This window comes from Nansenia antarctica (genome assembly GCF_963989245.1).
Source record: "Nansenia antarctica genome assembly, chromosome: 7".
Lineage (NCBI taxonomy): Eukaryota > Metazoa > Chordata > Actinopteri > Argentiniformes > Microstomatidae > Nansenia > Nansenia antarctica.
The window spans coordinates 62,565,617-62,625,616 of record NC_137677.1 but is presented as its reverse complement, the minus strand read 5'-3'; the positions used below and the strand labels follow the sequence as shown (position 1 = coordinate 62,625,616).

The 60,000-nt window shown below is 47.4% G+C and overlaps 4 protein-coding genes across 4 annotated transcripts in view; 1 reads left to right on the top strand and 3 right to left on the bottom strand.

Annotated features, from left to right (window-relative positions):
• Positions 1-6,181, bottom strand: part of mphosph8 (M-phase phosphoprotein 8) — a 28,578-nt gene extending 22,397 nt beyond the window's left edge. The window contains exons 1-2 of the mRNA XM_080535476.1: positions 6,059-6,181; positions 339-503 (exon numbers count right to left, since the gene is read on the bottom strand). Coding sequence (XP_080391602.1) covers positions 339-503; positions 6,059-6,157 — 264 coding nt within the window. The 5' untranslated portion in view covers positions 6,158-6,181. The remainder of the gene's footprint in view (positions 1-338; positions 504-6,058) is intronic.
• Positions 6,182-26,214: 20,033 nt separating this feature from the next.
• Positions 26,215-29,393, bottom strand: LOC308162297 (gamma-crystallin S-like; the record flags this gene model as incomplete). The annotated part of the gene is made up of 3 exons (XM_080536451.1): positions 26,215-26,487; positions 27,843-28,085; positions 29,376-29,393. 3 exons carry the CDS (start codon positions 29,391-29,393, stop codon positions 26,215-26,217), a joined length of 534 nt encoding a protein of 177 aa, XP_080392577.1.
• Positions 29,394-31,854: 2,461 nt separating this feature from the next.
• On the bottom strand, positions 31,855-39,850 carry tbccd1 (TBCC domain containing 1). The gene is made up of 8 exons (XM_080536438.1): positions 39,711-39,850; positions 37,653-37,990; positions 36,966-37,127; positions 35,548-35,914; positions 35,008-35,194; positions 33,757-34,234; positions 33,260-33,297; positions 31,855-32,195 (listed from the first exon to the last, which is right to left on the bottom strand). Exons 2-8 carry the CDS (start codon positions 37,986-37,988, stop codon positions 31,862-31,864), a joined length of 1,902 nt encoding a protein of 633 aa, XP_080392564.1. The 5' UTR covers positions 37,989-37,990; positions 39,711-39,850; the 3' UTR covers positions 31,855-31,861.
• Positions 39,851-41,791: 1,941 nt separating this feature from the next.
• On the top strand, positions 41,792-57,176 carry dnajb11 (DnaJ heat shock protein family (Hsp40) member B11). The gene is made up of 10 exons (XM_080536441.1): positions 41,792-41,930; positions 42,510-42,666; positions 43,791-43,888; positions 44,372-44,504; positions 45,223-45,365; positions 52,319-52,401; positions 53,190-53,247; positions 53,560-53,671; positions 53,803-53,962; positions 56,355-57,176. The coding sequence occupies exons 1-10, from the start codon at positions 41,857-41,859 to the stop codon at positions 56,417-56,419; spliced, it is 1,083 nt and encodes a 360-aa protein (XP_080392567.1). The 5' UTR covers positions 41,792-41,856; the 3' UTR covers positions 56,420-57,176.
• The last annotated feature ends 2,824 nt before the right edge of the window (positions 57,177-60,000 follow it).

Sequence of the window (60,000 nt, the reverse complement as noted above, 5' to 3'; positions counted from 1 at the left end):
TGCTAGCAAGTGTTCTAACTCCATTTCATTTTTATTATACCCTAGTCCAATAAAGCATACAAACAATGACTGGATGACTTTGAATACATCGGATATGCATCCTTCCTTCCTCCTTGAGGTAATCACTCATCTAATGATGCATGAATGTATTGATCAAAGAGCAATTAGCGGAATCATGTGACTACCAAGCGGACCAATCACAGTTCTTACGGTCTGCGTGGGTGTGCCGCGTAGTTACATTTTCTGAGAGGTGCACGACAAGCTACGGCGTAGATTTTACACAGAAGTATAAATTGGGCTTTAGCCTTGGCCTCACCCAGGTTCCTATCCAGACTTACCACATTTTTCTTAGCCTCCGCGTCCTTCTTAGCCTTGGCGATCTCGGCCAGGTTCCTCTTGTAGGTCAGCAGCACCTCTCGGCAGTCCTCCAGGTGGGCCTCGGGCTCCCAGGTGTCCTCGTCCGCAGAGTAGTTCTTCCATCGCACCCGGTACAGGACCTCTCCCTACAGAACCAGAAGGGTGCAGCGGTCACAGTGCTGCTACATTATTGACTAAGAGAAGGGTAGGACATTGCGGGCGGGGTAGCGTGCACGGCAGGACTGCGAACCCAGGCCAGGGGGAGTCCGGTGCAGGTCCCACGTTAGCGTGCCTCCACTCACAAGGGGCGCTAAAACAATGTTGTTACGTAATATTGTATTTTATCTTTACCTGTTCTTTTTACTGTTTTCCCCTGCTTTTATATTCATTCTATGCTTGTATATGTTTTTATATATGTTTTTATATTCACTTTATGTTCTTATTCCTGTTGTAAAGCACTTTGAGCTGCATTTCTTGTATGAAAGGTGCTATAATATAAATAAAGCTTTACTTACTTACTTACTAAACCTTTACAGTTTGACAAGAAGGACAGTGTGTGGGTGTGTTAGGCCCAATGCCTACTGATAGAACACTCAACAGAGACAAACACTACATTTCCATTTTTGGCACTTAGCAGATAAAGACACCTTTATCCAAAGAGACTTACAACAGATACATCTGTTTTAAGTGATTGAATCATCTATCCATCAGTCATCGCAAGATAAAGTAATCTATGCTCGGGCCAGGGGGCCATTGGCAGTCAAAATGCTTTGTTTTGTTTTGTTAACAGTATAGAAGCTGTACTGGGGGGGGGTAGAGGGGGTGAAGAGGGATGGAGAGGAACACAAATTCAGTTTTACACGACTGTGTCTGGAACTCAGCCAGTACTTCAGGTCTCCGGTCTGGTTTCATCACCGTCTGTCTGCCGCTTTAAAAGTTAATGTTGCTTGTAATCATGATGAGTGACTGCTACTTGGACTACATGCACTTGAGCACTTTATCTTGCACTTATTGAGCCTACACTGTTTTATCTATTTATTTATTGAATGTTTTCTGTCTGCCCTAACTAAGCTGTTTGACAACAAAATGTCCCCATTGGGGACAATAAAGGTTTTCATTCATAATGTGTACTGGATAGCATAGGGGTGTAACCCTTTAGTCTAGTGGCTGGCAGCCAGGGTTTGATTGTAATAAAAGTATAAACAAGGAAGTAATTTGTCCCTCCCTCCCCTTTGTTTGCATTTCTCTCACTCTATCCTCTCCTTCTTTTTCTCTCACTCTATCCTCTCCTTCTCTCACTCTATCCTCTCCTCCTTTCAGGGGCCCTGTTTTACTCCCTTGTTGTTGTCCTCCACAGCGGTTTGATAAGCGTTACTGTTGGAGTGACTCCTCCCTCCCCCCTCCCCCCATAACTCTTTTGGCGGGGCTTCTAGTTGTTTCATTCTTAACTGCCATTGAGTCTCCATCCCAAACACAAGTCGGCCTCTCTCTAGTTCACCTCACACTCTCTATATCTGTCACACCCACACACACAGGTTTCTCTCCAACTCTGCAAACAAACCAGTTCAGACAAATCACACCAGTTCAGGCAAATCATTCACTCTCACACACACACACGTCTAGGGGAGTTGGTGCTAGGGGTTGTTTGTTTCTGGTTAGTTTCTTGGTTTAGTCCAGACATACCCTGACTCCCTTTCCTACTAGTGGTGCCACAGCCTCACACTTTCCATTTGAAACTCCCCCCACAGAAAAAACAACAGCACCAAAATCACAACACTGCACGGCCAGCAGCCCAGTGTGATGATGATTGTGCCAGACAGAGACCACAGTAACCTGATCGATGTAAACAAAGTAATAGTGTTGCATTGCTGCTGTTGAAGAGCCTGAGTTACATCAGGACAAGATGGTATACCCAGTGTTTCCCCTACCATTGCCTTGGGGCGGCAAGAAAAATGTTCAATGTCAATTTGTTTTTTTTTTGTTTTTTATATAATAATATTTTTCTCCCAGTTGTATATGGCCGAAATATGTTTATTATGTGGTCGAAATATGTTTATTCTGTGTCATTTGCCTAATTTATGTGCACCCTCATTTAATATGTTTCTCCTCTGTGCGTTTTGCTGCCACGCTTGTCCGCTTGTCTCCTCGTTTCACGAAGGGCGGGGCTCAGCTCCCTCCACACACACGCTCTGACGTGCTAATCTCAAACAAGCCATTCGTCTCTACTGTAAGTGCAAATAAAGGCCAACAATAAAAGTTTTAGTAATGGACGGACGTAGACCCCAAACCTCTGACAAGCAGGCTAACTTCACGCGTTTATTAAACGCACCCAACCCGAATCTGGCGATATGGACGATTTTAGACGCTTTTTAGGGGTGCTTGAGTATCCCTAAATGTCATCTCAGCACGACCAAAAAAAGAATAATCATTATTATTATTATTATTATTATTATTATTTTCTGAAATCATTCTAGCCCAATTACAGTCATGATGTTACACACTCCGGTCCAGTAGCCTACATACACGCACCTTGTTGGTCCGCAAGTAGTCTCGCGCTTCGCCCGGAGAATAATTGTTTAGCGCGCGAGAGTGTGTGTGTGTGTGTGTGTGAGAGAGAGAGAGAGAGAGAGAGAGAGAGATGAAGTAAGAAGTCAGCAGATGAAAGTAAGCAAAGTAAGTAACCGTAGCAAATATAATTTCAGAATTTCTGACAGAAAACATTGGTTCAAATTGTTCGTTATTATTGTGACTTAACTAGAAAGTGTCTGATTGTAGTTCCATGGTGACTAGAAAGTGTCTAGTTCCATTGTGTGAATAGTGTTAACGAACTAGCAAGCTAGCTAGCTAGCTCAGAGGTGATTAGTAATAATAGATGGTAGTAGTAATAATACAATATGTCTTATTCTGCTAGAATTGGGCTTTATGGTAATAAAATACAATAAAAAAGTGGATTGAAGCATTGGAACAAACCCTCACTCATTGGAAATGTCTGTTTTTCCATAGATGGACATAAGATTGTTTTTCAGGTGAGAGAGTCAAGTCAAAATGACATTCTGACTGCATTGCCCACAGCGACCCAATATACAATTAGAATGATGTTATAAATTGATATGGATCAATTTATACCTCTTATTAGATTATACATATTCTGGTTGTTATGTTTGCCTTTCGGTGGACAGCAAAAGAGGGAGAGGAGGATAGAGAGGGAGAGAAGGAGAGAGAGCAAGATGGAGTCAGCACACCAAAGAGACAGCAAGAACCAGTGAGAAAGTGGACAGGTAGTCAAGACCACAAGTAGCCTTGAGAACCTATGGTTCTGGTGCAGCACCCTCAGCACCCCCCTTCATTACTTGTAATAGGATGTAATAAACGTTTGACACACATGGCAATAAAAAAAACATGAATCTTGAATTAGCAAAACATTTTTGCTATTTAAACATGTCAGCATGTCATCACTGACAGATGACAGGTAGATAATGAAAGGTAGTTAAAAAAAACTGAAAAATGATGTTACCAGACTTGCAGACTTTTTAACCAGACCCATATGTTTGTGTGTGATTGTCAGTGCAAAGAGGGAGAGAGGAGGATGGAGATGACACAGAGAGAGAGAGAGAGAGAGAGAGAGAGAGAGAGAGAGAGAGAGAGAGAGAGAGAGAGAGAGTGAGAGAGCAAGAGCAGGAAGAACCAGGTGAGAAAGTGGACAGATAGTGAAGTCAAGATTGTTATAGTGTCAAAACAGTAAAACAATGAATAAAAAATAAGTGATGGCTTTGTGGCTCAACAATAAAGTCTATAAATTATTATATTTGTTCTAGCCACAAAATTGATATTATGATATTACAGAGATAACTTGTTCTGTTATAGACTGTTACTAATCTGTTGCACTAATTGTGTGTGTGGGGGGGGGGGGGGAGAAATTAACATTTCACAACGGGGGGGGGGGGGGTGGAGGTGGAGGATCCATGCCACCCTCCCAAGGCAGCAAACCTAGGGGAAACACTGGGTATACCCTTCTACAAACACCCCGGGACTAGAGGGAGGTCTGACTTGTTCTAATGCAAACCTTCATCTCCTCATTTACATGAACATAATAGGTACAGGAACGGCATTGTTAACAAACATTCCGCAAAGCTGGAACCTGTCCGTATTGTCAATTGAGCAATCTTACGTAATTGGTCAACAAATAAAAAAAAAAAATAGAGCCAGCCGTTTCACAACAAACCAGGCAGCAACACCGTGAATGTTTTAACTGACACACATGACCAAGCTTGGCGAACCTCTTCTTCCCTCTCCGATTGCTAAGCTTGCAAAGTTGCTGCCAAAGGCACTGTGTGCACTACGGTTGAACTAACAGCTTCATGACCTCCTGTGCGATCATATAACTTGCTAAATAACAAGCTAAAATAAGGGAAAAAACGGCTTGGGTTGAGCAAGGGGGGCTACCACCACATCCTCTATCTGCAGCAGCAGGAGGGTTTGTATTATTGAGGTGTTAACTTGTGCCACACCACATACCCAGCCATCACCTTGTCTTGAGATGTCTCAAGATGTCTTAATTAACCAAAATAAGACATTTTGTCTGTCAAGATGTCTTAAGTCGTCTTAAGACCTAACCTGAAGACATGCACTCACTTAAGACATGGAGCATAAGAGCATTAGACGTGTCTCAAGACGTCTTGACAAATGTGTCTTAAGACGTCTCGAGATAAGGTGATGGCTGGGTATGCACTGCACTGTCTGTCTCCAAGTCCAGAAGAAGTGCGCGAAAAATAACACGACTCCGTCCTTGGTGTGTGTGCAGGGAGATCGTGGTGGGGGGGGGGAGACATCGTGTGGGGGGGGGGGAGAGAGAGACATCGTGTGTGTGTGTGTGGGGGGGGGAGAGACATCGTGTGTGGGGGGGAGAGAGACATCGTGTGGGGGGGGGGGTGGGGGACAAAGTTGTGCAGCCATTTCAGTTTCCTTTTTTAACATAAGCTAGTTGACAAGGGGGGGGGGGGGGTGCAAGGTGGATCTTTACGGTATATAAACTGTTCCCCACTGTTCCCCACATAAAAGTCAAATGCAATGCAGAAAACATTATTATTATTCGCACAGTTCAGTTCAAGTCTCTTTGTTTGTATTATCTGAGAGTAGGTCGAGTCTCGAGCTCGTTAGCAGCGGAACGTTTTGTGCAGAGAGATAGGAAATGCCCATGCTAAGCTAACGGCTAACAACATAACGTGACGTTAGAATTATACGGTTCTATCTCCATTTTTGTCCAAATTGAGTTTTTTACATAATCTGATCCATTAGGTGTTATTGTAAATGTTTACATTTTTTAGTTAGTAATTAATAAAATACAAAGGTTCCATCTCACAGAACATAATGGAATGTAAACACTTTGACGCTCAATATCTCTGAACTGCCCTAAACGGCGGTTTAGAACCTTCTCATTCTAAGCTCACGAGTTGACATGGGGGGGGTGCGTGGATCTTTTAGGTATATTCTCAACTAAATTCCCTAAACGGAGATAGAACCTTATCGTGCTAAGCTAACGGCTAACAACACCAGCTAGCCTCCTGAGGTAACGTAACGTTAGGTTACCTCCTCCATGCTAAGCTAACGGCTAACAACACCAGCTAGCCTCCTGAGGTAACGTTAACGTTGTTACCTCATGCCTATGCTAAGCTAGCCTCCTGTGGTAACGTAACGTTTTTACCTCCTCCGTCCGCATGTCTATGATCCTCTCCACCTCATACTGGTCCTCCGTCTCCTCCTCCTGCTCGCTCTCCCCGGTCTTCTCCCCTCCAGATGCCATTTTAATATATATATTTCCTCGTTGGAAAACACGAGCTTAGCTAACTGCCGCTTAGATGACTGAAGTAGGAAGGAAGAAGGAGAAGTGACGATTGTCTAGAGTGGGCGGGGAAGACTAGAGGGGTTTGCGTTCGGAGACTTGCTCTGAGAGCGCCGGAGCGCACGCTGGGTTCGACGTCATAGAGCGAGCGAGTGATTTGATTGGACGAGAGGCGTTCCGTGAGTGCTGATCAGATATCTAGAGAGAGTTTGACGAATGCATCCAGAGGTGAAACGCAAGCCTTCACGCAAGGCTTCAGCAGACTTGTCAGTGCAGTTCATTTGGGATAAACACATATTTGAGAGTAACCATTTGTGTCTTCAAGTAACTTATTTAAACGATTAGATTGATAAATCATGATTTGGCGGGAGTTGTTTAACCCCTTTGTGTGGTGTTCGGTGAAAATGACCCGTTTTAAATGTCTACTAAAAAGATAGAAAAAGGCAATTTTACAATGAATGAATACACTGATATACAATTAATTATTTTTTTCAACCTTAAATTCCGTAGCCGTGGCTTATTTTCTGTGAAGAACATGGTAAAAGAACACACTTCCATTGATGCTACACATTATGACCCTGATCCGATGTTCAGGTCAAGGCCCGAGACGAGAGTAATGAAAGGGTGGACATTGTAGGTGACAGGTAAATGTGTCGCACTACCTTCATCTCTAACACACCTGCACACACATGTACATGCATGTACACACTTATGCACATCTGCTTTTGTCTTTCGTTCAATCAGATTTGCAGCGCATCTCATAGATTTAACACAACCCTCTCCACCATGTTGTAGACAATATTGTCAAAAGAAAATGTCCCAAGCTTATAGTCCCACCTAAGTTAAGGGGCGGCAGATCGGCGGTTCGAGCTCCGGCTGGCCATATGTCGAAGTGTCCTTGGGCAAGACACTGAACCCCAAAATTGCTCCCAGTGAGCGGGCCAGCGCCTTGCATGGCAGCTTGCCGCCATTGGTGTGTGAATGAGTGTGTGAATGGGTGAATGAGAGGCCGTTGTAAAGCGCTTTGGAGCAGCAAAAAAAGCGCAGTCCATTTCCCTTTTACCACCTCCAACCCCCACACACACTTCTTACTATCCGTGAATAACAGTAGCAGGTGTGTGTTGTTGTGCAGTGGACCCCATCAGTGCACATGGTCACGTTTAGACCATTGGAAGGGCAGCCAATAGGGCACATCCTCAAATTTTGCCACTCAGAAGGGCACTGTAGTGCAACGTTTTTCAACGGTGGGGGCACATGGTCAAGTTTAGACCATTGGAGGGGCACCAATAGGGCACATCCTCTAATTTTCGCCACTCAAAAGGGCATTTTTGCCACTGTGAGACGTTTTTCAACCGTGGAGGCACCAGGAGGGGCAGTCGCCCCCCCCCTGCCTCCCTCATGAGTCCGCCAGTGTTGTGGTGTCCATTAGTCTGGGTCTCAGAAGAGATGATGGAGGGATGTGATGTTCTATACAAGACACAAGATCATTTTGTAACCTAGCAATTTGTCGTCTGCCTTGGCCTCTGAAACCATGAAATGTTTGTATGTATGTATGTATGTGTATGTATGTATGTACGTATGTATGTATGTATATGTATGTGTGTATGTATGTATGTATATGTATGTATGTATGTATGTGCGTGCGTATGTATGTATATGTATGTGTATGTATATGTATGTATGTATGTATGTATGTATATGTATGTATGTATATGTATGTATGTATGTATGTATGTATGTATATATGTATGTATGTATGTGTGTGTGTATGAGTGTGTGTGTGTGTATGTATGTATGTATGTATGTATGTATGTATGTATGTATATGTATGTATGTATGTATGTATACAGTATATGTAAACCCCTCAAAAAAAGTTCGGAAACGCTTTTTCTGTTGATTATTCCTCCCCTTTAATAATACCAATTGGTATTGTATTTTATATCGTTGGAAAGCCTGATTAGTCACCTTTACAACGAGGTACAACTTGTAAGGATCATGCATTCGTGGAATGAGCAACACAGCTAAACGTGTGGGTAGCGGCCCAAAGATATTTGCCAAAATCCCCTATATTCTTCTGTTGCCATAGAATAATCAACAACAAAAGCGTTTCCGAACTTTTTTTGAGGGGTTTATGTATGTATATGTATGTATGTGTATGTATATGTATGTATATGTATGTATATGTATGTATGTGTATGTATATGTATGTGTTCAAGAGGACAAGGTGGAGGGGAAGGAGAAAAACAGAAAAATATTCCTGCTTTTTTCAATGTCCATCTTCTATATTTGAACTATACAAGATCCTTTTATTATGCCCTAACTTGCATAGTTACAATAATAATAATAATAATAATAATAATAATAATAATAATATCATGTTACAACAGTAGGAACACTGTTCTTTCTGCTCCTTTTCAAACAAGGAGCATTTGTATGTGTTATATAGTGACTTAATGTATTAATTTCTTATTTAACAAGTAATAATGTTGCATTTGTTCAAATGTAAACGTCTTCTATTTTGGATAAGTCGTACAATTATGACTGAATAACCAAAGTGACAGCAGTATGAATAAAGAGACCACCATGACTGGTGTCATCCAACTCTTTGCCACTAGGTGGCATTCTTATGCCACCTCAGAGTCTTTGGTACAGCTTTACAGGAAGAGCTCCAGACCATGTAGAGTTCCAGACCATGTAGAGCTCCAGACAGACCATGTAGAGCTCCAGACAGACCATGTAGAGCTCCAGACAGACCATGTAGAGCTCCAGACCATGTAGAGCTCCAGACAGACCATGTAGAGTTCCAGACCATGTAGAGCCCCAGACCATGTAGAGCTCAGACCATGTAGAGCTCCAGACAGACCATGTAGAGCTCCAGACAGACCATGTAGAGCTCCAGACAGACCATGTAGAGCTCCAGACAGACCATGTAGAGCTCCAGACAGACCATGTAGAGCTCCAGACAGACCATGTAGAGCCCCAGACCATGTAGAGGTCCAGACCATGTAGAGCTCTAGACCATGCTGGAAACGACATCCACCAACCTTGGTTATGTGGCTAATAAAGGATCTTGTGTCTTGAGATCAGTGATGGTCAGTCACTTTTCAGGGTTATGATTGATTGTCTTCTCCTGTATATATGTTACGGTACATGTGGGAACACGGTACATGTGGGAAAACTAGGGTTAGGGTTAGGTGCTACGTCGACTTGGTACATGCTGGCATGTCTAACCCTAATCCTAATCCTAACCCTAACCCTAACCCTACCCCTACCCCTACCCCTAACCCTAGTTTTCCCACATGTACCGATTTCCCACATGTACCGTAACATATACAGTATATGCAGGGTGGAGTGTACTCCCGACCGCTAGGGGGCGATAGTATTGGGTTATGTGTTGAGTACTCTCTGTTAAGAGGTTAGAGTTAGGAGAAGTTGTGGCGGCCATTGTGGATGCCAGGTGGTCAGAGGATACACGGTGTTTCTCCTCTCTCTTTAGGACGTGTTTGCCTGTTATACGTAAGTCTGTTATTAGTTATATTTATCTTGTTATCAGATTTTGGTGAACAGTAATCGTTCATGTTTGTTTATATCTTGTTATGTATGTCTTGTTATGATAATTGTATTTACTCATACACTGTATTCTCACCCACAGGGTGTTGACATCTTTGTCTAAATAAATATTATAAACAGACATTGAGGAGTCTTCTTCATGTCAACACCATGAAGGTAGAATGCCCCTTCCCCGGCTGCGACTTCGAGACCAGAGACGTGTCCGAAGCACTCGCCATCGTCTTGCTGACAAACCATGGACATTTCCATCGAGGTGCGGCGGTTCAGACCCCAGCTCCCCGAGGCCCGAGGATGGAGCGGCCTAGGGTTGACACCGGCATCTCAACGGAGGAGTGGAACGTGTTCGTCCGGCGGTGGGAGGTCTTCCGGGCGGGGTCGGGCATTGGAGCGGCCCAGGCCCCGTTCCAGCTGTTTCAGTGCGCGGGGATCGAACTTGGAGACAGCCTGTTGAAAGCGGACCCGGACGTCGCCTCTGGGACTCTAGAGGAACTACTTGCTGCTATGCGCTTGCTGGCCGTTGTCCCGGTCGCCACATGCGTCCTGCGCACAGAGCTGCTTCAGCTGCGCCAGGAACGCGATGAGACATTCCGCGCCTTTACTGCCAGAGTGCGTGGGAAGGCGGAGACGTGCTCTTACGTGGCTGTCTGCGAGTGTGGCAAGAGTGTGAGCTACACTGATCACATCATCCGCGATGTCCTTGTTAATGGGATCTACGACCCGGACATACGCCGCGAGGCGTTAGGGACGCCTGACATTCTTCTGAAGCCCGTTAATGATGTGGTCGCGCTCGTCGAGGGCAAGGAGATGGCTCGTAACGCCCTTCCATCATCCGCCCTGTCGGCTGTCTCCTCATTCCAGCGCTTGAGGAAGGACCCACAGCCAAGCCCACAGCGGAGCCCCTCCTTGGCCCCGAGTCCAGCTGATGTGGCAAAACGAGCCGTGTGCCCAGGGTGTCAGAATACGTTCCATGTCTTTACAGAGGGGTCTCGCGGATGGAACATCAGGCCTCACCAGCTCTGTGTCGACTGCTTCAAGGCCCGTCGACGCAAGCGGCGGCTGCCACCATTTGACGGTCAGCAGGCTACCATGGGATCCGAGGTGTGGTTGCGGACGCCGTCTAACGGTCAGCAGGCCGCCCTGGAGTCGGAGCCAATCTCCCAGCTCTCGGTCATTCAGTCTGAGGCGCGCCCAGATCGACACTACGGGAACCATCGTCGGCGCCGCACAACGGCACCACTCAGACTCGAGCACCATATCTTCTCCAAGGGCGAATGGAGGCGGGCCAGGCTGAGGGAACACCCCCGGGCACTGATCTCCGTCTCGATTGACAATCCGGTGGGTCAGGGGGGCGGCGCCGGCTGTCGGCCCTCGGGGAACATGGTGGAGGTGTCCGCCATCGCAGACACAGGTGCGCAGTCGGACATTTGGTCGTTAGAGGAGTACCTGTCCTGCGGATTCTCGCGTGACGACCTGCGCCCTGTTAGCCTCAGCCTCTCGGCTGCAAATCGCTCCCCCATAGCCATTGATGGCGCATTCTTTGCTACACTCTCGGCGGTCTCCAACGGCGGCGAGGTGTCGTCCTGCCGCTCAATGGTGTATGTGAGCAGCTCGGTCCGGGGAATGTACCTCTCCTATGAGTCGCTGCTCAACCTCAGCCTCCTGCCTAAGGACTTCCCAACAGGTGGTGCGGGGCGACCCAGGGACACGCACGATCCTGCCCCCCCTTCCTCGCCGGATCGGCCCTTGTCTGTTAATGCATTGAAGTCCGCCAACGGCGGCTGCGACGGCCCGAGCGACCCCCATGACGCCAGGTGCTCGTGTCCACAGCGTGCAGTCCCTCCGTCACGCCCCGCGGCGCTGCCATTCTCTTGCGAGCCTGAGAACAATAGCCGGATGAAGGGGTGGTTGATTGAGAGGTATGCCTCATCTACATTTAACACGTGCCCCCATCGGGCATTGCCTTGCATGGAGGGGCCGCCCGTCGAGATGCATGTGGACCCTGCTGCCGCGCCGAAAGCGTGCCACACCGCAGCCGGTGTGCCTCTCCACTGGCAGCAGAAGGTCCACGACGACCTTCTCCGGGACGAGGCCCTTGGTGTCATCGAGCGTGTGCCGTACGGCGAACCGGTTACATGGTGCCACCGGATGGTGGTTACCCGGAAGCACGACGGGTCCCCCCGCAGGACCGTGGACCTTTCTCCTCTCAATAAGTTTTGCCAGCGTGAGACGTTCGCCACTGAGTCCCCATTCCACCTCGCACGTCGTGTCCCGAAGGGCACCTGGAAGACAGTCACGGACGCTTGGAACGGTTATCACAGTGTGCCACTGCGCGAGTCTGACCGTCATCTGACAACCTTCATCACTCCCTTTGGCCGGTGGCGTTACACCAGGGCACCACAGGGTTTCCTCTCGTCGGGTGATGGCTACAACCGCCGTTTTGACGCCATCCTCTCAGACTTTGAACGCAAGGAACGGTGTGTGGATGACACGGTCCACTACGACACCGACTTGGAGCAGCACTGGTGGAGGACCATCGATTTCCTGACACGTGTCGGGCGGTCAGGCGTCGTGTTGAACCCGGGCAAGTTTCAGTTTGCGCAGAGGAGCGTGGACTTCGCTGGCTTCAGGGTGTCGGACGCTACCATCGAGCCACATCAACCCAAATACCTGGACGCCATCCGGGACTTCCCCAGCCCGGTCTCCACGACAGATATCAGAAGCTGGTTCGGCCTTGTCAATCAAGTGACTAACTACGCCCAGTTGCGCGATACTATGGCTCCTTTCAAGCCCTTCCTCAGCCCACGCTGCAAGTTCGCATGGTCAACCGAGCTGGAGGAGGCCTTCCAGGCGTCTAAGCATGCCATAATTGGGGCCATTCGCGAAGGTGTAGAGATCTTTGACATGCAGAAGCGCACCTGCCTCCGCCCCGACTGGTCCAGGCGAGGCATTGGCTACTTCCTTCTCCAACAGCATTGCAGCTGTGCCTCGGGCGTGCCGGACTGCTGCCCGGGAGGTTGGAGAATCACACTCGCTGGGTCTCGCTTCCTGTCCTCCGCGGAGCAGCGTTATGCGGCTATCGAAGGGGAGGCCCTGGCCGTGGCCTGGGGTCTGGAGCAGGCACTATACTTCACGCAGGGATGCGACGATCTCGTCGTGGTCACCGACCACAAGCCCCTGGTGAAGATCTTCGGGGACCGCACACTCGACGAGATCACAAACTCACGCTTGTTCAGGCTCAAACAGCGTACCCTCCCATGGCGTTTCGAGATTGTTTACCTCCCTGGCGTGAGCAACCATGCCGCTGACGCTGCCTCAAGGCACCCTTCCCCCTCGGGCTCGGCTAGCGGCCTCTCCCTGGAACCGCCAGGCGTGCCTGACACTGTCGAGTTGGCACTCATGGCTTCCATCTGCATCGAGGCTCAGGAGCTCGGCGCCGTCTCCTGGCCCCTCCTCGCGCAAGAGACAGCGGCTGACGCATGCCTCGGCCGCCTGCTGGACATGATTGAGCACGGGGACGGAGTGGACGCGCATGACCCTGCCGTGGTGAGTTTGTCGCCGGTCTGTGACTCCATCTATGCGCAGGACGGGGTCTTGCTGTATCAGGATCGCGTCGTGATTCCCCTATCCCTCCGCGAGAGAGTCCTTCGACACCTTCATGCTGCCCACCAGGGGGTTTCGGCGATGGAGCAGCACACCCGGGCCATAGTCTACTGGCCTGGGATGTCTGGGGATATCCGCACAGGACCGGGTGCGTGGACTGCAACCGCAATGCTCCATCACAGGCAGCTACGCCCCCTCTGTCATCTCCGCCACCGTCCACCCCGTTCGAGGCAGTGTTTGCTGACTTCTTTGATTACGGGGGCCGCCACTATCTGGTCGTCGGGGATCGGCTCTCAGGCTGGGTGGAGGTCCTGGGCGCTGCGGCCGGGACTGATGCTGGAGGCGCAGCTGGCCTTGTTCGCCACCTCCGCTCATTCTTTCGGACCTTTGGGGTGCCTGAGGAGCTTTCAAGCGATGGCGGCCCGGAATTTATGGCAAGCCACACTCAGGACTTCCTCCGCCTATGGCAGATCAGGCATCGTGTGTCCTCCGTCAGTTTCCCACAGTCTAACGGGAGAGCGGAGGTCGCTGTTAAGACTGCGAAGCGGCTTCTGATGTCCAACAGTGGCCCGGCGGGCAGTCTCGACCAGGATCGCTTCTTGCGCGCGATGATACAGTTGCGTAACACACCCGACCCAGACTGCAACCTCTCACCAGCACAGATCATTTTCGGTCACCCCCTTCGAGGTTCGCTCTCCTTCGTTAACAGGCTGGAGAAGTTTTCGAACCCGCATATCCGTCCTCTCTGGCGTCAGGCATGGGCTGTGAAGGAGGATGCCCTTCGTACGCGGATGTCCCGTACCACCGAGTCTCTGGGGGTTCATTCAAGACCACTTCGCCCTCTGGCACTCGGTGAGAGGGTGTTTATCCAGAATCAGCAGGGCCCGAGCCCCAATAAGTGGGACAGGTCTGGGGTGGTGGTGGAGTCGCTTGGCCACGATCAGTATCGGGTGAGAGTTGATGGCTCAGGACGCCTGACGTTGCGCAACCGGCGGTTCCTCCGTGGCTACACGCCAGTCGCCCCATGTACCCAGCGGCTGCCGTCGCCGCCTCCCCTGCCTCCTCCCTCTCTGGACTCTCTGCCCCTAGCTACCCCCTCTGGTCCAGTGGTGCCCCAGGGTGACGCCTGGCTGGGGACGGATGGGCCCCGTGTTGCTGTTCTGGGCCCCTCTCTGCTAGGGCCTTCAGGCGGGGCGTCGTCTCTCCCCGCGCCCCTAGTTCCCGCTGGTGTGGCTCCCACTACACCTCTTCCTGCGCCGTCGCCACTGCGGCCCGCCCGGCCGGCCCGTGCTAGGAGGCCACCTAAGCAATATGACCCTGAGTCTGGCCAATGGATTTGAGCCCGTGGACCCACGTGGATTCGTGGCTCCCCGGTCTGGGGGGGATGCAGGGTGGAGTGTACTCCCGACCGCTAGGGGGCGATAGTATTGGGTTATGTGTTGAGTACTCTCTGTTAAGAGGTTAGAGTTAGGAGAAGTTGTGGCGGCCATTGTGGATGCCAGGTGGTCAGAGGATACACGGTGTTTCTCCTCTCTCTTTAGGACGTGTTTGCCTGTTATACGTAAGTCTGTTATTAGTTATATTTATCTTGTTATCAGATTTTGGTGAACAGTAATCGTTCATGTTTGTTTATATCTTGTTATGTATGTCTTGTTATGATAATTGTATTTACTCATACACTGTATTCTCACCCACAGGGTGTTGACATCTTTGTCTAAATAAATATTATAAACAGACATTGAGGAGTCTTCTTCAGTATATATATATATATATATATATATATATATATATATATATATATATATAATCATAACTTTTATTTGTATAGCGCTTTTCCTGCAAACGTATATAACATACTATAGGACACAGTGCCCTCACTCTCACTCTCACTCTCACTCAGCATGTCATTCAAACCTCAGACAGCATGAAAGAGAAGTCAGACTGACTAAAGGGCAAGTTGGAAATGTTTTAAATTAAAGAAAGAATGAAACTGAAACAACAACAACAACAACAACAACAACAACAACAACAACAACAACAAAGGCCATTGGTACGAATGTAACAGTATATCTTATAATAACACAATACATACAGTTCAGGTCTTGAGAATTGCAGACATAGCCAGTCACCAGACCATAGCACATATAACCAGCATTGGTGCAGTCAATGGGTTGCAGACTCTGGGTAGTTATTGCATGCAAAGGATTGTTGACCAAAAACATGAGTGCTTGATTTGGACATTATATGAATCTGTCCCATTACTTATGGTGGATGTTAAGTGACATTCTTTCTCACTCACACACACACACATACACACACACACACACACACACATCTCCAAACTATCCCTCCTCCCTCCACCCCAATTCACACACGTCTCACCCCATTTCCACTCCCCACCCCCAAACACACACACAGTCCCAACCCCCCACCCGACATTTACACACACACACACACACACACACACACACACACAAACAATTACTATGAGGTTAAAGTAGAGATTTTTTTCTATACACATAGTCGCCCAATTTCAAGGCACCATAAGTAATGGGACAGATTCATATAATGTCCAAATCAAGCACTCAATCCTTTGCATGCCAAAGTCTGCAACCCATTGACTGCAACAATGCTGGGTATATGTGACGTGGTCTGGTGAAAAGGTCTGCATGTCTGCAATTCTCAAGCCATGCAAAATGCTTGTAAATAAACTAAAAAAGAGGCAGAGTGAGGTGCGGGAGTTGAAGTCGACCCGCAAGAGGCTCCAGGAAGAGATGGAGGGGAGGGGAGATGGAGGGGAGAGATGGAGGGGAGAGATGGAGGGGAGATTCGCCATGGCCTGGGATGATATTTCCATGGAGAAACTGGCCAGGGACAAACTCCTGATTGCAGAGAGGGAGAAAGCTGCCCAGTGCTTCATACGTTTGGTCAAGTCTATAAAAGAAAAGTTATTTATGAATAGGGAAGATACATCTATATAGGGATAGATACATGTAACTATCTATGTACCTATCTATGTATCTATCTATGTATGTATGTATCTATCTATCTATCTATCTATCTATCTATCTATTTATCTATCTACCTATCTATCTATCTATCTATCTGTCCATCCGTCCGTCTTTCTGTCTATCTATCTATCTATTTATCTATCTGGGGTCTTTGGGTCTGGGTCTTTTATTTGGGGTCTCCACCTCAGTATGCCCATATAAGGACAACAGATGCTGTGTTGGATATACATGGCTTGTGAAAAGAGGCTGGGCTGTGGATGACAGCCTGTTGGAGTGTGGTCAAGTGTATTGTCTCCATAGTGAGTGCTGCTGAATTGACTTTGTTTTGATAGCAGCATGGCAATCCGCCGGCACCAGAATCTCCTTGTTCACTCTGGTTGGTATAACAATTCGCCAAAGTTGGCCTTCGTTCACTAAACAGGAACGCTGTCTAAATCAAGCGATGCATACATAGCCATTGGTTATTCTCCCAGCCATAGCCGCCCACAGGACCGCCCCATGCACCTCCTCCTCCCCCTCCCTTTGCCTCCATCCCACCTTTGTGTTGATTTTAAAGCTCCTCCTTTTAGTGGAGTGTGTGACGGCCCTCTGACCTTGTCTGGCCTACTAACCTTTGTTTTGTCCAGGTAGGCTATACAGACATCAAAACAGACCAAACTTCTGGACTTTGGACTCCTTCAAGCCAGGAGAGTCATAGCACTATCTATGCTGGAAGAGTATGGACGCTCCATCATTGAGAATGTGGAAGAGGGGGCTCTTGGAATGTATTGGTCTGGAAAGATTAACCTACATTATTAAAGGCAAGCGGAAAGACTTTGACAAGCTGTGGAAACCATACATGAAGAACATGTAGGATAGAATACTTTATACAAAGTGGAGGAAAGTTTTGTTTTTGTTTAGTTTTTTATTCAATCCAGGTGCAGGTTGTGTGTGTCTATGTTTGTGAACTTTGTTATTGTATGTTTCTCTTCTTTTTTTCTTTGTCTTGGACGGTGAAAAGTTGTGACCGGGTAGCGTGACCGTAGCTGCATTCCCGTAGAGGCGGTCGTGCCAGTCGGCCATAAATATAAAAGCTCTTAGCAACACTGACTGTTCCTCTACAGTAGAGGTTATCTTCAGTAACAGATGCTAAAGCAGCTGACCTTCCCTGTGTGTGTTGGCAGATATACCAGTAGAGGGCGCTTCTTCTCCACACAAGGAGGGGGTGGTGCTCTTATGGTGCTTTTCCATCAGCAGCCCGGTTTAGTGCAGTTCGGATCAGTTCGAGGTCAGGTTGGGTCACTTTTGATCTGTTCTGGTTTTCCATTATACATAAACCGACCCGGACTAGTAGGAGGAGTAGACGATAGTAGGCAGAGTTACGCGTCATAACAGCGCGCCATGGTGGTGACGTATATTTTCACGAGACATAACAACAGCAACATGGAGCTATCCTATGCTTGCAGCTATCCTATGCCTTTCCCTCGGCATGTGGTATATTATTAACCGTGGTTTTTTGGTGAGAAAAGAGAGAAGACAGAAGAGCGAAGACAGAAGGAAGGATACTCGAAAGAGGAATGCTGAAAAGAGAAAGAAACTACTGTGGGCTATCGTAAGTTCCAGCCCCTGCTCATCGACGGAGAGAGCGTGGAGAGAGTCTCAACCCTCCGATTCCTGGGACATCACATGCGGGATGACCTGGCCTGGAAGGACAACACAAAAGGCACCATCAAGAGGGCACAACAGCGGCTATACACCCTGAGATGCCTCAGGAAAGAACACAACAAGCAGGAGATACTGGTGGCCTTCTACCGCGGCGCAGTGGAGAGCATCCTCACCTACGGCATCTGCAACTGGTTCTACAGCTGCACAACAGCGGAGAGAAACGCGCTACAGAGAGTCGTGAGAACAGCACAGAAGATCACCGGCGCCCCCCTCCCCTCTCTGGAAGAGCTGTACAACACACGCTGTCTCAGGAAGGCCTCCAAGATCTCCAGGGACCCGACCCACCCTGGGCACGTACACTTTATCAGGCTGCCCTCGAAAAGGAGGTACAGGACCCCGGCCGCTAAGACAAACAGACTGAAGAACTGCTTCTACCACAGGGCCGTCAAGGCCCTGAACACAGCAAAGGCCTAAGTTCTGGGCCCAGGACAGTCTGGACGGATTGTATGGCAGCTAGTGCTGAGGCACAAACATGTACATTTCAAGCCTGCAAACTGTGACACTTTAAATAACGTGAAAAAATACTTTTGTGCAATATGACAACCCTAGTTGACTATCTGTGCAGTATAGAACAGTGGATTGTGTACATAGCCTTTATTTATGTAAACCAGCTCCTTACCTTCTTGTGATTTTATTCTTTTTCTAAAAGTGTTTTTTGTTTTTCCCTTTCCTAACACCAGGGGAGCCACCCCTCCTAAATTTCGTTGTTTGGTACCTGTACTGTAGCAATTAGTGTTGTTCCGATACCGATACTAGTATCGGCATGGCCACCGATACGCACAAAAATGCTGGTATCGGTATCGGCGAGTACTAACAAAAAAAAAATCCGATTTTTTTTTTTTTTTTTTTTTTTTTTTTTTAAGTACTAAAGTTATTTTGTTTGTAAATGTTCACTTGCTGTTGCACTACTACTACGACTGTTTTATATCTTAAATGGATATTGCACTGATTGGCATCTGTGAGAGCCACATTTCAGGTTTTATAAGGGGTTGATTTTCTTGTCACCATACCAGGTAGACAATAAAAAAAAGTTCTATAGTATTCACTCTCTGTTGGTATTTTTTCCTGTTTTACAAAGGTTTTGAGCAGTGCCAGACTAAGTGTTAGCAATAATTTTACATCGAGGTGAGTATGCGGCTCCAAATTTTTTTTTTTTTTTTTTTCCTTTTCAAAAACCGGTATCGGATCGGTACTCGGTATCGGCAAGTACTGCACGGTCAGGTATCGGTATCGGTATCGGGATCAAAAAATGGTATCGGAACAACACTAGTAGCAATGACAATAAAGTCCATTCATTCATTCATTCATTCATTCATTCATTCATAAGGAGATGGCTACTACTTTAGCTCACTGTAGCGTCATTGTTATGTTCAGGAGACGGCTACTGCCTGATTGTCTGCATGTTTGAATAATTTCTATTGGATTTTGTTCTGCACATATGTTGTTCTACACATAATAAAGTCATGTTTTTGAACCCTTAAAACCACTGCCTTCACTTGTCTGCTTTATGAACTGTAGCATCATTGTGTGCCGTCAACGGGAGTTGCACCAGCTGGCGCGGTACAGCACTCTCTCTATATATTTCGGGCTAAACTGTGCAGTGTAGCCGGCGTCCTGGTTCCTCCAGCAACCGGACACTTCCATAAATAACAACAAATATGTAATATGTAAATATGTATAATACCACGTTCATTGATAAAATGACGCCAGGGATGGAAAGGGGTGAAGGGGGATGATGAAGCGCTGGACTACTGAACGGCAGCACAACACAACGGGGAAATGCGATAAGAATTATGTCAAAATGCAGCACCAATCATCATGTACAGATCAGCCTTAAAACATGTAACGTTAGATATATATATCGTTATACAGGGAGTGATGTATTTCTACGGAAAGGCTGATAGATTGTAGAATCTTCTTGTCGGTAAAACGATGGAATCAATCTATTGAGGATTGTGATCTTAAATGCTTTGTCATCTCATAGATTAGGTGCACAGCAATGACAGCATACACAATTTGACAAGGAAATAGAATGTTCAACACGGGTTGGAATCTTTGTACTTGATTTATTAAGACAGTCAGCGAATGGTTCATCAGCACAGTATCTCAGCATCGGCATTCAATTACATCATTATACAGACAGGCTGATAGATACGAGTGCAGCGCTGTCCTGCTGGTGCGGGGCTCCAATCTCCGCGTTTATAGATCGATATAAATAGATCAACATAATGCAGCACTATCATGCACAGATCAGCCTTAAAACATGTAACGTTAGATATATAACGGAGCGATGTATTTCTACGGAAAAGGCTGACTGACGCGGGCATTTGAATGGAATTCCGGGGTAGAAATATTCTCTGCCCCCGCTGTCAACTGGACAAGCGGTGCTGCGAGCAGCAGCGGCTGGGCGAACTCCTGGTTCATCGAGTTTACGGTTAAAAGCATAACTTCTCGGGGTGTCAGCGCGGTGGTTAAGGGCTCAAAATGACCGTAGACAGATGGTGAAGTTAGCAAAGGAGTATTGTGTTTGTACCTCCTCCACAGCCGGTGTTATTCACGGAGAAAGACGGTGCATAATAGCGATTTTTGTGTTGTGCTTGTTGTAAATAAAAGTTCTATGATTCATTGAAATGACATTAAACTAAGATAATACGATGGTCAGCATAATTTTTCGAATCTTTATTAATAAGCTATTACAGAAACTGTAGTGACATTTTCCTAGAGTGAATGTGGTATTTCAAGATGGCGGTTAGTGAAGAAATATATGGACTTGGGATGCCGATTTTCCATTGACCAATCAACGGTGTGCAGCGTCACACGTCACACGCAGCCTGGCAAAGAGACCCGGATATGAAATTTTAGACCCTGGGGTCGATGTGGAGCTAAAGAAGCGAGCTGACCTGGGACCGAACCGACCTGGGACGACTAATGGAAAAGGGGAACGAAGCGGGCTGACCCGGGTCAGCACCGGGTCAGCACCGTAGTGGAAAAGCCCCATTAGGTGATCTGGGTGGGTTGAGGAGGGGTTCCCCTGGGAGATGTAGTCCAGGGTTCTGCTGGAAGAGGCTGCTTGTCCAACCCCCTGCTGCAGTACCCAGGTATGGACGTGGACCTGGGCCGGCTCTGCTTACCAAGTCTAAACACACCAAAACACAGTCCAGTGGCTGCTGGCTGCTTCGATTACTGGAACAGTTTCGGGATGACCGAACCGTCTGGAACCGTCTTCCATTGGACATCAGACAGGCATGCTCAGTGAAAGTGTTCAAAACTAAGTTAAAGACCCACCTGTTTTCTGTTGTCTATATGTCATAGCCTGTGTATAGCCTGTATATTTTGTGCTGTGAAATTATGTGTATTTTTAAATTGAAATAGTTGTTTTTAAATTGTTTTAAATTGTTGTTTACCTATTGTATTTGTGCTGTGAAATTATGTGTGTTTTTAAATTGAAATATTTGTTTTAAATTGTTTTAAATTGTTGCTTACCTATTGTAAAGCACTTTGATGTAAAGTGCTATACAAATAAATTTATTATTATTATTATTATTATTATTATCATGACGTTACTGCTGGCCGGTAATATCAAATTATATCAAAGTCGTTCAGCCGGTAATATCAAAGTCTGTCTTTTCTAGCTACAACCTCCCAAATATGGAATGGAATGGAATGGAATGGAATGGAATGGACTTTATTTGTCATTGCTACAGTACAGGTACCAAACAACGACATTTAGGAGGGGTGGCTCCCCTGGTGTTAGGAAAGGGAAAAAAAAAACACATTTTAGAAAAAGCATAAATGCATAAAATCACAAGAAGGTAAGGAGCTGGTTTACATCAATAACGGCTATGTACACAATCCACTGTACTATACTGCACAGATAGTCAACTAGGGTTGTCATATTGCACAAAGAGTATTTTTTCACATTATTTTAAAGTGTCACAGTTTGCAGGCTTGAAAATGTACATGTTTGTGCCTCAGCACTAGCTGCCATACAATCCGTCCGGACTGTCCTGGGCCCAGAACTTAGGCCTTTTCTGTGTTCAGGGCCTTGACGGCCCTGTGGTAGAAGCAGTCCTTCAGTCTGTTTGTTTAAATCCCCACCAGAATATGTTATGGTTGTTTTCACCACTTGGAACTTCACTGACTGAAGTACTGAATATTGCATCACTTCTTATTGCACCTGTGGGAGTGAAGAGAAGAACCACAGAAGTGATATGATACCTACCTCTTGTTGTAGAAATGACCCAGCACACCAAATGCAGGCGTCTGTGTTTGTGTGTGTGAAGGGTGTGTGTCTTTGTGCGTAGTGTTGCAACATGATGGCACTAGTGCAGTGGTCTTCAACCGGGGGTCCGCGACCCCTAGGGGGTCCGCAGAGGTACTGCAGGGGGTCCGCCAATTTTTGTCATAATAATTGACATTTTTCAGCAAAATAATCAGTGAGAATTAAAAAATATAACAAAAACGATATTGAGTAAAGTACAAGCATTAATAGGCAATAATAAGCTACTTTTGACAAAAACAATTTACAAAATAAATGATGCCCATGATTCTAGAGTCTCACATAATGTCAGCTGAAAAAAAAAAAAAAAACTGTCTAGCAAGCTAGGTGTTGGCTAAAACGCTGCAGTTCGGTCTTCATTGCGAAATTAACGTTAATTAATAACTAGCATAACGTTACTAATTTAGTTAGTTTGATAATAACAAACCCGCCTCTTTGCTTCTCTATGCGCCGCTATAACGCGCTCCTTTACCATTCCGAGGACAGATGGCTTTCCCGTGGATCAGTATTGGCGCGCGTCTTTGAATTACGCACAGCTATCCACGAGATTCTGCTACCGCGCGGAGCTGGCTGCGCATTTCAATGCATTTCCGCGGATTCCGCGGTGCCCTCGCCTGACGTGAAATGCGCAATTGTTGATCACTTGGAGGCACTCGAAAGTCAATTTGAGAAGTACTTTTCTGAGACTGAGTCTTGGAGAAAGCACAAGACATGGATACGGTTATCATTCAAAGACAATACATCCGACGGCTCAAACCTGACAGCCGCTGAGGAAGATCAGCTGATCGACCCAACCACAGACACAATAATGTGTACGAGTCACAGCCTCTCACACAGTTCTCGATGAGCCTCTTGCCTTTTGCAACAACTTATCTTTGTGAAAGTGGATTCTCCTCCCTCACCTACCTGAAGAGCAAATACAGTTCCAGACAGCAGCCTGAGGATGACATGATGCTCTGCCTGACAACCTCCATCTCCCCCAGAATAGACAAGCTGTGTACCACCAACCAGGGCCAGTCATCTCACTGAGGTAGGCATACCTGGCTTCCTGAAGCTAAAAGTTTAATTGTTGAAAAATAATAATAATAGAAAATATAAGCCTCATCAACAACAACAACAACAACAACAACAATAATAATAACCAATCATAATTATGCATGAACGTTTTATCAATCATAAACACATAGGCTAATAACCCAGTATATAAATAGGTTAATACGGTGAAAGAAAAGGTGAATGAAGTAAATATAAAAGTTATTATATAGGCTTTAAAATGTGAGACATTTAAAAATATATATTACATGTGGGGGTCCCTGTTCTGTTTGTCTCTCATCCAAGGGGTCCTTGGGTTGAAAAAGGTTGAAGACCCCTGCACTAGTGAATTTACACACCCGGTTTTGTCTAAACCGGTCCAGGTTATTGCTTGAGTCAAACATGTTGTTTTAACTCCTCCTCCTCCCTCCTCCTCCTCCCTCCTCCTCCCTCCTCCTCCCTCCTCCCTCCTCCCTCCTACCTCCTCCTCCTCCCTCTTCCCTCCTCCTCCTCCTCCCTCCTCCTCCTCCCTCTTCCCTCCTCCTCCTCCTCCCTCCTCCTCCTCCCTCCTCCTCCCTCCTCCCTCCTCCCTCCTCCTCCTCCTCCTCCTCCCTCCTCCTCCCTCCTCCCTCCTCCTACCTCCTCCTCCCTCCTCCCTCCTCCCTCCTCCTCCTCCTCCTCCTCCCTCCTCCTCCCTCCTCCTACCTCCTCCTCCTCCCTCCTCCCTCCTCCTACCTCCTCCTCCTCCCTCCTCCCTCCTCCTCCCTCCTCCCTCCTACCTCCTCCTCCCACCTCCTCCTCCCTCCTCCTCCCATCTCCTCCTCCCTCCTCCCTCCTCCATCCTCCCTCCCTCCTCCTCCTCCTCCCTCCTCCTCCCTCCACCCTCCTCCTCCCTCCTCCCTCCTCCTCCTCCCTCCACCCTCCTCCTCCCTCCTCCCTCCTCCTCCTCCCTCCTCCCTCCTCCTCCTCCCTCCTCCCTCCTCCTCCCTCCTCCTCCTCCCTCCTCCTCCTCCTCCCTCCTCCTCCTCCCTCCTCCTCCTCCCTCCTCCCTCCTTCTCCTCCTCCCTCCTCCCTCCTCCCTCCTCCTCCTCCCTCCTCCCTCCTCCTCCCTCATGTGATTGGTCAGTGGTTGGTGTTGGTGGGCAGAGTGTTGCATGCCAGATTATAGACGGTTATAGACCTGACCACTGGGAGCAGTGTGGAGCTCAGCCTGGACACAGTGAGTTGACCTTTGACCTACTATCCATCCATGCCATTCAATGAACACATATAACACAAAATGGTGTCATAGGCTCTATCTCCCTGCTACTCAAAATATATTGGATGAGAAGATCTAGATCTAGGTTCATCCCCTTAGATATTCTCCTCCAATGTATTTTGTTTAGAAGGAAGTGAGTGGAGGACAGAGGAGAGGACGCAAGGAATCGAGTTATTAACAGTTGAGAAAGGGCCACAGGGTTAGTACCCCTCCCTCTCTCTCATTCCCTCCCTCAGGTGTCAGTACCCCTCCCTCCCTCTCTCTCCTTCCTTCCCTCAGGTGTCAGTACCCCTCCCTCTCTCTCATCCCTTCCCTCAGGTGTCAGTACCCCTCCCTCTCTCTCCTTCCTTCCCTCAGGTGTCAGTACCCCTCCCTCTCTCTCATTCCTTCCCTCAGGTGTCAGTACCCCTCCCTCTCTCTCATTCCCTCCCTCAGGTGTCGGTACCCCTCCCTCTCTCTCATCCCTTCCCTCAGGTATCAGTACCCCTCCCTCTCTCTCCTTCCCTCCCTCAGGTGTCAGTACCCTGGCCACTCGCGCTGCTCCGAGCTCCTGGACTCCTAGACGAGCCGACAACGATGGCTCTGATTTCCTCATGTTACTCCTCTCCTTCGCACCCTGCACTGGATCCCGATAGCAGCTCGCATCAGATTCAAGACCCTGGTGCTTGCCTACCAGGCAGCTAAAGGGACAGCCCCTGCCTACCTGCAGGCAATGGTCACCCCCCCAAACGTCAGCCCGTTCCCTCCGCTCCTCCACCTCTGCTGGCCGACTGGCTCCACCACCTCTACACCAACACGGCAGTCGCGCTGCCCGATCACGTCTCTTCACAACACTGGCTACCCGCTGGTGGAATGAGCTTCTCACGGCTGTCAGAACTGCAGAGTCACTACCCATCTTCCGTCTGAGACTGAATACCTCCATCTCTTCAGGTTACACCTTAACTGCTCCTCCTGAGACATCTACTACCCCCCAGCACTGCGTCTCCTGAGACACCCGCTTTTCCCCTTTACTGTGTCCCCTATGACTTCTACTGCCCCCCTTGTACTGTTTCTCTGTTCTCCAGTCTCTATATATTAAAACAATTAAGTAAAATAAAATAATAATAATAATAATCCTTCTATCTGAGACTGCCAATGGCCCCGGGCCTGAGCTAGATTACTCTTCCTGCTACGACTGGTGGATTGATGATTCACTTGCTTAGTCAATTGTATTGATTGTAAATCGCTTTGGAATAAGGCGTCTGCTAAATGCCAAAAATGTAAACGTAAATGATTGGTGGAGGAGGCAAATGCTTCTCCTTTGGAACACACACACACATACACACATACACACACACACACACACACACACTCACCTTCACACACACATACAGTATGCACACACACAGACACACAAAGAAGTCCTCTGCTTACCAGCCAAGTGTTTTATTTCAGATGAGACCTCAGTAACAAATGACAATCAGAGGAGCTCATTGTTATAGAGTAGGGGGGGACGTCTTCAGGCTCAATAGCGTTCGATGCTAGGTGCTTAAGTCACTTTGGAACGGGCCGGGTCGACGACGAGTCACTCCGTGAAGCGTCTGAAGGACTGGACAGTGGGGCTGACGGCGCCCCAGTCGCCGGGCTTGCGGTACTCGCCCTTTTCCAGGAAGTACTGGCGTCCGCGGTAGTTGGGGTGCTCGTAGAAGACCCACCAGCCGTCCACCACCTTGCAGGAGTAGACCTCTCTCCAGCGGAACTTCTCCAGGATGGAGGGGCAGTCGTCCGTGGCCTCCATGGCCTGGCCGGCGAAGTCTGCCTTCTCATACAGCTGCATCTTGTACTGGGTGCAACTGGTCTGCTGCACGGGGGGGAGGAGGGTGGGGAGGGGGGGGGTGGGGTTGTGGGGAGGTGGAGGCGAGGGGGGGTTAGTGCAAGGGGTTGGGAAAGAAGGGGGAGGGGATGTGTGGTAAGAGAAAAGGGGAAGGGGGGATATATAGGGAGATGAGATTCTTCCTCTCAACATGAGGACCAGGAGTTCTGGTCTTTGTAGTTTTTGAGGTTCTAGGACCAGTGGTTACAGGCTGGGATGTATATACACAATGTAACAGAGAGGGTTGGTCGACAGAGTTAAGCTGTTGTACTGTGTGATTGGGGGTCTTTGTCCTGTCCTGTTCGACAAATCAATTGTTGTACCCATCTATCCCCGATTCAATATTTTGGTACTCTTGTTCGTGCTGAAATAAATGTGTGTTTTATAACACTGACTGACTCATTCCCCCTGCTTAACACAACAAAACAGTTCAGCTCTTTCCCTCCCAGGTACTCAATGACAATCAATGGAGGCAGGCTGGTGTCGTAATCGAAGATAGCAATCGAAGGACAGGCTCACTGTGATGCATGGAACGGAATGACAGCGGGCTGGAACCCTTCTTTATTCCATTCCGTGCATCACAATGAGCCCGTCCTCCGACTTCTACCCCCACCAGCCTCCCGTGATGGCAGTGTGTGCTGTAATGCCTCCCTGTAGCCTAGAGCAAACACTCACACAACCACTTCTGTTGCACAATTGGGTCCTTGATTGAGTCGGATGTGAAAGTATAGGTCAGGCCATTGATCAGTACCAGGTCAATAGCCAGGTCAGGCCGTATGGATCTCTATCAGCTAAGCCCTGGGGGGGGTCACGCGTTGAAACAGTGCATGGCTTCGTTCGGAGGCCTACGCCCCAACAGGTCAACATGGCTCAGTGTGTAGGTCCACGTGCCCCAGACCCATCCCTGTGGTGACCGAGTGACACACTGTTAAAGCCTTAAAGTCTTAGCACTGATCTCTATAGGCACACACCAGTGGAGGTAGAAATCGGAGGACGGGAGGACGGGAGGACGGGAGGACGGGGGGTCATTGTGATGCGATGGAACATAATGAGGGATGTTTGATACCATTCCATGCATCACAATGAGCTCCGTCCTCCATCAGAGTTCTACCTCCATCACCACCACCACCACCTCCCCTGGCACACACATCTTAAGTAGTCCCACAAAGGAAAAGATCAGATGGATTCTGGAGTGGGGAGATTCTCTCAGGGGCCGTGGGTGAGGGGAGGAGGCAGTGGGTGAGGCGGTGGAGGCCGTGGGTGAGGTGAGGAGGCCATGGGTGAGGCGGTGGGCCGTGGGTGAGGTGAGGAGGCGGCGGCGGTGGCGGTGGCGAACTTACAAAGTGGATCATCTTGCAGGAGCTGAGGCGGTCGTTGAGGCCCATCCAGCGCAGGTACTCTGGGTACTCCCCCCGGGTCAGGACGTACTGGTAGCCCATGTAGTTGGGCCTCTCGTAGACCACCCAGGCCCCCGTCTCCACGCGGATGGAGTTGCAGCGGCTCAGGTAGGCGTGGAAGTCGGAGCAGTCGCTGTCGCACTCGTAGCGACGGCCCTGGAAGTTCTTATCCTCGTAGAAGACAATCTGGATTAGGCAATACAATCAACAGAATGTTATGTGAAGTCGTTGAGAGAGTCAAGAGAGGTGTCGTCGTTGTAGAAATCAAGGGCTAAATTTGTCGTGTTCAAATGCGTTTGCTACATTGCTTACATTTCTGTTGGTGGCCCCTTAAATGGTCTAGACTTTACTGAAGTGACGATAACCCTCGGTACAGGGAGTTGTTCCTTTCAAAACTAAGACATTTGCCATTTCGTGACGTTAGAATTCTAAGGTTCTATCTCCATTTTTGTCGAAATTGAGTTTTTTTACATAATCTGATCCATTAGGTGTTTATTAATGCCTGTGTGGTGTTATTTTTAAAATGTTGACTAACTTTTGAGTTAGGAATTCATAAAATACAAAGGTTCCATCTCACAAAACATAATAGGAATGTAAAAACTTTGACGCTCAATATCTCTGAACTACCCTAAACGGAGATAGAACCTTATCATTCTAAGCTCACGATTTATGTGGTCACTGCACAGTCCATCAAGCTGACTCAAACCCTCTCAGCACCTGGTGCTTACTGGCCAACAACACATTCCGACTCCTTCTCTCTGCAGCAACTGTTTCTCTCAGAGAAGCCAGGCCCAGGTCAACTCATCATTTCAAGTCTCTCTATCCAATTACTCCAGAACTATAATAGCAATATTTTCACGGCACCTGAGTGAACTTTTCTCCAAAAGACTTTCCTCTCCTTCTCTCTCTCCCTCTCCTTCTCTCTCTCTCTCCCTGTCCTTCTCTCTCTCTTCTCTCTCTCTCTCCCTCTCCTTCTCTCTCTCTCCCTCTCCTTCTCTCTCTCTCTCTCTCTCTCTCTCTCTCTCTCTCTCTCTCTCTCTCTTTCCAAAAAACTTTCCCCAATTCCAATTATATTCGGTTCTTTTAGGCCAAGCAGATTGTTTCAGTTCCATTTCAGTGTCGTTTGTCTTCAATGGAGGCTGGTGGAGGTAGAAATCGGACACAAGTTTGACACCATTCCTCATTCCATTCCATGCATTACCATGAGCCCGCCCTCCGATGTCTGCCTCCACCAGCCTCCCCTGGTCTGTATCTGTAATTGACCATACTTAATTGCCCGACACCATAAAAGAAATAACAAAAAACAATATACATACTGTACCACTGATCACAAATCAATACATTATGATTGGCTGACTACCTTCCAACCCCAGGCCCGTCCGTGGCACACCTAGTGTCTACTACTACGTCTGGGTTCAAAGCCTGTTATGTTATGATGGAGGCCCGTGCCAGAGCGGTCCATCTCCTGTTACTCACCCTGCCCATTTTGGACATTGTATGTAGGCTGGGCTTGATAGTGATGGTGTCCCTGATGTCTGGATGTCTCTGGAGCTGCTCGTCTAGCCCTTTTATATACCCGAGCCTCCGAGTTTTATAAACAGTGGAGGCATGGGGGGGGGGGGGGAACAATCGCTTTGTCATGAAAATGAGATCCAAAAATTGAGTCAGTGATTCTAGCGCTATTCAAGTTTTTCCAGAAAAGCGAAAGCGGGATTACGGTATAATGGCCAGCTTGGTGAGAGTTGCCCATTGACCCCCTCTCTGCTGGCTGGCCCTAATGTCCCCCAACTCACCTCGCCCCCCCCCCATACCACAACACACACCACTGTGCCAACATGACCCCCCCCCATCCCCAACACAGTCTGTGCCCATGCCCTTCACATCATGCCAAGGTTCAGCCAAATGTACGGCTGCTCCAGATGTCGTGGTGCGTTGACTTGACGCCATATTGCTATGCATGTAAGGATGTCATAATCAAACGTTTTTTTTTTACATGGATGAAAGGTCAAAAAATTCAAGGTGTGTTAATTATAATGTACTCATTATAAATAAATGTCAGGTAGTCCCAATACACCTCCTGCTCATTATGAAGCACAGAAATGCCTGACAGGTGTGTGGGCCAATCACTCGTCTCCATTCTGCCTCTGTTAGCCAATGTATGAGCCAGAAAAGGACAAAAGGGGGAGGGACTGAGGTGACCCTAACCCCTAACCCTGTAGCACATGGGCTGGCCTCCAGGTTCGGCCAGGCCGGTTGGTTCACCAGTGACGGTCCCATTGCCCTGAATTGGCACAATAGAGTCACGCCAACTCATCACCACACAACACAGCAGCAGCGACTGTCTGTTTGTGATTCATGCAGCAACACAATCAATGATGAAACGAGGCACATTTAGGAAAAATACTAAACGTTTATTGAATTTTCATTTGCCTATTTAAGTCGGAAACAAAATCGGGGCACTTAGAAAACATTGCAAATGATTTCCATTGTAACTGTGTAGAACATAGTAGTGCAAAGGCAAGGTTTGAGCTAACTAAGCTACAACAGTAAAGGCATAATAATGAATAATAATAATAATAATAATAATACAATCTTCTCCATCTTTTTCCACACTGGCCTTCAAAAGTGAAAGGACTAACAAGGTGACCTTGTTATGCAGCATCATCAGCATCTTTTACAGTACAGGTCTTTATTCCTGCTCTGTCTTCCCCTGACCGATATAACAGGAAAACAACTCCCTTATAAGCACTTCTGTTCTTAGTATTCAAGTGCATTCTCTTAGAGGTGGGTCTTATAGCCGACAAGCTGCTAGGCAGCAGTAGTACCCATTGAGGTACCTACTAAATACATGGGACATTGCATTGGAGGAGGCACATCCATTGGAAATAATCATCACATCTTGACTTTAAACGCTACAGGAAAAATGTTTTATTATTACATACAGGAACAGATTACCGTAATTAAATACATATTTATCTTCAAACCATTATGAACCAAAATATACATCTATTTCATTCTCCTGTGACTGAATGAAGTCAAATCTCTGCGTCACATGAAGGACCTGATTCTCCATGGTTTCGTTGGTACACAGAAGAAGAACAAGAAAACAACAAACACCCTTATCTATCCCTGGGGGGTATTCCATCAACGTCGCTAAAGGACAATCCAGGCTTATTTGGATAAATCCGGCTAAGATTTATATTTAAAAATAAGTCTGGATTTTCCTTTAGTGACGTTGATGAAATACCCCCCTGAGTGACTAACCATAGCTACCCTGACTCATCTATCCTGAGTGACTAACCATAGCTACCCTGACTCATCTATCCTGAGTGACTAACCATAGCTACCCTGGGTAACCATAACTACCCTGCCTCTCATCTATCCTGAGTGACTAACCATAGCTACCCTGGGTAACCATAGCTACCCTGGGTAACCATAGCTACCCTGCCTCTCTATCTATCGTACTTTAAGTGCTCTACAAGCGCCGTCTCCAGTGGAAGCGTGAGGCGTGAGGCTAAAGAGGGCTGTGCAGCATAAAGGGACCTGAACTGTACTGCAGTGGGAGGCTGGCGGAGGTAGAAATCGGAGGACAGGGCCTCATTGTAAATGCGTGGGATGGAATGAGGAATGACAAATAGTATTAAACATATCGTTCCTTATTCCGTTCCGTTGCATCACAATGAGCCCTGTCCTCTGACTTCTACCCCCACCAGCCTCCCCTAGGGTACTGTATGTACAGTATGTACCAGAGCCAGTCCATGTCCTCCTCCTCCACCCTCCGTATCCAGCTTAGATCCAGGCCTGCCTGGAGCTGTGAACAGAATGCATCCACATCCACACACCACCCACACCACCCCACCCCCACCACCAAACTGCCTGTGACCGTGAAGCAGGGTAAGTGAGGGTATCGGTATGTCATAGGATGACCACTCCTCAACACGCTAAGAAGAACCCCCCAAAAGTCAGCAGGCTGTAGGTGTCGGCCCCTCTACCCGCCTGGTCACTGCTTGTCTGTGTTCCTTGGACCCGTGGCTGCCCTTGCCTCTGTCTCTGCCTCTGTCTCTGTCTCTGTCTCTGTCGGCCCTGTCTCCTCCCCCGTCTCCTCCTCCCCATCCCCCCCGTCCTGTAGGGTCTGACGGGGTGGTGGAGGTGGTGGTGGAGAAGGTGGAGGAGGTGGTGGAGGAGGTGGTGGTGGTGGTGGGCATCAGGCTGTCCAGCTCTTGGCGGCGGCCCGTCTCCAGCAGCCACTCGTGGAACTTCTGCTCCACCAGGGTCTGGAACTGTTGGGTCTGTTCCCTAGAGGCACACGGGCAAGAGACCACTGTTGGAACAGGCTTCAGACAACCAATCAGGACAGACACAGACTCACCCACCAGAGCACCCAACCTAACAAGCTCGGTGGCCTTGCGGTTAGAGTGTGAGCCGCCCTGAGATTGGGAGGTCGTGAGTTCCATCCGGTACCGAGTCGTACCAAAGATTATAAAATGGTACCCCGATGCCTCCCTGCTTGGCACTCAGCATTAAGGGTTGGATTGGGGGGGGGGGGGGGGTAAGACCCTGCGACACCCGAGAGTCATGTCCAGGGGGGGGGGGGGTACTTGTACATCAAGCCGCCTCACGCTACGGAAACAGGAGATAGGCTCCTCCCCCTAAGGGCCGTTAGGCTCCAGAACCATCGGTTCTCAAGGGTACGTTTTACCCACCAGAGTCAGGGGGTCTCATACACCCGTGCAGTGTGCAACGTTGGCTGAGGCGCTCTCTTCGAAATGCCTCAGTAATAATAATAATAATTCATTATATTTATATAGCGCTTTTCCGAGGATCAAAGACGCTGACAAATATGGGAAAAAACGGGAAAGTGCTGAGTCCCTTGTTGTATGAATAGATCAGAGTCTAAAAAACGATTGAACTGTCATTCTACCGCTGTAGTACACTGGTACTCTGGTGCGGGGAAGTTTTGGTTTGGACCTGGAAATTGCTAAACGTCACGTGTGACGTCAGACTTAACAACCGAATAGAAAGCACTCTATGTGGCCTGGGGTGGTCCAGTGGTCTAGCACCGCGGTCTACAGTGCACACATATGCCCATGTCGGCATGGGTTAGAATCCGGCCCATGCCCTGCTGACATGCCCTCTCTCCCTTCTTCTCCTACTTTCCTGTCAGTCTTCATCTGTCCAATAAAATGACAAAATAAATATGAGTGGGACTGCCCCACTCAGGAAAAATAAATGAATAAAAATAAATAAATAGAAAGCACTCTATGTTGCCCAGTGCCCACTCTGTGCGTGCTTGTCAAGTGTCCATTTAGGAGGAAGCGGGAAAATGGACTGGGGAGACGGGTGCTGGTAGTACCACTCACTTGGTCAGACGGGCGTCCTTGACCGCCAGCTGAAAGTCCTGTAAGGCAAGGCAAGGTTATTAGTATAGCACATTTCATACACCAGGGGCAATACAAAGTGCTTTACATACAGCATTAAAAAAAATACAGAAAAAGAAGGATAGTAATAAATAAAATAAAAATAATACGAATGTTATATATACCGTATGTTACGGTACATGTGGGAATACGGTACATGTGGAAAAACTAGGGTTAGGTGCTACGTCGACTTGGTACATGCTGGCATGTCTAACCCTAACCCTAATCCAAACCCTAACCCTAATCCAATAAACCCCACCCCTAACCCTAACCGTAGCACCCTAGCACCTAACCCTAACCCTAGTTTTCCCACATGTACCGTTTTCCCACATGTACCGTAACATATATATATATAAAATAAATAGATAAACATTTAACAACATAATAAGACAATGAATAAAAAGATAAGAGATAAAAGTGTTATTATTATATGACTGTACCTGGACAGTCTGCTCTCGCCCCTCCAGGGCCGTCTGGTACGGCAGGGGCAGCCCCCCCGGCACCTCGCACGTGTCCCCCTCCATCTTGAACGGCACGACCAGGGGGCAGAACTCCGTGGGGGGCAGCAGGCGGAAGGAGCCCTGGTCCAGGGGGGTCAGGGCAGTCCCCTCCGCCCCCCCCAGCAGCAGAGGCCGGTCCCAGAGGTTAGGCACCACAGCCAGGCCCACGCTGGCCATGTGGTCCTCCAGGGAGGGGTAGTGGGTGTGGAAGGGCCCCAGGGTCAGGGCCGTGTTGCCGGGCAGGAGTAAGGGCCGCGTGGGGGTGAGGGCGTGGACGGTGCAGCGGGAGGACGCCCCCACGGCCAGGCGGCCCGCCACACACACCACCCTGACGTTGTCGCAGCCCTGGACGTGCACGACGGTCTCCACGGGACCCAGGACCACCGTGCTGTTACGACACTTTTCCAGGCTCACCGACCTGCAGCAGGACAGGGAGAGGACAGGGAGGGCAATTAATAATAATAATAATAATAATAATATTGTAGTGGTTTTATATCATGTTATACTGAGAAATGTAAGTCTCTCTAAAGTAGGGGCGAAATCTAGCACTCAAGGAAGGCCCATTTCCTTCCTGAAAGGGATGTGCCAAGATCTGTGGCGCAGTGAATCATTCTGACTATGGACAGGGCCCATAACTTATGTAATCACAGATTTGTATAATATGATTGGTTCCCAAGAATAGTGACCTCATGACCAAGGACAGTTCTATAAATATGATTCCCACCCATCGTTGGGGGCTTTTTGCTTCCTGCTTGCTTCTTGCTGCTGCGCTCATGTAAACTTGGCATAATAAAAGGCCTCTTTGGAGACAATTGATCTAAGCTCTTTGTGCTTTGTAAGTTCTACTAAATCTATTAAGAATCAATTATATCCACAACAATAATAATAATAATAATAATTCATTGTATTTATACTTGACCAACAGCCCTGACGGGTACAGTAAGGCAGGTCAGGTAACTGGTTGCTATAGCAACTACAAACCTAGGATCTTAGGAAGATGTTGGGAAAGAGCCATATAAGGGGTCCAGCAACGTTAGCAACTTGTCAGAAGAATATGATTTGCATCAAAAAATGCCTTTTTAAAAAAAATACATTGTTATGATATTTTATTCATGCTTGAGGTGAGAGAGAGAGCTCACCTGAGGCTGTTCTACTACAGGTGGTAGAGAGAGAGAGAGAGAGAGAGCTCACCTGAGCGGGGAGAGCAGGTAGATGAAGGCCTCGCTGCAGCGGTGCAGCTTGACGTTGGCCCCGGCCAGCTTGTCAGAGTCCTTGGCCAGCGTCTGCTTCAGCACCTGGGACATCAGCACCATGCGGCTGCCGGGCGGGGCCATGTGTGTGTTGCGGGCGATCTTGGCTCTCTTCATAGCGCCCTCCACTGGAGGAGACGGGGAACGGCGGTTACACCGTTACAAATGCACGCGCACACACTCGTGCACTGCACGCACACGCACTACACATGCGCACACACACTACATGCGCACACACACTACATGTGCGCACGCGCACACACACACACACACAACAGCTGTACTAGCACACAGGTAACTAAACTAATGACGACAGAGACACTAGGGTGGCGGGGGGTGAGGATCGTACCTTTCTGGGCCCAGGGGGGTGGGGTGGGGGGGGGTGGGGGGGGGGTTAGGGTGGCGGGGGGTGAGGGTCGTACCTTGCTGGGCCCAGGGGGGTGGGGGTTAGGGGTTAGGGTGGGTGGAGTTAGGGTCGTACCTTGCTGGGCCCAGGCCAGCTTCCTTCCCGAGCGCAGGCAGGCCGAGATCCCGAAGGGGTTGAGCACCAGGGCCTTCCTCAGCCACTCCATCAGCTGGTGCAGCGGGAAGGAGCGGCCGGGCTTGGAGTAGCCGGCCTGGGCCTGGAGCGGCGCCCGGGACAGCAGCCTGTGGAGGGGGTGGACGGCCCGGCCGCGGCTCATGGAGCCCTCCAGCAGCAGGCTGAGCCCCCCCAGGGCCTCCAGGGTCACGTGGCTGTCCCGCACTGCCTGGCCCGAGGCCGACAGCTGCGCCGGCTCCACCAGCAGCTCCAGCAGCTCCAGCAGGTGGGTCTGGACGAACGTCAGGTGGGCCTGGTCATCCCAGTTCTGAGAGAGGGAAGGGAAGGGTGGGGGGGGGGGAGAGGGAGAAGGAGGGGGGGGGGGAGAAGGAGGGGGAGAGGGGAAGGAGAGGGAGAAGGAGAGGGGGGGAGAAGGGGAGAAGGAGGAGAAGGAGGGGAGGGGGGAGAAGGAGAGGGGGGGGAGAAGGAGAGGGAGGGGGGGGAGAAGGAGAGGGAGGGGTGGGAGAAGGAGAGGGAGGGGGGGGAGAAGGAGAGGGAGGGGGGGGAGAAGGAGAGGGAGGGGGGGGAGAAGGAGAGGGGGGGGAGAAGGAGAGGGGGGGGAGAAGGAGAGGGAGGGGGGGGAGAAGGAGAGGGAGGGGTGGGAGAAGGAGAGGGAGGGGGGGGAGAAGGAGAGGGAGGGGGGGGAGAAGGAGAGGGAAGGGAGAAGGAGAGGGAGGGGAGGGAGAAGGAGAGGGAAGGGAAGGGGGGGAGAAGGAGAGGGAGGGGGGGAGAGGGAGAAGGAGAGGGGGGGAGGAGAAGGAGAGGGAGGAGAAGGTGAGGTGGGGAGAAGGAGAGGGAGGGGGGGAGAAGGAGAGGAAGGGGGGGGGCGTGGGAGGCGGGATAACGGTGTTATGCTAATGACGTATCCGAGAATTAGAATTATAGCTCTGACAATCCGCTAGGCGTTCTAAGAAACATGCAAGGACGCCACGTCTCAGTTCAGGACTTAGTCAGGGGCCGATTTCATCTTAAACAGGTTCTGCCGTTTAAAATTATACACGCTAAAGGCAAAAAATGCTCTCATATTTTTCTTTTTAATAATGCGACAGAGACAGCAGAGGTTGGACAGGAAGGATGGGTGAGAGAGAGAGAGAGAGAGAGAGAGAGAGAGAGAGAGAGAGAGAGAGAGAGAGAGAGAGAGAGAGAGAGAGAGAGAGAGAAGGGATGACATGTAGGATGTTATGTCCACGGCCGGAATCAAACCAGGAACCCTGGCGGTTACACGGTCGACGCTTTACTGCGTTACACAATCAAGCACCCCCAAAAATGCTCTCGTATTGTGAGGTGTGTGGAGGAGGGGTGTGTCCGTCGTTCCGTACCTTGTTTTGGAAGCTGGTCTTCCCCTCGCGGTCCGAGGCGGAGGACGGGGAGCGGGCCCGGGGGCTCGGCCACTCTTCACCAATCAGAGAGGTGCGCAGAGACACGCGGTTCAGCTGCTGGAGGTAGAGGAAGAGCAGGAACTGCAGAGTGTCCACACACAGCTGAGAGGCAGAGAGATGAGAGACATGTCAACATCTGAACACACACAGCAGCGGAGGCTGGTGGAGGTCTAAATCGGAGGACACAGGGTCGTTGCAATGCATGGAGGAATGGTATCAAACACGTGCGTAAATTATGTGTGTTTGATACAATTCCTCATACCATTCCCAACAATGAGCCTATCCTCTGATTTCTAACTCCACCAGCCTTCCCTGACACATGAATAATAATACCTAGCGATGGGCTGTCTGTCGTCTAATGAACAATACCTCGATAAGACAACGAACAGACTCCTGTGTCAAAACCAGACCACGTAAAAAGGAATGCATTGAAATATATTATAATGGGATATTGTCTGTCAGCAACACTATACTAGTGGAGGCTGGTGGAGGTAGAAACCCGACTCCTACCTCGGAGTGGAGCAACGGTACGGAACGAGGAACGGTTTCAAACACACACAGAGCTCAAACACACTTCTCTGACCCCCTCACCCCTGACCCCTCTGACCCCCTCTCTCCTAGGCTCACCTTGGTCCTCTGACAGTCCAGCTCTTTGGGGGAGGAGCACTGGGACAGAGACTCCGCCCACTCCAACCTCTCTTCGGGGGGGTGGCCTATCAGCAGGTCGAAGGTCTCAAAGTAGAGCCACGCCAGGTCCTCGTGGAGTTGCAGCTTGCCGCAGGCGATGTGTCGCCACATGGGCCAGAACAGCTGAGGGAAACAGCCCTCTCGCGAGCGCACGTAGGCGGCCATCTTGCGCAGGTAGTGCAGGTTGAGCTTGGTAGGGGGCGCCACCTGCAGCGCTCCCAGGAGGAAGGGCTCCATGCGCGGCCACACACACGCAGTCACGTCGCCTGGGTCCATCTCTGGAAATAGGGGGAGAGGGGTAGGGGGGGAGAGAGAGAGAGGGGGGGGGGGGGGAGAGAGAGAAAGAGGGGGGGAGAAGGGGAGAGGAAGGGGGGGGAAGAAGGAGAGGGGGGGAGAAGGAGAGAGGGGGGGGAGAAGGAGAGGGAGGGGGGGAGGGAGGGGGGGGGAGAAGGGGAGAGGGAGAAGGAAAGGGAGGGGGGGGAGAAGAAGAGGGGAGGGAGAAGGAGAGGGAACGGAAGAGGGGGAGAAGGGGAGAGGGAAAAGGGGAGAGGGGGGGAGAGGAGGGAGGGGGGAGAAGGGGAGAGGGGGGGAGAAGGAGAGGGAGGGGGGAGGGGAGAAGGGGAGAGAGGGAGGGGGGGAGAAGGAAAGGGAGGGGGGGGAGAAGGAGAGGGGAGGGAGAAGGAGAGGGAAGGGAAGAGGGGGAGAAGGAAAAGGGGAGAGGGGGGGAGAGGAGGGAGGGGCGAGAAGGGGAGAGGGGGGGGAGAAGGGGAGGGAAGGGATGCATAACAATGTTGGGATGGTAGGATAGCATTATAACATGAGCTTTAGTGCACTGAGGTCCAAGTTTGTACGTTTATCAAGGGAATCGAAGACAAACACAGACTGTGTTTTGATCAGAACCAAACTTTGGATAATAACGAATTACACTGACAATTCGTGACGTTAGAATTATAAGGTTCTATCTCCATTTTTGTCTTTTTTTTTTACATAATCTGATCCATTAGGTGTTTATTAATGCCTGTGTGGTGTTATCTTTAAAATGTTGACATTTTTGAGTGAGTAATTCATAAAATACAAAGGTTCCATCTCACAAAACATAATGGAATGTAAAAACTTTGATGCTCAATATCTCTGAACTGCCCTAAACGGAGATAGAACCTTATCATTCTAAGCTCACGAATTGTCAATTGGGGGCAGATATTGCATGATACAGGTCTACCTGCTTGACAACAGTCAGTGTCGTCACTCGAACGATAAGTTAACGTTCAACAAAAGCAACCTGTGTGAAGGGACTGAAACTAGGCTACGCAAACGTCTTCCTACTATCTCATGACTGACTGCTCCTTCTAATGCAATGACACTCTCTCACACACTACAGCACATCTGCTTGGCTTTGGTTCCCTGTCTGTCTGTTGCTGCCGGTGTCTGTCTGGCCCTTCTCTTCTGATGGTTATGGGGGCGGCTGTGGTGCAGGAGGTAGAGTCGGCGTCTCATGATCTCATGAAGTTTGGCAGATCGGCGGTTCGAGCCCCGGCTGGCCACATGTCGAAGTGTCCTTGGGCAAGACACTCACTGAACCCTGAATTGCTCCCAGTGAGCGGGGCCGGCCGGTGCCTTGCATGGTAGCTTTTGGTGTGTGAATGTGTGTGAAGCTTGGGTGTGTGAATTTGGTGTGTGAATGAATATGTGTGAGAATGGGTGAATGAATGAGAGGCCATTGTAAAGCGCTTTGGATAAAGGCTATATAAGGCTATATAAGGCTATATGAGTGCATTAGTCCATTTGATGCGCCTGCGCACTGCTTGTCCTCCTCATGATGATGTTCCCATGACAACAACCGGCCAGACACGATCAGAAACATCGCTCGCCAGCGTAACCAGGGAAACAAACAGGTGTCTAACTAACCTACTTAATGTATTTATTTACTTCCGCTACAATAAAGTGAGTTGTGTTAATGGTGTTTGTTTGAAGCTAAGAAGAGAAGTTTGACTTACTTACTTTTCGATTTCCTCGCTGTCCAGGTGGTGATGTCTAGTCCCTTCTTGGTGTTCCAGGAAGACAAACAGCTGGTAAAGCTCCTTCATAAGTGACATTAAAGCTCCTTCATAAGTGACATTAAGGTTTAGTATCTTACTAACTTAGCTGGTTTATAGTATCGTTTGTTGCTTCGTCACTGTTTGTTTGTTTTCTGCTTCTCACTACGTCCGACATTCTTCTTCCTATTTGGCGCCTCGATGTTCCCCATCTGTTGCGCGCGCGCAGGGTTGCCAGATGGGATTGACAATTTCCAGCCTTAACCACAGTCTTAAAAAACCCGCTAAATCCACCCAAAACCAAACCAGCCCAAAACCTATATTGTCAGAAAACCGCTAATTACTATTGGGCAAGTGCCCAATCTCCCATGTCTGTTGCCAATGATGTTTGTAAAATAAAAATAAAAACCCTGCACATTGTATGCAGTTACTACTAGGATGTGTGTTTTAACTTTAACACGCATTTTTTTATTTTTCAGGCACTGTAGGCATTTTGATACCACCTAAATGCTATTTCGCCCTTAATGCTTTTTTTACGGTCCAGTGTGATCAAAAGTAGCCCATTCGGCGGTAATCCGGCCCCATCTGGCAACTCCTGCGCGCGACACCGTCACAGGCCAGGGTCGCGCGCAAAATGCACCCCGGCGCGCTCCAGACAGACACAGCAGGTGAAGTAAAATACATTTTAAAAAAAGTCACAAGCGTTAATACTGAAGAAGTAAGTAAGTGCACGTTAGAAGCACGTTAGAAGTAAGTGCACTAGATTCTTGTACAGGATATCCTCACTTGTCAGTAAAAACACACTGAGGACCCTATCAGGAGCTCTCATTCAATGTCACTTCGACTATGCCGTAACATCATGGTACTATAGAACCACAAAGGCCCAAAAAACAAGACTCCAGACAGCCCAAAATAAACTGGTTAGGCTTCTGCTAGGCCTCAACCCTAGGACACATCTAACCGCTGCTCATTTTTTGAGCCTTGATTGGCTACGAGTAGTTGACAGAGTGCAGCAGCTTGCACTGGGCCTGGTCTTCAAGATACGCTACACCACAAAGACACCCAAGTACCTGTCAACATACTTCCAAAAAGTGAACAACGTCCACACATACAATACCAGAGGAAGCTCCACGAACCACGTTCAACCGCGTTGCACCACAAACAAGGGGTTAAACTCGTTTGCAAACTATGCAGTAAAAATGTGGAACGCCCTTCCTATAATCTTAAAGGAGTGCAAAACACTGCCCACCTTCAAAACCACTCTAAAAAAAAAAACATTTACAGGAGGCTGCAATCCGTAACTGGACCCTCTAAATCAAAAATCAGATTAAAAGACCCGAACTACCCACTGTACATACTTAGTGTTTTGTCCCCCGCCCCCACCTGTGGTGTATGTCCCCACCTGTCCTACCCGCTGTACATATACCTTATGTTTTGTTGTAATGTTCTTCCCATGATGGATGTATGTTTATCTTGTAGATAGTACTAGTTATTTGTCTGTATTATCTTGTAGATAGTACTAGTTTTTTTGTCTGTCTTACATGTAACGATGAATTGAGAATCAAGGACCCCAATTGAAATAAGCCAGTGGCTTTCTTGGGTTTTTATCCTGTTAGTTGACCTTGTATGTAATATGTACTTTCATGTACCTACTTCTGCAAATCTTCTAATAAAGTTTTCAATCAATCAATCAATCAATCAGAAAATTGTATGAGTTTGGTGCACATCTATGGAGGACCAAGTCTGTCAAAATTAACAATAAATATATAGATACATAAATGAATGTATGAACAAATAAATGAATGAATACACACAGTATAACGAAATACATTTCTATATTTATTTATTCTTTTACGCATTCATTCATTGTTTTCCACTTTCATTCTTTGTTTTCCACATTGTTTTCCACATTCATTCTTAAATGCATAAGTTATAAGTAGCCTTTTCCTTTAAGAGGCGGGGGTGGGCTTTAGACGGGAGGAGGCGGGACTTCCGGAACCCCGAGTGGGCGGTTCCTCTGTGACAGACGGAAGAAGGTGGGTGACAGACAGCAGGAGAAAGCCGGGGTGTTCTGTGACTTTCTTCTTGACCAAAAAACACTGGGATCATCTATGGCCGCCAAGGGGATGAATCTGTGCAGTGTTTGCTGTCTATTCCTCTGGTTGGTCACGGCAGTACTTGCAGGGTGAGTATTATTAATAATATTATTTCTATTTCATCTCCTGTGCAACGTTAGAACAGAGTCCCCCAGCTGGGACACATGTTTCACTGTGATTGGTCCAGGCTGGTGAAGCCCAGTCCCCCATGTGTGGAGAGAGAGGGGATTCAGTCCTAGTAGCAATTTGCAACTTTAACATTTTACAGTTATATTTGTGTGTATTTCTTTCGTAAACCTTGGGTCTTTTTTTTATTTTTATATAAAGATATCGGCCTCAGCTAGACTGTTTCACGTATGCCATGTATTTGACTGAGGATCAGAAGTAAGCTAGTAGTAGTAGATAGCTATGTCACAACAGCAAGACTAGAGCTCAGTCTACCTGTCTGTCTGTCTGTCTACCATAGCTAGTGAGTTGAGTCGATTTGCTACCCCGATTAGTCTGAGGGTGAAGCCTAAATCTCACACCAACACATCAGATCAGTGTTCCCCCACATTTGAGCCCCACATGCACATCTGTCCCTCACATGCAACATGTCATGCAACAGTTTGAGTTTTATACCGCCAGACTTGTCTCATTTCCTCTGGTCTTTCCTCCTGGTCTTTAAGGCGAGACTTCTACAAGATCTTGGGGGTGACCAAGGCTGCGTCTGTCAGGGACATCAAGAAGGCTTACAGAAAGTTGGCCCTGCAGCTGCACCCCGACCGGAACCAGGATGACCCTGGAGCCGCAGACAAGTTCGCAGACCTGGGGTCAGCCTATGAGGTGGGTAGGACAGGGGGAATGGACCTCCTTGTAAAGTCCCTGTAGTACTGTGTGTGTCTTGCTTTGAAATGTCACGTAAGCTATGTGCCATTTCTTTGCATTGCGTTTCTGGAAGGATCATTTCTTTGCATTGCGTTTCTGGAAGGATCATTTCTTTGCATTGCGTTTCTGGAAGGATCATTTCTTTGCATTGCGTTTCTGGAAGGATCATTTCTTTGCATTGCGTTTCTGGAAGGATCAGGAGGCTTTTGGTGCTTCAAACACAATGCTCATATTATGCAGATGTCTTGACATTTTAAATCCGCTATAAATGCCTAAACTGATTGTTTACAGAGATGGTGCTATGTTCATGCTTTGTGTGTCTAATGGACGTGTATTACTGTAAGGTGACGAGGCATAGTCGTATTACTGGGGGGTTTCGTGTTCTCTTTCATTCATTTGCGGAAGCGCTCGAGGCGCAGATACAAAAGTCTTTTGTAGGGGAAACTGACGCGATCTCTTTGGTTGTTGTTGGAAACGATACGGCGTTTCGATTGGCCAAGAAAACCCGTGTGGCCGCCTCTGATTGGCTCATCCTGTCGGCCAGTGTACGCTCTTCAAAACACCACGTGGAGGCTTCGGAGCGGCTCAGAGAACTGTCACAGAACGTGCACCTGCATCAAAGCCACAATCAGACAAATAAGTAGATTATAAAGAGACGCAATTTGAAGAATAGTAAATAATTGATGATTACTATTTTGTATTTGGTGATGGGAAGTGGAAAGTGATATCAAATGTGTAATGCAATTTCTTCTATGCGCGGAATTATAAGAACAGACATAATTTCGTGGTGATCTGTGGTTTCATGTTGCAAATGTTCTAATTTTAATAAATTAATAATAATTTTGCCATTTAGCAGACGCTTTTAATCCAAAGCGATTTACAATTACGAATTACAGGGACATTCCCCCCGGAGTAACTGAGGGCTAAGTGCCTTACTCAAGGGCACACTAGTAGTGGCACTAGTAGGGCACACTAGTAGTTGTCGTGCAAATGATGATGAATAATGTTATTCTGTGACATGATAACATGGTTGTGTTGTTGTGTTAATGGAGAGGCTGGTGTTGGTGTGGGGGTGTGTGTAGGTGCTGTCCGACGAAGAGAAGAGGAAACAGTACGATGCTTATGGAGAGGACGGTCTGAAGGAAGGTCACCACGGCTCCCACAATGACATCTTTTCAAGGTAGGTGGACAAACTGAATAGGTTGCTACGAACCGGATATACCAAACTGAATAGGTTGCTACGAACCGGATATACAATAGGTTGCTACGAACCGGATATACCAAACTGAATAGGTTGCTACGAACCGGATATACCAAACTGAATAGGTTGCTACGAACCGGATATACCAAACTGAATAGGTTGCTACTAACCGGATATACAATAGGTTGCTATGAACCAGGTTTACAAAAAAAATAATAGGTTGCTATGGACTTAATAATTAATCTGTAGTTTTTTCCTGAACTTCTTGGTCATTCTCAGAAAATACTTACCAGGGGCCTAACCTGGTAATGAGTGCTCCATTTTACAAAAGGCTTTTGAGATAATAAACTCAAACAGCTTTGAGCCATGTTCAATTCACATCTATGCAGATGTAAATACTGAGATTTGAGTCAAATAACGCCTCTGATGTCCTTCTCCTTTGCTCTCTGTTTCCTCTCCCAGTTTCTTTGGTGACTTTGGGTTCATGTTCGGAGGCAACCGGCAACAGCAGGACAGGAACATTCCCAGAGGAAACGACATTGTCCTGGACCTGGAGGTCACACTGGAAGAGGTGTACTCTGGGAACTTTGTGGAGGTAAGGAGGAGCAGCTCTGACAATATCCTTTTCTTTTGTACGGAACACGACTCCTCGTGTCCTCCTTTCCTCCGCCCTCCTCTCCTCCGCCCTCCTCGCGCCCTCCTCCTCTCCTCCGCCCTCCTCTCCTCCTCCCCTCCACTCCTCTCCACCCCTCCTCTCCTCCCCCCTCCTCTCCTCCCGCCCTCCTCTCCTCCTCCCTCCTCTCCTCCTCCCTCCTCTCCCCCGCCCTCCTCTCCTCCCTCCCTCCTCTCCCCCGCCCTCCTCTCGCGGTTGTCCTCGAAAACCATTGGAGGAGAATATGAAAGGGGAGAAAGGGGATCTTCTCCAGTGTGTTTCCAGTCGGCCCTGGGGGGAGGACGGGGGAGAGGACGTGGGTGAGTCGTGTTCCTAACAGAGGAGGAAAGGCTCCTGACTGTGGTCCTGGGGATGCTCTGTGACATGATGCCTGTCTCCCCCTCTGACCCGTCTCTCTCTGACCTGTCTCTCTCTCTGACCTGTCTCTCTCTCTGACCTGTCTCTCTCTCTCTGACCTGTCTCCCCCTCTGACCCGTCTCCCCCTCTGACCCGTCTCCCCCTCTGACCCGTCTCTCTCTCTGACCCGTCTCTCTCTCTGACCCGTCTCTCTCTCTGACCTGTCTCCCCCTCTGACCTGTCTCTCTCTGACCCGTCTCTCCCTCTGTTTGTCACTAATGCACCTGTCTGTCTGCCCTCCCAGGTCGTGCGCAACAAGCCTATAGCCAAAGAGGCCCCTGGGAAGAGGAAATGTAACTGCAGGCAGGAAATGAGGACGACACAGCTCGGACCTGGACGCTTCCAGATGACCCAGGAAGTCGTCTGTGACGAGTGCCCCAATATAAAGTAAGTTGGTTAAGACTGTTAAGACAGGATGTACTGGCCAGGACAGGACAGGGTCCTTTACACGCTCAGGAATTATCATCATACAGTTTATTAATCAATCTGACTTTACTTATGAAGCACATTTCATATAAAAACAGGGGGAGATTAAAAAAACTAAACAAAACAAGACACATACGGGAAGATGGTAATGTACAACAGACATAGAAATGACCAAAATGTATTCCCTAACCCTTTCTATTCCTTTTCTCCTCCTAAGGACATTGTTTAAAGCATTTTACATAAAGCTCTTGAAATGATTTGCTTAGCTAAGGAACATATTTTAGTGTTTTTTGATAGTTCTGAGTAGAGATGCTCCGATCTGATCGGCGCCGATCGATATCGGCCGATATGCCCTTGATCGGTTTTGATCGGAGTTCTCAAAACGGCCGATCAAACACGGCCGATCAGTTTACATAGAGAAATGGCGTCGCCAGTCTGGCAATATTACACAGTGTCGGAAAGAGACAACAAATATGCAGTTTGTAATGTCTGCTCAAAAGAAATACCTCGCGGAGGAACGCACGCAAGGTCTTTCAATACCACGAATATCATACGGCATTTGCTGCGTTCGTCGATTCGCTCCGAGAGCGCCGAAGCGTACACTGGGCTCGACGTCATAAAGGGACCGAGTGCTTTGATTGGACGAGAGGCGTTCCACGAGTGCTGGTCAGAGTTCCAGCGCGACTTCACGAGCGTAGTGTAGGTAGTGTTCAGCGACGTCATGTGACCCAGCGAGCAGGAAGTCACTAAGCTAGTGATAAGATGAATGTCAGATGAAGGGCGGCAGGCCGAGATGTGTTGCTTCCTTATGATAATTAATTAATGCTCGAGGTAGACAATTAAGATAAAGTTTAATCCATACAGCGCTGGGTCAGCCCCTCAACACACAGCAAGCAACGGTGAGAGGCACACACCTAGTGACACTTTGCAGCGGCTTGATATAGGCAAAGGTTGCTGATCAAGCAGCCAGCTGTTTGTCATGCAAATCATTCCCCAAAGACAGGGCTCCGTTGAGTCTAGGTAGGGTTGTTGACGAGAAGTCCCCATTTCCCAAAAGTGGCTGATTATCCTGACAACCCAGCTACCTGACCCTGGTCAGCTGACTGGCTGGTCCTAAATATACTGACCTATTGACCCAGGTTCTATGCTGGTCCCCATTAGCTGTGATCTCTATATTTGGCTCAGGTCCAGTTACAGAAACGCATGCTGACTCAGAGTGGTCAGTTTATGTCCTGAGAGTGGACACACTTAAAGTATGTTTAAGGTTACACAATGAGTATTGCAATATTTGATAGGCACACAGCATCTTGCCCATAGCTACACAAAACGCATCATATCAGCTCACTCTTTTTTTTTTCTCCTCTAATGGACAGTAACTTTAATTATTTCTCTTTCTTTCCACATGGCTGAGATATTGCATTCCTCCCCCGGAATTGTCATCAAAGGACTTTCCCCATAGACAAATACAATTCCTCAGTCATGTGGCCTGACAAAGTGAACAAACATCTCACTCCACAATTGACTTGGCATGAGTAAAAGGTCACTTTGTGGTTAACTACTCTGATTAATAATCACCTCCTTTGGATAAAAACCTTTGTTGTTTAAAGGAGAAAATATCCAAATAGGTTTCTCATTGCTATGTCTAACTACTCATTACAAATGAAGTAGGTATCATTTCCATCATTAATTCAAATCACATGTTTTTCCATAGTTTGTTACATAATTATACATTTTTAACAAATAGGGATATCGTCAATCCTTTTCTTTAGGTGTCTTCGATATCCTAGGTCGATCTTCAACAGAGGGACCATCATGCTTTTCCGGTCGCAATGAGGCACTATCTGAGACGCTGGAACATTGTTGTCTTTCCGCCTTATCGTCCTCTTGTCTTGTTGCTGTGTTATTGAGAGACTCACAGTAGAAATTATTTCATTCACCATCATGCTGCTTGCTCAAATGTTTTAACAGTGTTATTGAAACTCTAAATCCTTACCCCCTACTTTTCTCTCCCCTATTGTTCTATGTCCCCATTGTCTGATCTTAAAGGTTTAATCCTGTTGTGGTGAATACGTACAACAATTGTCAACAAACTGGCAAACTCCTGCAACTGAGTCTAGTGCGCTATTCGGTTTAACTCCCTGGATGTCACGACGCATGCGAACAAGATTAGTGTCAGAGTCTTCAGTTAAAGTAAAGTCTGTTTCGTTAGTTAACACCCAGAGCGTATACAGAACCGATAAAATTGTGGCCATCCATCTTATGCACAGCGAGGCCAGGATCACATGGTGTCTCCCGTCACGCATCGTCTGTCCGGTATCTCTTGTCCTAGTTTCAATCTTAATTCACAACAACATCAAGAATAATTGGTAATAGCAGAGATAGTTATCATTATGGTACTGGAATCAGTAATCATTTCATAATACGTGTTTTCCCCTTTGCTTGGTTCTCATCGTCAGAGTTGAGAGTGGGTTGGGCCCCCTGTGGTCCCCCCCCTCTAGTGAGTTCTGCACTTGCCTGCTGAGACATTTTTAGATACAGGGATTGCACAATCGTTAAGTACAGGTAGACAGACATTTAGTTTCTCTCAAAATGGTTAACTCGTCCTTCATCAATGCTCCTAGAGGAAACAAAAGGATTTGTCATTTGAAGTTCATGCCATGGGTATTCAAACTAGGACGTGTGTTGTGAAAAACCGTGAACCGTCCCTTTAATATCCAAATCAGTTCTTCAATCCTTAGTTTATTTACTGTCAATGTGAAATCTGAGTCAATTCCCATAAGCATACTTTTAATGAGGTAGATAGGTTCTATTCTACCCGTATGTTAAAAATTCTGATCACAATCGTCACTGATGGCTTGAATACTTCCCCGTTGGTCTATGTACAGTATAAGCTTATTTTGCATTAAGGTTTAAATTTGCCGTGAACATTTAAATGTTCTATCCCTCTCTTATAATCAAATATTTCTCAGTCAATCACCCGTTGGTTTTAGTAGATTTATCAGAGACACTCTTGAGTCAGTGTGAATGGTTCTTTATCATAAATGTTGCATCAATGTGTAATGCTCGTGCATTCAGCTGTTGGCCGATTAACACTGATGATCGTGTGAAGTACTGTCATTATTCGTATGTGTAATTGCTTTATCAAAGTCTGTAGTCTGTCATGTCATTATCATGTTTCCGCTTTCAAACAGAAAAACAACATTTTCGTTTACAGTTACACAGAGAATTATCATTTGTGGTTTCCCCTTTCTCTCATCCGTCAATCGTTCACTGTCATTTCAGCCCCCACTTCTGTTAGATTGGCCCTCAGCAACGCCCCCGTTTTTAGTCCGTTGCTCAGTTTTCTGTCAGGAGATAGAATTGGCAAGAGTTGTGTTGTCCGTTCGGGATTATTCATCAATCAAAATGTCACATATTCCTCTTTGCTTGTGTGAACATCAACAGTCATCAATGCATGTCTCTGTTTACTAAGTAAATTCAAATGTTACGTTTACTGAGTCAATGCAGAATTGTATGATAATTACAATAAGAGACAACTACATTTTCATGTCTAACACTTCTATGTGTTCTCTGCGTGTGTGTGTCTCTGTGTCACCGAGCTGCGTCTTGTTTGCAATGGCAGTTCTATTAATAGTGTTGGTTCAGAGCGTCGTCCCTGGTGCAGCGTTGTGGAGCAGTGTTTTCCCCTCGTCTCTTTACCACTTTTCTGCTGTTGGTGCTAAGCTATTTAGCTTGTCCTGAAAATACAATAGTTATTCATTTCACTCTTTATCATTTGTTTACAATATGTTAATCAATACAAGGATTATTATTACTTAACTCAATGATTTCCCTATAACTCTATCACTCGACATGCTTCACGTAAGACTTCATTACCCATAATGCTTAGTATTCATTCCAACCCTCTAGGTCCGTGTATTGCGCAAGCTCCAAGACTTGTGGTTGGTGTTGCTTATTAAACAATCCCAAAGCTTCTAATTCCCTTATTCGTTTTTCAATCAATGCTGGTGTCATTGAGAAAATGTCTGTAATCAATATCCCATATAGGATCGCAAATGCTTTTGTTCGATATCAAATATTCGTCAATAATCTTTAGTTTATTCTTTTCAAAACTCCCGATACTTGGGAAATTATCGTCACTCCATTCCGCAATCTTTGTTAGAAACGGTTCTGCATAGAATGGTCCTAATTTAAGTAAAATCCATCCTTTTGGTGTCACTGTATCAGTGTATTTTATCGGAATATCAATTATGTGTGGATCAATTTCCAATAGTTTATTAATAGCTTTCTTTTCCCCTCGTGGCAAGTCCCTAACCGACTTGTACTTAATAGTCCGTTTCTCACAATTTACTGTCCTAGACATTTGATTCCCCATGTTTGATTAATTACACTGCACACAATGTTAGTAAAAAGGAATTCTTTTATCTAAATTGTCTCGTTAGAGCTTTATAGTTACACCATTCGTGTCATATACTTTAATTCAGTCTGTTGCATTGCGTCTCATCAAGGTCATTTAAATCCACGTCTCATCTGTTCTCTTCTGTCTCAATAAATCAATCTTGTCACTCAAATCTGTTGCGCTGTACCATTAACACAAATACCATATCTTTTCAAATTCTTATCGTCCTACAACTGTCTTATTACCGCTGACCTATATCTTTCATTATCCTGTTTCTCTACATAATACCACATTACTAGACCACTTTAAAACACTTTCTTTAGATCACACTTCAACTTACATACCATAACCACTTGCGTGTCAATACCTTATTCATTTAACCATCTTAATCAACATTCTACTTCATAGTTTCAAATCCTGTGCTATAACACAATACCATATTTCTGTACCATACAGATAAACACATGTCTGTACCTTACAGATAAAAACATAAATAAAAACCCACGGAATGCCCAATTCCGTTTAATCAATTCTTCTATGAATTAATCAATATCCAGTGTCAGTATTAATCTCCTCCAGAGTGACACCTAGCAGCTCTGTCCTTTTTATACCGTATTATCCTATATGTGGATTAATGACCTTCATGTTCACACCAATACTCAACCTTTAATATTTAGTCAAATCTAGTCATTGGCCCCCCCATCATCAAATTCATCCCCTTTCCTTCATTCAAGGAAAAAAATTACAGGTTTTTTCCTCTAGAACAACAATTCAGGTTAAGCACACAACCACACTGGTTTATCTGCCTTACCTGTCTCGCTGAATCTAGGATCCTGTTCGTTAAACGCCAATTGATAAGATGAATGTCAGATGAAGGGCGGCAGGCCGAGATGTGTTGCTTCCTTATGATAATTAATTAATGCTCGAGGTAGACAATTAAGATAAAGTTTAATCCATACAGCGCTGGGTCAGCCCCTCAACACACAGCAAGCAACGGTGAGAGGCACACACCTAGTGACACTTTGCAGCGGCTTGATATAGGCAAAAGTTGCTGATCAAGCAGCCAGCTGTTTGTCATGCAAATCATTCCCCAAAGACAGGGCTCCGTTGAGTCTAGGTAGGGTTGTTGACGAGAAGTCCCCATTTCCCAAAAGTGGCTGATTATCCTGACAACCCAGCTACCTGACCCTGGTCAGCTGACTGGCTGGTCCTAAATATACTGACCTATTGACCCAGGTTCTATGCTGGTCCCCATTAGCTGTGGTCTCTATATTTGGCTCAGGTCCAGTTACAGAAACGCATGCTGACTCAGAGTGGTCAGTTTATGTCCTGAGAGTGGACACACTTAAAGTATGTTTAAGGTTACACAATGAGTATTGCAATATTTGATAGGCACACAGCATCTTGCCCATAGCTACACAAAACGCATCATATCAGCTAGGCTAAGGCCCATAGCAACAACAACTATTAGCGCGCGAGTTTTAGGTCTTCCTCTGTGCACCTTGCACAAGTGTAGATAGCGAGTGACTTTTCAGCATAGCAGGACATATTTTAGATGATGAGAGGAACAGGCTGAGTGCCAAAAACGCTGAGATGCTTGTATTTCTCAAGGCTAATCTGCCAGTGATGCTGCTTAAGAAGTAAGGTTTGAGTCTGAAATCTCCTTAGGTGCAATGTTTTGTTTTTTTGGTTTATTGATTATTGCTGACTTGCTGTCTTATCTCCTCCTAAATATGACTTGAAACTGACTGACTTGAAACAGTATTATATTTGGCTATAGCCTGTTTATGTTGCAGTTTAGTTTGGGTATGTTTATTGTTCCTCAGGAAAGCTACAGTATAAGCTCCAAGTTCTCTAAGAGCCCCTAGTTCCTCTCATTCGAGTGGAATGTTGCACATTTGATGTGACAGTGTACATTTTATTTATTATGATTTTTATTTTCACATTTTATTTGTTTTTCCTGAAGTAAGCTACAGGTGGTTGTGAATTCAATAAAACAGATGGTTGTTAATTCATGATACTTTCTCATCTCCTAATTTCATTTGAATACTTAATATACAATGTCAATGGTGTTAAGAATAATTAAAAACATAAATAATGCTACACAATAAATAGAATGCTTCAATTGCCATTTTCGACGCTGTGATCGGTGATCGGTGATATCGGATCGGCAGATCACTGATTCCAGTGATCGGTGATCGGTGATCGGCACCAAAAACCCTGATCGGAGCATCTCTAGTTCTGAGGTATCGCCGTTGAACTGTCATTCTACCGCTGTAGTACACTGGTACTCTGGTGCGGGGAATTTCTGGTTTGGACCCGGAAATTGCTAAACGTCACGTTTGACGTCAGACTTAACAACCGAATCGCCACGGGCAAGCCAAACGAGTTCTCTCTAGTTACCATGGCGATAGCTTCTACTGATGCGATCCCTCAACTCAGACGTTCTGATATGCCGTAATGATATGATGGCTGTCCTATGACATGACGGCTGTGTGACCTTTGACCCTCCCAGGCTGGTGAACGAGGAGAGGACTCTGGAGGTGGAGATTGAACAGGGCGTGAGAGACGAGATGGAGTACCCGTTCATCGGCGAAGGTGAGCCGGCACACTCAGCCGTCAGGAAGATGAGATGAGAAAACATCATCGTCATGTTTTGGATATTTTATTAATTTGATATTTCGCTATGAGAGTCACAAACTGCAGAATGTAAACAAAGCTGGAGACACTCATCGTTTTTTATCGTCATCGGGTAATTCCAGTAAATTACTCAATTTACCTTTCCCACAAGCGTAGTCAGCTTAGTCCAAATCAGAATGGTAAATGGTAAATGGACTGCACTTATATAGCACCTTTTTTGCTGCTCCAAAGCTGCTCCAAAGTGCTTTACAACGGCCTCTCATTCACCCATTCACACACACATTCACACACCAATGGTGGCAAGCTGCCATGCAAGGCGCCGGCCGGCCCCGCTCACTGGGAGCATTTTTGGGGTTCATTGTCTAGCCCAAGGACACTTCGACATGTGGCCAGCCGGGGCTCGAACCGCCGATCTGCCAACCTTGCGATCATTAGACGGCGACTCTACCTCCTGCACCACAGCCGCCCCACCATATTTACATATTTACAATTCGTTAGCAGGTGCTCAGGTGTACTCTTGCTAGCCATCATAACAATGATGAATGTCTCCGGGCGGCGGGGGGCGGGGGGGGGGACAGGACAGGACGTCACTAAAGGACCATCCAGGCTTATTTTGATAAATCCCGCGAGATTGTCCTTTACCAACGTTGACAGAGCACCCCCCAGGTATATTTCCATGGTGAAGTTTATGACGTACAGACGTTTATAGCGTATCGTCTCTCATCTACTGTGTTGTCTCTCTGCAGGTGAACCACACATCGATGGCGAGCCTGGCGATCTGCGCTTCCGCATCAAAGTTATGAAGTACGAGCAACTTGTTTCATACATGCTGCTGACTTTGATTCTGACTACTACTTTTTATTTGTTTTCTCTACTTTGCAGACAGCTCAGTGTACTTAGTTGGATATGGCTCGTTTTAGGCTGTGCTCCACCAATCAATATACCGTTTTGTTTTTGTCTTTTTGTGAAGCACTTATCTTGTAAAATGTTTGATTTGCAAGGCTTTGTGTAGTAATGATTACCTGTCGTGTGTCTGTGTCTGTGTTGTCTGTGTCTGTCTGTGTCTCTGTGTGTGTGTGTCTCTGTGTCTCTGTGTGTGTCTGTGCGTCCTGTCAGGCACCCAGTGTTTGAGCGCAGAGGAGACGATCTGTACACCAACGTCACCATCTCCCTGGTGGAGGCCCTGGTTGGCTTTGAGATGGACATTACACACCTGGACGGCCATAAGGTGTGACACATACGCACACGCACTCACTCACTCACACACTCACACAAACACGATAGCCATAAGGTGAGTATGAATGAACACACACATTTTGTGTTCGACCCCTGACCCCCCACCCCCCCTGTGACCCCCAGGTCCACATTGTGAGGGACAAGATCACCAAGCCCGGAGCGCGGCTGTGGAAGAAGGGAGAAGGTCTGCCCAACTTTGACAACAACAACATCCGCGGCTCCCTCATCGTCTCCTTCGACGTGGACTTCCCACAGACGCAGCTGGACGACAACCAGAAAGAGGGTAAGGCTGTGGCTGATAGGGGGTAAGGATGTGGCTGATAGGGGGGTAAGGATGTGGCTGATAGGGGGGTAAGGATGTGGATGATAGAGGGTAAGGATGTGGCTGATAGAGGGTAAGAATGTGGCTGATAGGGGGTAAGGATGTGGCTGATAGAGGGTAAGGATGTGGCTGATAGGGGGTAAGGATGTGGCTGATAGGGTGTAAGGATGTGGCTGATAGGGGGGTAAGGATGTGGATGATAGAGGGGTAAGGATGTGGCTGATAGGGGGTAAGGATGTGGATGATAGGGGGGTAAGGATGTGGCTGATAGGGGGGTAAGGATGTGGCTGATAGGGGGTAAGGATGTGGCTGATAGGGGGTAAGGATGTGGCTGATAGGGGGTAAGGATGTGGCTGATAGGGGGTAAGGATGTGGCTGATAGGGGGTAAGGATGTGGCTGATAGGGGGTAAGGATGTGGCTGATAGGGGGTAAGGATGTGGCTGATAGGGTGTTAGGATGTGGCTGATAGAGGGGTAAGGATGTGGCTGATAGGGGGGTAAGGATGTGGCTGATAGGGGGTAAGGATGTGGCTGATAGGGGGTAAGGATGTGGGTGATAGAGGGTAAGGATGTGGCTGATAGGGGGTAAGGATGTGGCTGATAGGGGGTAAGGATGTGGCTGATAGGGGGTAAGGATGTGGCTGATAGAGGGGTAAGGATGTGGCTGATAGGGGGTAAGGATGTGGCTGATAGGGGGTAAGGATGTGGCTGATAGGGGGTAAGGATGTGGCTGATAGAGGGGTAAGGATGTGGCTGATAGGGGGTAAGGATGTGGCTGATAGGGGGGTAAGGATGTGGCTGATAGGGGGGTAAGGATGTGGCTGATAGGGGGGTAAGGCTGTGGCTGATAGGGGGTCAGGATGTGGCTGATAGGGGGGTAAGGATGTGGCTGATAGGGGGTAAGGATGTGGCTGATAGGGGGTAAGGATGTGGCTGATGGAGGGGTAAGGATGTGGCTGATAGGGGGTAAGGATGTGGCTGATAGGGGGTAAGGATGTGGCTGATAGGGGGTAAGGATGTGGCTGATAGGGGGTAAGGATGTGGCTGATAGGGGGTAAGGATGTGGCTGATAGAGGGTGAGGATGTCGCTGATAGGGGGTAAGGATGTGGCTGATAGGGGGTAAGGATGTGGCTGATAGGGGGGTAAGGATGTGGATGATAGGGGGGTAAGGATGTGGCTGATAGGAGGTAAGGATGTGGCTGATAGGGGGTAAGGATGTGGCTGATAGGGGGGTAAGGATGTGGCTGATAGGGGGTCAGGATGTGGCTGATAGGGGGTAAGGATGTGGCTGATAGAGGGTAAGGATGTGGCTGATAGGGGGTAAGGATGTGGCTGATAGGGGGTAAGGATGTGGCTGATAGGGGGGTAAGGATGTGGCTGATAGGGGGTAAGGATGTGGCTGATAGGGGGTAAGGATGTGGCTGATAGAGGGTGAGGATGTCGCTGATAGGGGGTAAGGATGTGGCTGATAGGGGGTAAGGATGTGGCTGATAGGGGGGTAAGGATGTGGATGATAGGGGGGTAAGGATGTGGCTGATAGGGGGTAAGGATGTGGCTGATAGAGGGGTAAGGATGTGGCTGATAGAGGGTCAGGATGTGGCTGATAGAGGGTAAGGATGTGGCTGATAGGGGGGCAACGGTTCATTTGGCCCACGGTTCGGTATGAACCTCGGTTTTTGGGTCACGGTTTCGGTTCAGTTTTGTTAAGTTTTTTTGTGCGTAAGGAAAAAAAAAATGCTACTATTCATTTACAAACTTACAAAGATTCAAATTGTCGTCCGTAAACACGGCGATCTGTAATCCACAAACTAAGCACACGGCTTTGCCTTTGACTTCAGTAAATACATATTTAGAAGTCCATTGTTGGACTCTACACTCTGCATCAATCATTATTTTTTTAACGTGAGCTCACATTTTTTGAGGGCTAACGTCGAACTCAGCATTTCTCCAACTGCACATTACGGTGAAGGTGTGTAGTCACGCAAGTGTAGTCACGCACGCACAATCTAATTTATAAGGCCTAAAAAGGTCTTACATTTCAGTTATTCGGTCTAAAAATGAGGTGCTAGGTCTTAAAAATTAGATTAGCTAGGAAATCAGTCCGACCACATCTATTTACGCGGAAATTCAATCAAGCTGGAACCCAAAAAATGCCAATTCGCTTCCTTTTTTGTCTGTATGGCAGTGAAATCCCTAATTTCATCACCTCGAGGATGACAAAAAGCTATCATAATGGTGTTGCGAATAGGTCTAAAATTCTACTCAAAGAGGTCTAAAAAGGTCTTAAATTTGACTTGTTGAAACTTGTAGGAGCCCTGACTGTAGTTAATGACCATGCTTCTGTTGTTGCAGGCGTGAGGAGTCTCCTGAAGCAGAGCTCCATACAGAAGGTTTACAACGGACTACAGGGATACTGACGGATCATCGACAGACACAACAACAGACACAGCCTGGACTGATTTCTCGGCCACACACACACACACACACAAACACACACACACACACACACACACACACACACACACACACACACACACACACAAACAAACACACATTTGAAGGAGCAAGCATAGGAGGGTGTATTTATTGTTTTCGGATTGTACTCAGGATGGGTGGACTTTGATTTGTGCTTTATTTTTTAATGTTCTGCACTCTAACAGTGGCAAAATGTTGTTAATGATTTTTTTTCTTTCTTGTTTTTTTAGTTGTTTTTTTTAAAAGAAATATTTGTTGTTTTCATTGATGGTGAGAAACGATGGCATATTTATCCTTTTAAATCAGCTTGCCCCACTTTTTTTTTCTTCTTTTTTTTCAAAAGCAACTTGTTTTATCGTCGTCTTCGGTTCAATTTGGAGAATTTGGATCTTCAAGTCAACACACCTTCCTTCCTGTCTACTACTGTATCAACCACTACTACTACTAGAACACCGTGGTTCACCAGATCCTCTCTGCTCTGGGCACAACCAACCCAGCTTGGAAGGTCTGGTAGACCAACGCGTCGAACATGGCCTTCATTTACCCCGTCGACAAAGACCAGGGGGGACCTCGCATTCGTCATCTCCCACAACACTTCCCCCCACCCTGACTCTGACCCCCACCCTGACTCTGACCCCCCCACCCTGACTCTGACCCCCCCACCGTGACTCTGAGCCCCACCCTGACTCTGACCCCCCCCTCAGAGCCTTGTGATTGGCTGAAATCAGATAATACAAATGTGGTAGTCAGTGAATCCCAAGGCCAGGGCTGAGTGGTTGTTATAACAGGCTTATATGGTAGTCAGTGAATCCCAAGGCCAGGGCTGAGTGGTTGTTATAACAGGCTTATATGGTAGTCAGTAATCCCAAGGCCAGGGCTGAGTGGTTGTTATAACAGGCTTATATGCGCTGTGCGCAATAGGGGACGAGGTTAGTTCACAACCGCCCAGTGGAGGCTGGCGGAGGTAGAAATCGGAGGATTGGGACTCACGCACGGAACAGTGAAGTTGGGTGAAACGTGTTTGATACCGTTCCTTATTCCGTTCCATGCGTTACGATGAGCCCCGTCCTCCGACCTCCACCTCCACCTCCACCTGCCTCCCCTGCAGCTGACAGGAACTCAGAACTATGGAACTCAGAACTGTGGGACTCAGAACTGTGGGACTCAGAACTGTGGAACTCAGAACTATGGAACTCAGAACTATGGAACTCAGAACTGTGGAACTCAGAACTATGGAACTCAGAACTGTGGAACTCAGAACTGTGGAACTCAGAACTGTGGAACTCAGAACTGTGGAACTCAGAACTGTGGAACTCAGAACTGTGGAACTCAGAACTGTGGAACTCAGAACTGTGGAACTCAGAACTGTGGAACTCAGAACTGTGGAACTCAGAACTGTGGAACTCAGAACTGTGGAACTCAGAACTATGGAACTCAGAACTGTGGAACTCAGAACTGTGGAACTCAGAACTGTGGAACTCAGAACTGTGGAACTCAGCAACTCAAGACTTGAATGCTACTTCCTTGTTCCTTTCATACTCCCTTGTCCCCCCCCCCCCCCACACACACACACACACCACCACCACACAGCCACCTAAAATACATTCTATGACCTGCTTCCCTGCTCATATTTCTGTTCAATAACACTTTTGTAAATAGGAAAGAACAAAGATCCACGTCGTTTTATTCGGAAACAATTTAGCGTCGGACCGTGTGTGCGGTTTAGATATGTTGTTGCCATTGGAGGGTTTTTTAAGCGTTCGGTCTCCTTAAAAGCCACTGTGACGAGAGTCAACTTCTTCGGTGCGGTTTAACATCATCATCATCATCATCAGGGTGGGTTTACACTCTGGGGACTCTCTCTCTGTCTCCACCCTGTCACCTGTCTCACCTCTCTCGCCCATCCTCCTCATCTCAGCCAGACTGTTCTCTGGGCTGCTCCTCCTGACAGAAAGGGACTATTGTGAATAACAGGCCGTTTTCCTGAGTGTTTTACTGGCAGGAAAGATATGTACTTTTCAATTGATAATTCAATTAAAAGTTTATACAAATACGCGACTAGGTTCTTGATTTGAAAAATGCCCACATCTGAGTTGACTGTTGCACGCACACACACACACACACACACACACACACACACACACACACACACACACACACACGGCCTACTCACATGAGTGCAGTGGTGTAGTCTAGTTGTTTCTAGTGGGTATACTGTGATTTTTCCCTGCCAGCCTCATATCGTTCATTTCGGAACGCCATAAAAATACATCTGCGCTCCCTGTCTAACGTTATATATCTAACATTACATGTTATAAGGTCCCAATGGTCCAAAAGTCAAGTGCTTCGTAACACAGACGGGGTGAATTTTATGAATGAAAGTTCTGTCATAAAACGCTGTTACGTATCCTCACACATTTCTAAGTGGGTATATGGAAATCCTTGGCCTTTCCTAGTGGGTATACGGCGTAGTCCTGCGTATCACGTAGACTACACCACTGCATGAGTGTCATCATGGAAGTGTGACTGTGGAGAAGTGCAGAGGATGAGAGTAGGCACACCTGAGGTCGACGACTACAGTTTGTTGACGGACATCAGTAGTTTCATAGTTTCAACACTAGATAGCGCTTTTCTCTAAGTGAACTGGTTATAAACAGTATTAACGACCTTCATCCATGTCCTCACTTCAGCGAGATGCTGCAATCGCAAACCTCAAGAGTAGACAAGTCAGTGGCGTGATATGACCAGCAGAGGGCAGCAAATCTAAACAAATGTGGCAGCTCGTGACGTTAGAATGATATGGTTCTATCTCCATTTTGGGTCAAAATTGAGTTTTTTTTTACATAATCTGATCCATTAGGTGTTTATTAATGCCTGTGTGGTGTTATTTTTAAAATGTTGAAATGTTTGAGTTAGTAATTCATCAAATACAAAGGTTCCATCTCACAAAACATAATGGAATGTAAAAACTTTGACGCTCAATATCTCTGAACTGCCCTAAACGGAGATAGAACCTTATCATTCTAAACGGAGATAGAACCTTATCATTCTAAACGGAGATAGAACCTTATCATTCTAAACGGAGATAGAACCTTATCATTCTAAACGGAGATAGAACCTTATCATTCTAAGGTCACGAGCTCTTGGAACGGCCCGGGGGAGAAGAACACTCACATGATGAGGAGAGGCAGTTGGCAGTTCCATAGGATTCACATTTGGGAGACACTTGTTTTACCTCAGCTGTGAATGTGATGATGGACTGATTGATTGATTGATTGATTGAAAACTTTATTAGAAGATTTGCAGAAGTAGGTACATGAAAGTACATATTACATACAAGGTCAACTAACAGGATAAAAACCCAAGAAAGCCACTGGCTTATTTCAATTGGGGTCCTTGATACTCAATTCATCGTTACATGTAAGACAGACAAAAAACTAGTACTATCTACAAGATAATACAGACAAATAACTAGTACTATCTACAAGATAAACATACATCCAACATGGGAAGAACAATACAA

Bases quoted from the DNA above. Each gene is read 5' to 3' on its own strand.
- tbccd1 (XM_080536438.1), bottom strand. From the start codon at position 37,988: ATGGACCCAGGCGACGTGACTGCGTGTGTGTGGCCGCGCATGGAGCCC. The intron at 33,298-33,756 runs GTACAGTCATAT...CTTGCCTTACAG, and splicing joins GGCGAGAGCAGACTGTCCAG to GACTTTCAGCTGGCGGTCAA. The intron at 32,196-33,259 runs GTGAGTGGTACT...GTGTGCCTCTAG, and splicing joins AAGGACGCCCGTCTGACCAA to GGAACAGACCCAACAGTTCC.
- dnajb11 (XM_080536441.1), top strand. From the start codon at position 41,857: ATGGCCGCCAAGGGGATGAATCTGTGCAGTGTTTGCTGTCTATTCCTC. The intron at 41,931-42,509 runs GTGAGTATTATT...CTGGTCTTTAAG, and splicing joins GTCACGGCAGTACTTGCAGG to GCGAGACTTCTACAAGATCT. The intron at 52,402-53,189 runs GTGAGCCGGCAC...GTCTCTCTGCAG, and splicing joins GTACCCGTTCATCGGCGAAG to GTGAACCACACATCGATGGC.